Source organism: Equus caballus, chromosome 26 (genome assembly GCF_041296265.1).
Source record: "Equus caballus isolate H_3958 breed thoroughbred chromosome 26, TB-T2T, whole genome shotgun sequence".
In the NCBI taxonomy this organism is placed as follows: domain Eukaryota; kingdom Metazoa; phylum Chordata; class Mammalia; order Perissodactyla; family Equidae; genus Equus; species Equus caballus.
In genome coordinates, this window is record NC_091709.1 from 31704887 (window position 1) to 31776975 (window position 72089).

The window sequence follows — 72089 nt, forward strand, 5'->3', positions numbered from 1 at the left end:
GAATTCTTAAAGACTTTTGATGAAAGTGTCATCAACGAAATTTCTTTTCTTTTTTTTTAAATCACATGCACTCACCAAGGCATTCTGTTGTTAGTAGTACTCTCTTGGAACGTAAACGCTGGTATGAGGTACATTAAAAACAATGGCTTCACCAAGATGTTTCTAAGACTGCAATCCTAATTTGGTTTTGCCTCTTAGTATTTAACACACAATAGGTACTTAAAAGTTAGTTTACTCTTAAACTTCCCTTTCAGATTTGCCGCCAGCCTGATGACTGAGTACTGGGGACAAGGAGTCCTTTCAATTCAACTTGATAATGTTTACTGAGCACTGACTGTCTATCAGCACTGTTCTAGGCACTGGGCATATAGTGGTGAACAAACCAGACTGAAATGGCTGCCTTCTGGAGATTATTTTAATTTCTGGAGGTGTTGAGTTTTTAGTCTTTTCCTGTCTTTATCCTACTTCCTGCAGCTGTTACTAAAATTCAAGCTACTGTGTGCAGCTCACCTTTGCACACATCTTCAGAAAGGTAGCACAGGCCATGAGTGCTGGCTTGGCATGAGAAGAATAATAATACTTGTAATACTTGGGAATTATGAATGGCTTTCAAATTGACATGCCACAGCTTTTAACCATATGATTTCATGATTAAGATTATGCACATACGCACACTCTGAGGTAAAAAATGTAAACATCCATAATTACTCTTTTGAATCAATTCTCTTTTGTCTCTCTTTGAGTTTTGGGGGATTTATTATACTGAGATATATGTAGAAGAGATCAAACACATGTACTATGAAAATATGTTCAATAGCTTATAATTTGAACTAATAAAAGTTATTTTAAATTAAAATGCATACATTTAAAATATTTAAAAATATCAACAGCTATGTGAATAAAGTTGAATAAGCGAAATTGAATACATATGTAGCGGAATTTTTACAAAAAAATTAATATTAATCCTTTGACAATTACCTTGGCTGATTGGATCAAGATGATGAGGATGGTGTAGATTTCCCTGTTAGTGTTTCTTATTTCAGTTTACAAACTAGATAGCAGTTCACTCGGGCTACCAAAACAAAACACAGACCGGGTGGCTTAAACAGCAGAATTTTCTCTCTTACAGTTCTGGAGGATGAGAAGTCAAAGATCAAGCTGCCAGAAGAGTCAGTATCTGTTGAGAGCCCAAGTTCTGGTTCATAGATGGTGGAAAAGGCAAGGGAGCTCTCTGGGGTCTCTTTTCTAAGAACACTAATCCCATCATGAGGTCCTCACCCTCACGTCTCATCTAAACTGAATTACTTCCCAAAAGTCTCATCTCCAAATCCCATCACATGGGGGATTGGGGCTTCAAAATATGAATGTGCAGGGGACATATTCAGTCCATAACACACAATCTTCTGCCCACCACTGCACGAGTTCTCCCAACAGCCTATGAATATGAGAATAATATTTTAAGTGAGGAAATTGGGGCTTAAAGGATTATTTTGTTATTGATAATTGGTTATTGATGATCCCACCAAAATAATCTTCAGGATGCTCTAGAGCACTGACAGCTTCTCACTGCATTGTTGAACAGACCAATGTGTATGTCCCTTTCCCTGGGCCTCTGTCTGGGTAGGCTGATGATAGGCCTTTCTAGCAAACTTGCAGCCAAAGCTCCCTTGATAAATATTAAATGTCCACATACAGCTTTAAAGGGCCCACTAGAATGAGATTCAAGATGCATTCAGTCCATCAGTTCAGTTAGTACTGTTCCGATCTTGGGGGAAATGTGGCTTTGAATTGGGCTTGTAAGAGAGTCCGTTTACAAAGGAAAGATGCACAGTGTCCATCGAAGTCTGTGGAGACAGAGTCAGTGAATGAATAGATGGTATATGCTATACAGGCAGCTTCTGAGACGGCTCTCAATGATACTTGCCTCCTGCTGTTCATGCCTCTTGAGTGTGGAGTAGACTCAGAGACTCATTTATAATGAGTAGGTTATCGTAAAAGTGATGAGATATCCCTTCTGAGGTTATGTTAGGGCCAGTGATGCATTCATATCTTAGTTTATCAGAGTTCCTCCTAGCTCACATCTAGATAAATCAGTTCAACAGGAGGGTAAGCATTCTTCAATGTATGGGAAAGCTCTATTTCTCTACTTCAATGAACAAGAAATGGTTAGACCACACACCTTGCTATCTTCTCTACCAACATGCATTCAACCATGTGTTCATCACACTTATACACATACACACACAATTTGTGGTGATAAAAAATGAAAATTCTCAGAATATATGCTCAATCTTTGGCCTACCACTACATATTCTAGGAGGAAGCGCGTAGAAGTGAACAACTACCATCTCCATCACACAAGGCGACATCAGATGGGTGATTTGTGAGGCCTCCAGTGGAAAAGACTGATAGAAATTGATCTAAGCAAGAAAATAACAACTTATGGCTATTCTTTTTCTGTTAATAAGACTAGAAAAGCAAACATGGAAATTGTCCTTAGTGGCATAGAGGAGTATGTTTCAGGATGAAAAGAAGAAAGCAATACCATTATTACCCTCTGGCATCTGAAAAACTCACTCAATTCTCATATTGTTACATTGGAGAAAAGCAATCAAACTTTAAAAGAACCGTTTATCTTAGCTCTTCTGTGATTCGCAGCAGCCTGATTTGAAGTTATATAGAAGAAGCTAAATAAATCGACTTCTGGCCTCGGTTTATTATCTTATCTATAGTCATTCTGTATTCCACGACTTCCTAATTCTAGAGGCATAAAATATATCAGCATGATGTCTGGATTTGGAGTTTCTCAATGAATAATTCAAAGAAGAAAATTTCACAGGCAAAACTCTTAATCTGGACCTTCCTTCCTTCCTTTTTTATTTCCTTCTCTATTTCTAATTTTAATCATATTTTTTATTTTTCACATTAAAGCTTTTACATGCAGGCCATAAAATGTCATTAAAAGCAATTTAACTCATCCAGTGTAAAATACCATGCAAGATGGAGAGATGGACTCTCATTCTCGGGGTGGTTATGACCTAATTGGAGACTGAAAGCAAGGGCACATGCAATGATAAGTACTATGACTGAAGCGCCAAAACAGGCATCATGGGTATTTGCAGAAATTGCTATTAATTCCAATCGTGGAAATCAGAAAATGATGAATCTGTTTTGTGCTGAAATTTGAGATGGATATAAATGAAGAGCATTTAATATTTCAACAAGAATGAAGGAGGGGGCGTTTTTAGTCAAAGAGGAGTTTGAGTTGAATTTAAGCATACAGTATTCGGAAGGTCAGTTAGTAGTGAATAAAAGTCTGCTGGCAAAGTAGGTGACAGGCTGCAGAAGATCACCTGTGCCCCAGGCTGTGGTGTAGAATCTATCTGGGAATGAGGTAGATTTCAGCAAGATAACAATGGTAGCTGGAGCTGGCCCCGTGGCCAAATGGTTAAGTTTGTGTGCTCCGCTTCAGTGGCCTGGGGTTTCACCAGTTTGGATCCTGGGTGCAAACCTAGCACTGCTCATCAAGCTACGCTGAGGTGGTGTCCCACATCACAGAGCCAGAAGGACCTATAACTAGAATATATAACTACATCCTGAGGGGCTTTGGGGAGAAGAAGAAGAAGAAAAAAAAGGAAGATTGGCAACAGATGCTAGCTCAAGAGCCAATCTTTAAAAAAAAAAAACAGCGGTAGCAATGTGAAGAATGGATTAAAGGGTAGAAATTCGGAGATCTGTTAAGAGGTTATTGCGATATACCTCCCCAAATTGGTAAAAACTTAGACTAAAGAAGTAAAATGAGAAGTGGAGAGTGAATAGAATAATGTGTTTGAGAAATAGTGAGAAAATAGAATAACAGGATCGACTAAATGGTTTATATGAGAGGGGATGAGATATACCTAAGATATATGTAGTATTAGGGTACTAGATTGGTGGTGATATTCACAATCAAGATAGAAAGTATAGGAAGAAGGGCAGATTTAAGGAGAGAGTTTATTAGAACATTTTGGATATGTTGAAGTACCTATAGAATTTTCACATGGAATTATTGCAGTGGATTGATTCCTTTATGTCTCTGAAATTATAGACAGAGAAATATGGACTAAAAATATAAATGAGGCAGCCATCATCATATCAGCCAGGTAGTAGGTCACTAATGGACAATCATAGAAAGAAGTTGGGCTGAGAATGTAGCCTTACATAAGAAGTGGAAGAGATAGGAAAAAATCATCTGCCATGTGGTAGGTTTTTAATTAATTGGACACAGGAGCAGAGGGATAGAAGAGCCAGAATAAAACAAAATGATATCCAGAAAAACATAAAGCTTTAAGAAAGTTCAAGAAATCAGTAATATAAAGTGTCACAGAGAGTGCAAAGGGGAGCATGACTGAGAAAATGCTATTAATCTTGATCGGAGGTGACTTTCAATACATCAGGATCAGTGAGTGGATGGTGGTGAGGAAGAAGATGAAGGAGAGTCAAATTGCAAGGATTTACAAAGTGAGTATTTGGTTAAAATGGAGGCAGAGAGCACGGGCTTATTTTACCAAGTTTATATGTGAAAGTGAAAAAGACGTAAAACAAGAGAAATCTAGTTAGAGGAAGGATATGAAAATTTGAACATGTTTATGAGTAAAGGGTATAAATCCATTAGGGAGACTGAAATCATGGCAGAATGTATAATTGATAGAGCAACACAGTGTTCTAGGCACGGAGATGTTAAATAGAAATATGCAGGCATTCTAACCTTGGCGTTTATAAAAGGGAGAGTCTTCCTCTGAGGAGGTTAGAGTGAAGGAAGAAAGAGCATATGAAAACACAAAGACACTCTTAGGAGAGCAGGGAAGTTGAGACATCATTTGCCAGGTGGTCTTGATCATTTCAGTGAATTGTCAGTGAGATCATCTGTTCATCTGTTCAAATTTATAATTCCAGGGAGGGTTGGGGACTTCAAGATGTTGAAGAAAGTTTTGATTCGTTGCTATAGGGAGTGAAACATAGAGTCAAAAGTGAAGTTTGAATCACTTGTATTTCTAATGAAATCACTAAGTTGGAAGACTTTTTTTCCCTGTAGCCACGCAGTTTTGTACAGACAGGAGGGAAGAAAACAGATAATGAGGATTTCCCAGGGCTAGAATCGGGGAAAAGAAGTTTGGACCCTGCAGGAAGCATTATCGATACATTGCAAGATCCTTCGCAAGCTGTTTTAATAAGAAATTGCAAACCAGGTTGAAAGAAAAGTGAAATCAGATGGGCTTGATGGACTACTACAGCACGGAGAGACCAGAGACGTGAGGATTACAATAAAGACACAAATTAGCTCTGTGTGCATTGAGAGGTCACATGTGGTATTCAGGCTGGTTGAAGCAGTGGTCAGAATCTGAGAACTTGAGAGGCAGTTTCGAGGGATGAGACAACTAGGGTGTGGACATGCCAATAAATGGTTGAGCTGGAGTGGAGATGGAGGTCACCGGAGTTCAATAGTTTTAAAATGTGTGAGGCCACAGTGTGAGAGTGATGACAGGGAAAGGGAGAGAATGGGGCTGTGAAGCAGGTGACGAAGCCGATGGAACAATTTTCGTGAGAGTCCACCATGCCAAAAAAAAATAAAAAATGAGAGGGTTGGCTCTTTAATTATTAGGTTAGTATTTAATCATTTCCATTTAAGTGTGGGCTATTTTCTGGGGAATTATTAACCATCCAGTGTCAGTTTTGGGTTGAGTCCATGAGTTTTACACAAGCTTAGACATATTCGATGTGTCTTATGGAAACATAAGTTCATGAATAGAAGCATAATGACTGCCAGTCCAATTTGGACTGGAGTGTTATGTTCATGTCTTTGGGCCGCAATTTTAGATGATGGTATACCTTGAAATAAATCTATTATAGAGCAAACAAGATGGCAGAGAGGACTCAAAACCATTATTGTATTGGAGGTGTAATTTTCTAGGAAAGGAAAGACTCAAGGGGAATAAATTTCTTGAGTTTAATGTTTCAGGTAAAAGAAATTAATTTAGCAACTTTGATTCTGGATGCTGGAACTAGAACCAATAGATGGAAGTTATTGAAAGGCAAATTTTGACTTAATGAAAAGAAAAATAGTTTAACCACATCCAAATGGAAATTACCTCTTCTTGAATTCATGAGTCCATGCTGTGGAAAAGGTTTGCCATAGACTAGTTAGACGGGTCTTGCATATACTGAGGTCCACAGAAGAGCATAATTGGTATGGCCTGGGAGCTTGTTCGAAATGCAGAATCCCAGGCCCCACCCCAAACCTGCATTTTAACAATGCGCATTTTAACACCATCCTCAGGTGACTGCTGCTTGCATTAAAGTGCTTCTCTGGAGAACATGCCTGCATTGGGTGGACAGCTGGGCTACACAAGCTGTGGTTCCTCCCTGTTCTATGACTTTTGTCATATATTCTGATTCTGAAAGTAATTCTCACCCTCCTTGGTCTATCTCTATCTTTTAAAATTGCAAGCCCCAAATAAAAGCGCCTGTTGGACTTTGATTTTTCTTATTATGTTTAATTTTGTGAGATTATTTTCGTATGGCATCACATCAAAATTCGCTCACATAGTAAGAATTTTGAAGCACTACTTTTTGAAAATAACTTTTTTGTGCCTCATGAAAGCTGTAACTGAAATATTGTCTTCACAATGCTTTGAAAACAACAAAAACAAAACATTGGAAAACTCCTCCATCCCACTTGCAGCACAACCCTTTCTGATTATTCAGCAGTGAGTCTTAAGGTAGTCTGTGGGTTTTTTTCTTTACTAAGAATTCATTTTAACTGGCATCGAAATACTACTTGTGATGAGCGATATAGAAGAAGAATTTCTACCTTCCTTTTGCTTTCGTCCCTCCATTTGGAAAGCAAGTTCACTCTTATTTTTCATTACTCAGCTTTGTCTTTGGTCATGGAATTTTCCTTCTTAGATAACTCAAGCCTTGTTTCACTTTTAAATGCCTGCTAAATGTAACAGACAGTGAATCATTTATCAACAAGGAAAAGACATTGATAAACAGTGGTAGCAATTATTTTTATTTTTATTCTTTGTTCAGAAGGCGTATTCCCTGAGTCTTTTTCTCTCCAAATGGCAAGATTTTTAAATTAGCATAAATATGATACAACTCCCATATTTGAAATAAATAGGCTTTGAGCTTACAAATCGTTCTCGTGCCCTGATATTGTTTTGTGTGTGCACAATAACTGGGCTTTATAAAAAATCTCTACTGTCAGCAGTGGTACATCACAATTTACAATGTCTCCACGCCAAAGGGAGTTTTATCACTACTAAGAAAAGTAGCTGATTTATGGCAAGTGGTGACAAGTAAGAAATCATGGTTTTTATAGTGGAAAAAAAATGGCAGAATTTATTGTAAAGTTTCTCTTTTTTTTTAAATTGGGGGAAAATTTGCTCTTTGCGAGGAATAATAGGCTTGGCAACCTAATTGAAAACTTGCTATGTCAGGTTATTTTTCGTCCAATGACAATTGCATTCTGGATAAAAACAAATTTAAAAGAAGTTCGTTAAAGTGTGTTTCTCCTCCCGTTGTAAATACTTTAATAATACTTTTATATGTGAGGCCCAAATATGACAGTGACGCAAAACACTTTACTTTCGTCTGTTTAATAGCCTCAAACCCTGCTATTTGTTTTTTAAAATTTATCATTTTCCCTTCTTATCTGTCTTTTTCTCATTGTCCCCACTGACACATCTCTATATTTTATATTTATCCTTTTTAAAAATAAGCCCAGTCATCTATTTAAAACTATGAAAAAAATAAACATAAATCTCTCAGTAACAGAAAGATATTTTTTAAATTTTGAAAAAACTAGTAGTTTTAAAAACTTGCTGCTTCAACTGGCTCTCATTTGAGTTCTTGGAAATTTAAGTCATTTTCTCGTTTGTTTATAAATTACATTTTCTCTGGAGTGAAAGATGTTTTTGTGATCTTTTCTTATGCAACTCTTTGGATTTGCAATAAAACCCTCTTCGTTCACTAACCTGCTTTTCTAGCTGTATCTCCCTTTTCTCCGCTTTCTTGGGTCCTTTGCACTCCAGTTTCTTGGGGCTATTGACTTTCCACCCACTTGCTGGCTTACTTCACCTTGGTGTCCTTGACAGGATCCTTTCCCCTAGATGTTGCTTTCCCATAGCATACTCATTTTTCAAGACCTGTGTCCAACACACATTATCTCGCTAACTGTTTCAACAGTATTAGCTAAGACATCCTCTTCTCCTGTTCTCAGGGCTTATGATCTTTTCCTTTACTAGTTAACTGTCAAAACATGAAGATCTGGTTGATTCTCTCCAACCTTCCACTGCTGTGTGTCTGTTCATTCATTTATTAATTCATGGTTTTATTATGTATGTATTATTGTACCCATTATTGTATTGTATAAGTACTGAGAAGTTTGTGGAAGTCACTTTCTAGAGGGAAGAAAGACTTTTGCGCAATTAATCCCCCTAAAGTGCAATGAATATTATGGTAGGGGACAAATGCATCACCCTGCCTAGTGGCTCTGGCAGATGAAACTAATGACGTAGAAACATTTATCTGTCATAGATGGGACATGTCACATTATTATTTGAAGGCTAATAAAACCATGCAAAACAAAAGTGTGTGAAGCTGGCCTGATAGTTTTCTGTATTGTTTTTTCTCTATTAGTAGCAGTGCCTTCCCTTTGCTAGGGAAAGAAATGGGAGGACATAAACCACATCACAATGCAACATGGGAAAAGTAAACTCAAATAAAACCCAAGGATTATCCATTTGTACTATTCTCCTTCTATTTAATTCTGCCAGGGTCCTAGAAACACCAAGTATGTGATCATGATCAAAATAGAAGGGTTTTGGTTTGGTTTACTGGTCAAGGGCCTCCCAACCCAGAAAAGATGGAGATGCCTCAGTCCATCACAGAAGTGACATAAGCCAAGGTGTAATATTGACATTTCCCTCTGCCACGCTAAGACTTATCCTGTTATTGCCCTGAAATAGAAGTTAAAATTTGAAAATGCATGTTGTGCTGTTAATGTCATTTCACTTCATCAACAGCTGCCACAATATTTTAACACGACTGTGTTTTTCAGCTACAGAGGGTATAATCATAAAAATATTACCATTTTTTTAGTTCTACTATGTATCTCACACCTTTCATGCATCTTTCAAGTTCACATCAACTCTGAAAAGTAGGCATGATTGTCTCCATTTTGTAGCTAAGGAAGTCAAGACTTAGAAAGGTTATGTTATGTGACCAAGGCTACATGGTTAGAAAGTGACAGACAAGAATTGGGAACCCAGGAATGTCTAATTTCCAATCATAAACCTGGCACTTTCCTTTATACCACACAAGTCTCATAAGAAAATATATCCCTTACTGTCCATGAGAAGTATAAGCTCATCCCGTAGCAGCATCGGATCTCTTTGTGTCTGGTAGTACAGTTTAAACGCTGTATGTAAGTATAATGTGAGATTAGCATTTATAGAAGCTTCAGAAAAGTCTGAAAAAGAATTCTTTTGTAAGCTTTTTCAAAATATCTTACTCAATAAAGTCAATGGTATTTTTTTTCCTGATCAAGCTCCTGAGGCTTGTCTATAAAACAAGGCAGTCCTGTTGACCTGTTTTATAGGTCTGTATTGCAGGATGTGGCTAGGATCTAGCATGATCTTGTTTTCCTTTAGCTCCAGTATATCCATGTTCCTTATCACAAGCTCAAATGAATTTATTAAATTTTGCCTATTGAGTAATTTGTTTCCCGTAAGAGAGAGTGAAGTTCATGTTATGACCATAATATTGACTTGTAACAAATTGAGCAGATATTCTTTATATTAGCTTATGATATATATGTCCAATTCACTTAGTTTATTTCTAAGTGAAGGCTCCTTCTTGGTTACATGTCTGTCAAATATGAACTCTGTACTTAAAATAAAAAAGGAACTAAATTGTCATGCTTATTATCATAAACCATACAAAGGTGCAGTGGGAATCATCTTCGAGTAATTGAAACCAGGAAAGTCAGAGGATTGTAATAAGGAAAGAAGTGAAAATAGACAAGAGGTTGTGAAGCCAAGCAGACCAGGTAAAAGTTGTGGAACTTACAGTAACCAAAGAAATCTGGGAAGAACAATAGATAAGTCAGCCAGAGGGGCCCATGGGAGGACCTGATTCAGAGAGAAGGCTAAGGTCGACCTGGAGATCGCCTATACATTTCCTATTAAGAAAATTAGTTCCAAGGTGATATCAAAGATGAGAAAAGGTAGAAAGGACTGCCTACTCATGGAAGGTCACGGAAATACAGAAACCATGTTTCCACTTCACAAATCTCAAACGTAGACCTGTGTTCTCAGCTCAGAGAGAACGACCCAGATGTACACATACAGACATGCCAAATTTTTACAGGAATATTTGCATTGTACTCAGAACATATCTCCATAGCCAGAATTTTCTTTTTCTGCAGTAGAACTTAAATTAAAAGCTAAATTATAAACAGAGAGTCGATTGAGTATGAAGACAAATAAGACAGAAAAGGATCTGACCTCATTTCTTCTAGTAGGATGAAACTGACAGTAGACAAGTATACCATCATATTAACAAGACGATTTTAGATTGTGATGAGGGCTATAAATGAAATAAATTGGAGTGAAATGATAGTCAATAGGGAGAGAGGATTTGTCATTTTAATTTGTTTTTTTCTAGAGCAGGCTTCTCTAAAGTAGTATCGTTTACCTAAGACCTGAAAGATGAGAATGGGTAAGCCATTTCACAATGCAAGGGAAGAACGCCAAAGCTGAGTAAAGAGCAAACTCTCACCCTTAGGTGTTGATGCTATATTATAACTTTCAGAGTATTGAGAGAACATTTCTTGCATTTCTAATGGTAAGGAGAAAAAATTTGAATCTTTTCATCCTTGACATTCTCAAAACCATCACCACCATCATTACACCCCCACCAACACCAACCTCAATATTAATGAAGTGTCAATCTTTAGCCTGTACAAAAGAGAGCTGACTGCCTGCATTGTGCCTAGGATGGGTGTACTAGAAAGCAAAAACCTACCTATGGTACCTGCCGATTTCTCAGACACAGATATAAACGTTATCTCAAGACCCCAGAGCCAGTAGGCAAAGATTTCTAATAGAGATAATTATCTACTATCTCGTTTGTGACTTATGTTTGTGTCATCTCTAATAAATGAGCTGTGAAGGGCTTTCAGAATTTTAGTTTGGTTCTATACAAAAACTGTGGTCTAAATTTACTTGAAAATAAATTTTTGAATATTGTTTTTAAAATATTAAGTATAAGACATATAATACATAGTGAAAAATTCTTGAATTGATAGAACAAAGAAATGTTTAAGGAAATACTGGAATTGTTCATAAAGTGATCTGCAATTGGAGGAATATGAAAAGTGTCAAAATGAAGAAAAATAGATAGGAGCTTTTATTCATTACATGTCACTACTCATAGACTTTCAAACACTTTGGTATGGGACAACTTTTTCTGAGAAAAGAATAAGATATCTCAAACGCTATATGAGTGAATTATTAACATTGAAAGGGACAGATTAAAACCTCAGAATCTAATATTGATGGCATTATGATCATCTCAGGGAAAATTCATGCCAGTAATAAGATACTTCTTCATTAGGATTTCAGAACATATTTTTCCCTTTGGAGTTTTTCCCTTCCTAATTTCCTCCTCTGGAAAATAGACCACTAAACACCTCTCAACTTTGCATTGAATAAATCATTGAAGCGGCTTATCTTGTCTGCAAGTTTGTCAGTCCAAAATTCAACCCGATTTGTAACCTAACAGATCACCAAAACATTTGAAACATTAAACCTGTTGAATAATGTGTTATATGTTCTATATTAAATAAACTGTTTCCTATTTAGTAAATTATTTACCATATTTTATGGCATTTTTCTCATGTGATTAAATTACTGATGTGTTTTAGCAGAAACGACCCAGAACTCAGTCAATGGATTTGGTGTATAATCCCAGTTGGCTTGATTAATTGATCTAACTAATGCAGGCTTTGATATTCTTACGTAAAAATGAGGAGGTAGCGTTATATGATTGCTATAGTCCCTTTGAGTTTTAAAGCCTCTGAATCTGAAATCATATGATGATGATCACCAAAAATTCGGGGAATTCGGTTGGGTGTGGTTGGATAACATTACATTTGGCATCTCCCTGCAGTGTATCAGAGTTGTTCATTTTCATTAGCATCTTTAACAAGAAAAACATAATTCATTTGTGGACATAAATGTTACTAATAAATGATACTTTTAAAATAACGGCATAAGCCCTGAGAAATTAGCTAAAGGACTTTGAAATTGGGAGAAGAAATGAAAGAAGTCTATTCAAGAGAGATAAATAAAATCTTGCGCATCTAAAGAAAAAAAATAATCCAAACCAGATCATAGAAAACGTTCTGGAAAACATTATTGGATACAAGAACATAAAAGTAAAAAGAAAGAACAGGTCACAAGAATTGTAGTAAAATGTTCTACGACAAAATCACTGTAATTTTAGGCCACGGAGACAACGACCCATAAGCCTGCCAAATTTTACAACCAAAAACCTCTGTGATTCAGAATCCTAGGAAGGCAAGCGTAATATATGTAAACAGATAAGAGAGATAGGGTTATTAGTAGCAAAGTTCTCAGATACCCACATACATTTTTCCCCCAACACAGGGTTGTAACAGTTAACCGCTACCAAGAGGTTGAAGAGATACCATGTGCCGAGCATTGCTGTAAGCGCATTACATGCATCTGCTCATCCACTTATACAGAAATTCATGTGAGGATTTCTCCTGTTATTATTGACGTTTTACAGATGCAGAAATTGACGTCATTCAGGCAGGAAATGGCAGAGACAGGATTTGAACCCAGACAAGCTTACTCCAGAGTCCTTACTTTTAAGCCCTTTGTGTATGATTTCTTGTTTGTTGTGTTTGTTTCCCGTGATTATCACATATTAGTAAATAGAGCCAAAGTTGGTCAGCTTTGAATAAATTTGCAGAGCAGGGCTTTATGGCAGGGTAGCTCTGTTGGACTGTTCAGAGACATCCCATTTCCATCGGGTTTTATATTTATGCTCCAAAACCTATCGAAGGTCAACATTGTTTCTCGTGTGTGGGTCAAAAGCTTTGCTCTGTGCTGACATTTTCCATTTCGGATTGTGATGGAAAATCTAGTTAATTTTTCTGTTGTTAACACTTGGATACAGAATATTGTCTCACCCAATGTCTTAATCTTCCCAGAAGTTCTGGAATCACTAAATAAGCAGTTCTATTAAAATTTGTTGATCTTATATGTCAAATGTATTATCTTTAAATATCCTCTATCATATTCACTTAGAGGCACTTGGCCAGTTCGTTCCAAACTTGATTGCGTTTTCAGCATGATGTGATTTAAATTCATAACAATAACTATTGAAATAAATCCTTTTAGTCCGTCATAGTATTAAATGTGTTACTTCTATTTGTTTAAACTTTTATCATAACTCAAAACTATTATGATCATTACTTATTATTACGTTGTCCAAACCAATAAACATTATTCTTCCTTTTCTCAATATTTAATTCTAGTCATAAATCAATTTTAGAATGTTAAACCTGGAGGCTCCTTAAAACACATTTGGTTCAAACTCTCTTTTTCAAAGATATCAGACAGTGTAAATTACTTGCTCAAGTTATAATAATAATTACGTACTCATATTGCAATTATAATAGCAACAATATGATATAAGAAAATGAACGTTTATTTTATTTTTTAACTTAGAGAGTACTTTTACATGCGTAATTTCACTGATCGTCTTTAAAATCCTCTGAATAGGTAGAACAAGTATAATTCTTATAAAAATGTACCCGTGGGAAAAGACAGGTACACAAAAGTTAGGTGATTTTTCTCAAGCTCACATAAGCTATAAAAAGGAGACAGAGATTTAAATTCAAAGACTTTGTTCCTTTATTTACTTATTTATTTATTTTTGTGTGTGAGAAAGATTGGCCCTGAGCTAATATTTGTGCCAGTCTTCCTCTATTTTATGTGGGATGCCACCACAGCCTGGCTTGATGAGCGGTGCTATGTCCGTGCCTGGGATCTGAACCTGTGAACCCCGGGCCACTGAAGCAGAGCACACAAACTTAACCACTACGCCACCAGGCCAGCCCCTCTGTTCCTTTTTATTCTACACTAACAACTAGTTTTCCCTTTTAAAATGATTATAAATATTTCAATAGTCTAAAAGTGATAACATGTAATGAGCCCCCATGCATTCAGCACCCAGCCCAAGAAAGAAAACACGATCAAAACAATTGATGGGCTCAATGTTTTCCTCCACAATTTATTTATTTCTTCAGCTTTTAATGGATATTTTGTTCTCACAGCAATGCTGCAACCAGCCTTTTTGCCTCTATATTTTGATTTGAGTATATACAAAGAAAGTAGAATTATGTAGAGTATGCACATTTCCAATTTTGTCTGATGCACCAGGTTGCTCTCTCATCAGGCAAGCATGAGCTATTCTGTTGTTCTTTGTCAGCAACCCTTACAGTGTGTGTGTGTGTGTGTGTGTGTGTGTGTATGAGAGAAAGAGAGAGAGAGAATTTTTAATGTAGCCAATTTTATGGGATATAAAATGATTTTTTATTATGAAAATTTTTATTTACATATTTCTGATTACCGATTAAGTTGACCACATTTTCAAATAACACACACAACACCTTTTGGATTTCCCCCTCTACTAATTGCCTGTACATAACTGTTACCCTCTTTTTTGATAGCTTATTTCTTATCCTATTGATTTGTAGGAGTTCTTTACAAATTTTCAATAACAATTCGTCCATATTATGTTTTACATATGTATATTTTTCCAGTGTTTGGTTTTAATTTTCACTTACATTGTGCCTGTTTTCATGAGCAAACATTTTTAAAATGTTTAAATTTTTATCTTTGTCTTTCTTGTTTTAGCTATTTATATCTCTTTTTTTCCCTGAGGTAGATTTGCCCTGAGCTAACATCTGTGCCAATTTTCTCTTTTTTGCTTGAGGAAAATTAGCCTTGAGCTAACACCCATGACAATCTTCCTCTATTTTGTATGTGGGTCACTGCCACAGTAGGGCTGATGAGTAGTGTAGGTCCACACCCAGGATCTGAACCCATGAACCTTGGCCACCAAAGCAGAGATGCCAAACTCAACCACTACACCAGGGGGCCAGCTCCAACTGTTTATATCTTGTTTAATAAACATTTCTCCTCCCTGAGATAACAGAGTTATATTCTCTTACATTTATTTTAAAAGTTTTAAAGTTTTTTTCTTATTGTTTATTACTAGTATTTGAAAATACAAATGTATTCTGTTACCTTACTAATATCAGTTATTAATTCTAACAGCTTTTCTTGTAAAAAATTTTAAAGTTTTGATATGCAATTTTAGGTTTAATGTGCTTTGAATTGGATTTTTGTGTATGTATTCTGTAGGTATGCATCCAATTTAATTTATCTCATGAATAACTCACCTAGTACCATTTATTGAATAGTGTATCCTTCTCTACCTGATCTGGTCTCCTGTGTCATCTAACTGGTGAGCTTATTCTACTTAATTAATCTTCATCCATGATATAAATGTATTTATTTCTACTTGCATATTTTGTGATATCTATTTCTTTTGCTTTATTTTAATTTTCCTCTTTTCCTGTATTTTTTGTAAGACATGTTTTTTGTAAGACAGGTAAAATTGTCTTGGGCACATTTACCTTGATTTAATTATTTGAATACTAAAAATGAAAATAATGGTAAAGCAGTTTCCTCAGCATGGACTTCCACGGTTAGTAAAATAATCAGACTTCAGTAGACTTGTAATAGAATAAAATCTTCATGTTAAAGAGGATCTGAAAAATCACACCTCTTCACTACATATCAGTACTTCCACTGCTAGAATTACTTCTGGGGTCTTATTCTGTCAGACACTGTGCTAAGGGCTCTATGTGCATTATTTTATTTAATCCTCCCACCAATCCTGTGAGTTAAACACTGTTATTATCCCTGTTTTCTATGCAAGTAAGGCAAATCTTGGGAGGCTTAACAACCTGCCTGAAGCCGTATGGCTGGAAATGATAGAGCTGGGGCTTGAACTTGAAGCTGTCTTCCTCCAAAGTCTATGCTTTTAAATGTTGTGCTTGTCTAGGGCCTTCTTTAATTAGCAATTTGAACTGTCAAAGCCATGTTATTATTTGAGAACTTCTTAGGCACTCAGTGCCTTTCATCTCTCCTCCTACATACCATCTTAAGAATAGTGTTTCTTATAGTAGGAAATCAGATAGAAAGAGGACTAAAAAAATGAAGTCATATTGATTGCGTAAGATACAGCTTGGAAAGAAGAGGAGGTCAAAGAAAAGCAACAAAAATTAGATCTAAAAATTCAGAAAGCTCTGTAGAATGTAGTTATTTTGGAAAGGAGTATGCCATCCTGAGTAAGTGCCTCTAACATTGTAACCTGGGAAAAAATAATAATTGATGCCCATTGTAATATCCCAAATCTTGAAGAATAGCATGCAATGTGCAAAAAATCAACAGGCTGTTCCTTTAAGCAAATAATTGTAGTTCACAATATCTAAATCCGTATTCCTACCATTGCTTAATTTGAATCTTCTCCTCTTTTGTAGCTTGAACGCACAGTTCACTTCTGGCAGAGTCACATGTTTACAACTGCTGGAGTCTGTGCCTTCCTCTTACTGGCTGCCCATCTTCTCTAACAAAGTTTATCTTGGCTATGTTGGCTTTGAGAAGGTGGAGTTCTCTTTGCTTTTGATATTCTGCAAATGGTTTTGATTTTCCTGCAAATTTCTACTTGGTTCTTTGATTGTCCTAGCTGTGAAAAGGTATTTTTATTCCAAATTGTGGCCAGTACACCAGATGTATGCCAATAATGGGGCATTCTATCAAACTGCCAGGCTAGATGTAAAGTCCATCTTGGATACAGCCCTAGCCAAGATGCAAACCATAGGCAAGCGTTTGACCAAATGAGCCAGCCAGGAGTCTTACTCCAGCAAGCCAGAAGCAGGGCTAAGTTTATACCAACCAGCAGCTGTTTTGGCAAAGCAGAGAAAAATTTGAACTGAGTTTCCACAGTCCTTCAGTATATGTACTGAAATGGTTTAGAAGATGTCAAGAGCAGCTAGCAAAATGGTATCAGGTTCTCCAATCCACTTTCCTGTATCTGTCCCCCCTCCTCCCCCACCAGAATAGAGACATGTCTCTTGTGTCTCCATTTCCCCAGGCCAGACTTCCAGGTTTGGAGAGAGAATACATTCAGATTGGCTTGCTCAGAGTGCATAGGGACTAATGTATGTATATATCAACTGGAAAAAAAAGTCATAATTAGGCTGCACTTTTTTTTTAAGTTGGAAAAGGAGACCAGTATTCATTTAGAAAAAGTCCATTGGAAAGTCGCTATTGGGACATTCTATTTTAAAGTTTAAAAACCGTTAATAAATAAAGAAAAAAGCAAAGAGAAAGAGAAGGAAGGAAAAAAGGAAGGAAGGAAGGAAGGAAGGGAGAATGGCCCCTCGAGTTCACAGTATTATTCTGATTCTCCTTATACAATAGTTTAGTCAGTTGCCAAAGATGACAGCCATCTTGCGATAAAATATAACGCATCTGGAGTTACCACATTCACTCTCTATCAAGCCAAGTAAATTGAAAAATTGTTCACAGACTTTAAGAAGGGAGGTATACCCATCAGAAACTCACATGGTAGAAACATCACACCATTTTGAATCAGATGTACCTGAGTTGGCTTACTAATTACATGATCTTGGGCACATTAGTTAACCTTTCTGATTTTCATTTCCTTATCTGTAAAATGGAGATGAAAAAGAACCTATTTCATGAAGCCTCATGAAAAAATAAATTAGCATATGTATGGACATAGGCAATGGCATGTTATGCATCCTCAGAAAATGTCTATTTGCATCCCTATTCTTTTTCATCCCCTCTATGTGTGCACACTTGTTTTTCGGGGGTATGAATGGACTATTTGTATTTCTTTCACCTTCCATCTGAGCTCTCATTCCTTCCCTGATTTTCTGGTCTGCTTAAAAGTGGACCAGGGAGTTCCACTTGGTTTATATTTTATATCAAATATTTTAACTTTTCTTATACATTGTTGCTGTCTAATTTTCATAGATATTCAATACTGATTGCCACAATGTTTTCCAAATCCAAGAAAAATATGTAACTTTGATAGACCCAGTGTGTCTACAGATTTGTGGGTAAGTGGACTGATTGTTTTATGATTGACAGTCCATGATAATTTGTTTTTAATTTCTTTAATTTGTAGATGAATGTTTAAGTAAGTAATGTGGAAAGATCAACTTTAACTGCAGGACTTAACCGCGCCTCAAGTTTCATAAATGCGTTTAACAATTTTGTTAGAATTGTTATAATAACATAAACGTACATATGCCTAAAAAATGTGTAATATTGGAAGTCAAATTTTTATGAAAAACCACCGAAACATATGTACCGTGCCATGTAGGCCCTTTAGCACTCTCATAAAAAGTAGAGTGAATGTTCACTTTATTTCAAAAGGATATAGTCCATAATATCAAACCACATATAAAAAAATTAAATGTACCTAAAGTATAGCAATAATTTTATTATGTGGCTCAGTTTGGCTTTTGGAATTGTTTCTAGTAATGATGTAATTCTAAGACAGAAGAAAAATTCAAGGGGGAAAAAGGTCGGTTATATAAAAGATCAGAATCAACAGGTTGAAAATAATTTTAGAGAAATGCATTGCAATTTACTGTTTCCCTGCTGATGTAACTAATGGGAATATGCTGTAAAAGACCATTTCTGGCTAAGACTATGTGTTCCCCATGATTAGTTTTATATTTTTGCTACCTCTTATAAAATAAAGGGATTTATTCCTACCAGTTTAATACAATTGCACAACTCAACTTTACACACATATTCACCTTTGGAAATATGATTGTATTTCATAACATTTGTACGGGGATGGAAGAGTCTCGATTTTCATTCTCATTTTATTTTCCATTTATTTGTAATTAAAGATAATATCACATCACATAACTACAACTCTCTGGAGGAGATTTCAGATTCTGACACCTCCCTGGTCTGTCTAAAATCAACCTTTACAAGAAATAATACCAATCTTGCAGAATTCTGTAAAAGACAGTGAATCAGCACTCAACTTCATAAGGTACTACAGCATCCTAAGTGCAAGTTAAGCCAATTTTGAAACAAAATGAACAGTGCTTGTATCCTTATTTTATTTGTTTGGCCTGGGCCCAAACACTTTACATATAAGGTGTTATATATACCTCAAGTCACGTTACAGTAAAAATTATTTTAAAAATTTCCTTGTCTGCCACCAAGATGCTATAACGCATTATTGGAAAACGTATTCTTGCTATCTTAGCTACTAGCAGGAGTCAACTTAAAGAAAAATACTTTTCTTGTAAACTCTAATTATATGAGAAATTGCTTTATAGGCCTGTGTGAAATATAGTTTTTTTCTCTTCAGCACCAAAGTTATGATAAATTTAATGATGTCTCTGAAGAATTGAGGCTAAAAAAATATTGAAACTATGTATGGGGCAAATGTCAACTAGACTTATTTGTGGTGATCATTTCACAATCTATAAAAATATCTAATCATTATGTTGTACACCTGAAACGAATATATTGTTATATGTCAATTAATCCTCAATAAAAAAAAAGAATTGAGGCTAAGATGGTCTTGGTATCTAGATTTCTGAAGTGGGTGGTCTCTGGCCTATATAGCATTTCAATATTTTATCAACATATGTGGATACAGAGATAACCTCCAAAAATCTATTGTAAAGAAAATTGAAATATTCCATGAGCCTCTATATAGTCCTTTCAAAACAGAAACAAAACAAAACAAAAGAATACACATCTACTTTAATAGACTTACCACTGTATTCAAATTTTTGATTTTTACTTAAGTTACCCACCCATAGGTAACAAAATAGCAGTGGATGGTAGTATAGGTAATTGTGATTTTTGCTTTAGCATGCATCCCTTATATGTCAGTTTACTAGTTTGAATCAAAGCAGAAAACCTAGGTTATCCTTGGAACTATGAACTGAGACCTAGAGCTGTCAAATATCATCCCTGCTTATGTTTTCCTTTTATTTTCTGGGTTTTTTCATTTCCTTTCTTGCTTCCTTCCTTCCTTCCTTCCTTCCTTCTTTCCTTCTTTCTTCCTCCTCTGTCTTTCTACTTTCCCTCCTTTCCCTCTCTCTTTCATTTAGCCTTTTTAAAATATAAAATGTCAGCAAAATATGTTGTTAATAAACGTATACTTCTAAGTAAAGGCCATTTTTGATTTGCACTTGAAATGAATAAGTACACGTCTCTGACAACAACCAAAACTATTCATTTGTTACTCAAATATACCTGAAATCTTTTTCTGCCGAATGACAATATGAAAATATTTCCCTTTTTGAAAGGATCTAAAACTAAACTTGTTTTCTTTGATCAATAATGCCCTAGTCATCTTAGGTAAAACTGTTGAGCAACTGTTTTTTCTATTTTGTCTTTCTCTTCTCTTCTCAATGGTTGATCACCATTCCACACTATGAGAAAAACACTTTTCTTAAGCTCCTGTTCAAATAACACATTTTATTTCATGGAATGCCAACCCTTATGCTTGAGAGATTTTTGTATCCAAAGAAAATAGCTAAAATGAGGTGTTGTCATCACTTGAACCTAATGGAATTTGTAATTTTTTTACATGACTCTTGAAGAATTCAGTTAATGTGACAGACTACGTACTATCCATTATCTGCGCTATGTTCCAAGACAATGTTAAGTCATCTTGAATTTGATAAATTAATTTATTACTTTGGAAAAAAAAAACTTAAATTCTTCTAACACCTGGAAAGTATGTGTGTGTTAGTGTGAAGTTCTTTTCATGTCATCAATTAACCAATTAATGAGCTATAGAAGTATTTAGTTTTAAGCTAATTTTCCATGATTATTTTTGAATGAGTCACTGAAATATTTATTTAGGGAATTGAAATTCTTTAATCTTCTGATCTAACTATAGCTGTACTTTTTTTTTTTTGAGGAGGAGGATTAGCCCTGAGCAAACATCTGCTACCAATCCTTCTCTTCATGCTGAGGAAGACTGGCCCTGAGCTAACATCTGTGCCTATCTTCCTCTATTTTATATATGGGACACCTGCCATGGCATGGCTTGATGAGTAGTGCTAAATCCGCTCCTTGGGTCTGAACCAGCGAACCCTGTGCCTCCGAAGAGGAGTATGAGAACTTAACCATTTTGTCACCAGGCCGACCACTATAGCTGCATTCTTCATGGTAAATTTGCATATTCTTGGCAAATTTTTACTTATTTCACTTATTGTTTAAATTTATAATAATTAACAACTAGCCACGTTCTTCAATTTTTGTTAAGGTCTTCATATCATTCCATTTACTTCTCACAATTATGTGATGAACACATTATTATTATCATTTTACATTTGAAGAACTTAATCTAGATAAATTAAGTTTCCACAGTCACGTAAATATTCACTAGGAGGGAAAAGCCTCTTTATCTCACAATTTCTCATTTAGTATTTCCTCTATATTCTGCCATAACTTGATTACCTCAAAAGGTACAGCAAATATGTCTGTTCTTAATAGAAATAAATCTATTCTTTATACTCACACTTTAACAGTGCAAATGTGGTCATGTAACTCTGCTGTTTACAGCCTGTCTTTTGGTTCCCGCTATCGTTAATATCAAAGCCAAAGTCATTTATACTGTCCATAAATTCACGAGGTATTTTCCCCTGCTTACCAGACCAACTTCGTTTCACTTTGCCCAGTTTCCTCTGTACTTTTGTCACATTGACTTTTATTCAAATCGTGGACTTCCCACCGCAGGGATTTCCAACAATGTGGTCCCATCTTCCTGAATGCTCTCTCTCCCTATTCTCACATGCCCAACACTGTCTCTCTGACTTCTTTCAGAGCTCCAGTTAATGCCACTTCCCTGCGTCTTTGAAACGTCCTTCCTATCCCTTGAATTTTCCTGTACAGAGGAGGTGGCCTCCTGCACCCATGCACTTGGCTTGTTGTTTCCACAAAGTGAGTTTTGAAGAGATGACGTCATCTAATTGCATACTCATATTTGATCACTTGGCGTTTGGGTCCGCCCACTAACCTCCTATGCCTCCTGCCAGTCTATCTGGATGCAGTATAGTTGAACTCAGGCTATAGAGCATTCTACATCGTGCGCCCCTTGCAGGGTATGGTGAGATACTTTCGCTTTGCAGAACAGGCTACTCCATTTCTTTATTCTGCCCTTTCCTTTGATCAAGCTGATATATTCTCGCTCGTAACTTGCGTGTTAAATATTTTCTAAAGTACTGAAAAACCTGATAAATACTCTGTTATTAACAAACACTGTAAGTTATGATATCTATTAAAAATTTTTCCACTTCTATAAACAGTGCTTTGATTGGCTACCTGTTTCAAATGGCGATTGATTTCTGGAATGACTTTCTGCATGATTTTGTGTTCCACAGCACAATCCCCTATTTTGTTGAATCTCAGCACTGTTTTCTAGACTCAGCAGACGTTGTGTTAGAGTTTCCAAATGACTTTCCAAACTCTATTGACTTTAACAATAAATCTTGCTAGTAGCTATTTTCTGGAAAGAATCGTTTCTTTACCGTAAAAAAAAAATAGTATGTATCTGCTGTTTTCAGCTTGGCAGACACCATATACGTTATTCTCCATTTTGTAGTGACTATAAACTCAAGTGTGGCCAAGGGTAAAAGGAGCTCTAGCCACTTGGTCAGTCAAAATACAACTGTATTTATCAAATTGTATCTTTCCATGGATTTTTATCAACTTTTTGAACTGGTTTTCGAGTTTACATTTAGTACAAAGTATGAATACTCAATAAAGATCATTAGTAGAGGAGATGCAGGGCACAGATGATGATGAGAAGCTAAAGCAGTGCCAGGAACAAAGTAAGTGATGAATTAAAATTTGTTGACTAAAATACACAAGATGATTTGGAGGAATCCCCCAAGCATAATGATGAGCTAAATGAAGAGTGCAGAAGAGTGATATTATATGATTTACATAAATTATAAAACAGGCAAAGCTAATCTATGTTGTTAGAATCTGGGATAGCAGTGAACTACCGGGGACAGGCAAAGTCTGATGGAAATCACAAGGGGGTGCAGGTAGCTGCTGTGGGGCTGGCTGGGGATGCTCTGTTTCTTGATCTGCATGCTGGTTGCAAGCAAGTGCTTAGTCTGTGAAAATTCAAATAGCCAAACACTTGCGATATGGGTGTATATTATAATTTAATAAATACTGAGAAAATATTTGAATAAATGAAGATGTATTTTCTATAATAGTAACATCAGCGAAGAAACGTATGTTAAACTATTACACAAGGAACCAAATGAGTTTCTATCTCACACATTTGCAAAATGCACTGAAATCTTGCCTGTTGTCAAATCTCTAAAATGATATATAAAAATGTATCATTAATTAACCCTCCTGATATTTGACAAATATTGTTGATTTAGTGACAACAGTTTTTGTATACGATAGCAAGGAAATCCATTAACTACAGTTCTAGTTTCCACACCTTCTCCAAATATCTATAAGAACACACTTATTAATAGTCCTGCACCTTTGGTTTCTTGATATTAATGAATTGTAGATAGGATAATCTGACATCACTTCCTTGGGAAATGTTCCATACATTTTTTTGGCAATAATTATACAAATACCAGAAACGCTTTTTTTTTAATAGGACATCATCTCCCAGCATAAAATTCTTGTATTTTCATTCATTTCTTAACGAGAATGCAACTACCTGCATGAAATGAAAAAGACCTAGAGGGTAGCAATTATTAGAAAGTCACTTCTTTAGCTCAAGTCATGGGAATTGATCATAAGGACACATACAGAAATAAGGATATAGCCAACACTGTTAAAATAGCTATACAATCAGGGATCTAGGAGGTTGAGACATAGTTTGGGAACAGAAAAATAGTTCATAATCACAGGTAGATTGTGTCGGATTCTGTGGTAACTTCCCAGATTCCTCATTCAGGATGGACGTACTCACTCCCCCACTTACCGGGAGTCTGGCCATTAACTGAGTTGCTCTTGGTAATCGATCTCGACTGAAGAGAACTGCTTTGCAGAAGATCGCACCTCCTCCCTGGGGAGCGTACCTTGCCCAATAACTCATTGAAGCAGTGGATAAAGGCCTGGCCCTTTGGCTTAGTGAGTGACAAGTCTGAAGGGCCAGCCCATCAGCAGAACTCCTCTCCAGATCACTGCAGATGCATCACTGTTCACCTTCATCCGCTGCTCAATCCTGTGTCCTTCACTCCTCACAGGTGTTGTTTCTGCAACCACTCCACAACAGAATCCCTTCGTGTGACTCTTTGTTTCAGAGTCTGTTTCCTGGGTCTACAATCTAAGAGAATTCATTACAGGAGTGGTGTGAGAAAAAAGTGCCTATAATTGGATTTTGAAGCTGGGTCACTTTCCGGCCAGCTGGCTCTGAAAACCTCATCATGTGTGGTATGTAGAGCATGGATAGATCCTCCAAGCTGTAATGGCACAATTGTTCAAATGTCAAGATGGGATATTCGTGGAAGAGAATGCACTGACAGGGGCAACATGTCAGGTATTTTAGAAATGCCAGTAAAGAGATAAATATAAGGACTATAGAACATGAGGGTTGTTGCCGGAGGAAATTAACACCTAAGAAGAAGACAACCAAAAGCTGAGAATGATTAACTTGCAATTAAAGACTAAGTGGGAAAGCCAGAAGCCTTGTGGGTAGGGTATAAAGTGGAGAATGGATCGGCTAGTTGGTCAATGGCCTGGAAAGAGAAAGATGGGGAAATTAGGGACAAGGAGATCTAAGAAAGAGTCATATAAATGAACCTATAGGAGAGGGGAAGAATTATGAAATCATCTTTGCATCTTAATGCCTACCAGAGAGCATCTCTTTTGCTCTAAGTTCTAAGGCTTCTTTTCCTATCGCTTCTTGTTTGTTTAGAGAACTTTGCCATTCTTCAGTGGTAGTTTTTCTAGCAAACTATCTTAAATTTTCTTTCATTTGAGAATATCTTTATTTTCCCCTTCACTCCTAAAAGATCATTTTGCTGGGTATAGAGTTTACGGTTGACTTTTCTTTTCCTTCAGAACTTGAAAAATGCTGTGTCACTTGCTTCTGACCTCCGTGGTTAGAGAAAATCACTATCATTCAAATTGTTGTTCCCTTAGAAGTCATGCTTGTTTCTCTCTGGCTGCTTTCAAGATCTTTTTTTTTTTTTCTCTGTAGTTTACAGAAGTTTGTTATGTGTCTTGGCATGGATTTTTGGGGGTTTACCATTTTATGTTTGCTCAGTTTCTTGAATATTTGGTTTATGTCTTTCCCCAATTTGGGGAGTTTTCAGCCACTTTTTTCTATACCTTTGAGTTCTGCTCTCTTCTTCTGGAACTTTGAAGAAACAAAGATGAGCCGTTTGGCTTTCTATCTGTTGTTCAGATTGAAGAAATTTTGCTAACGTATCCTCAAGTTCACTACTTCCATCTTCTGCCATCTCTCCTTTAATATTAAGCCCATCCAGTGAGATTTTATTTTTTTTCTGCTTATTGCATTTTCTAGTTCTATAATTTCCATTCGGCTCATTTTTATAACTTCTATTTCTTTGCTTGAGGGTTTCTATTTTTTCATTTGTTTCAATAAAACTTGTAATTGCTTGTTGAAGCATTTTAATGATGGCTGCATCAAAGCCTATGTTAAATGATTTCAACAATTGATTCATCTTAGTATTGGTGTCTGTTTATTGTTTTTTTCTCATTCCAGTTGTGATTTTTCCTAGCTTATGGTTTGATGAGGACTTTCTATTGCACCCTGGACATTTTGAATGAGACTCTAGACTTCTTAATCTGTTAAGGTGTGGTGCAGGGGCTGGATGTGCTTCTATGTTCATCTTCCTTCTCGGCCTTCTGGCTCAACACAAGCAAAAGTAGAGGGCAGACTCACATCACCTTGCTGCAGACAGGTGGGGTATAAGCTCAGCTCCTCTCTTAGCACCACTGGACAGCAGGGAGTTGGGAAAGAGAGGGCTGAATCACACTGCTTTTTCTTCCAGTTGGGGGTTGAAGCTCAGCTCCTTACTGAGCCCCACTGGCACCAGCAGAGGAGAAAGGAGAAAGTAGAGTGCAAACTAGCCCTGCCTCTGCCTGCCTTGTTCTGTCTCATTGATGCTGGGTAGAAGTGGAGGCTCATTCCCCCTTGGGGCCTGCTGAAACCAGAGATGGGGGAAGAGTACTGTGTGGTCCTGGTCCACACACCTCATTTAGGCTCTTTGCTGCCATGTGGAGGTGGAGATTCAGCTCCTCACTGGGTTCTGTTAACACAGTGGGTAGAGCTGGAGGGTGTAGGAAGATGAGAGCTGGTGGTGAATAGCCAGCCTCTGTGCTAGCTCATTAAATTTTCCACTTCTAGGTGGAAGTGGAGGCTGTTTGTTGTGGGACCCCATTGACACTTTGCTGATGGGACAAGTGGAGCACCACCTGCTTTTGCAAACAGGGAATTAAGATCAACGTCCTGTTTGGTCCCTCCTATACTACCGCAGGAGATGAATCAGATTGCTGCCACCTGCTTCCACCAGGAGAGGGTTGGAAGATCAGTTCCCTGCTCTGCCCCATTGACAACACCCAGCTGGGGAATGGAAGCCTCACCTGTTTCTGCAAGGCTGGGAATGGAAGATTAGCTGTCTGCTCAGCCCTGCTGACATCACTGGATGGGGAAATTGGAGCCCTGCTGCTTGCTTCTGCAAGACAGGAGGGTGGGATTCAGGTCAGCTCGCCATTCAGCCCTACTGAAATGTGGGTGGGGAGAGAGTGGGTTGCAGTTTTTCTGTCGATGTTTGGCTGAAGTAGGGCAGCAAGCACCAAAATAGTGTTCTACTATTTAGCCACCCTTTGCCTTTGTCCGGGGGAAATAAGCTTTCTTTGAACTTTTTAATTTTTTTTGGTCTGATCTGTTCATGATTCCAGGTTAGAGGCTCCTGCAGCACCTTCTCTGGGATGTATGGGAGGTGATGATAAGACTCAGGGAATTCTTCATCAAGGTGTTCCTCAAGTCCCAAGGTCTCTAGGCAGTCCACTTCTTTAATCTTTCAGACTCTTCTTATGCTTGCTTCTTGTGTTATTTCCAAGATTTTTATGTTGTAAGAGGGAGAACCTTGAATGTATGTGCATATTCCGTCTTGACTGGAGCCAGAAGATTGACCTCTTGCCTCGAGGAGGGATAAATCTGAAGGATCCACATAGCTCCAGGAATCTTGTTGAGACTGTCGTGAGTACATCAAATTTCAACTCTTCCCTCTGTATAATCCCATGTCCGTAATTCTTCCAAAAGTGTTGTTCCTAAGACCACTCCAGTAAACTACCTGTGGTTAAACCTATATGTATCAGCATCTATTTTCCATAGAACCTGACCTAGGACATAGACTTGTTACATCTCAGCAGGAGGAGCTGGTGATGTGACCATCTCCATTCCCCAAATATGTTGTCCATATAATTTCAATCTCAACATCCAATACTTCTGAAGGGACCACTTGTCACATCCTATTTTCTATCTTTATTTGTTTCCTGATTTCTACTTAGCCATTGTTTCTGCTTACTTATGTTTTCTATTACTTTTTTGTTGTTACTTGTTGACTTCTCCCACAAAGTCCTAGGAATCTCAGTATCTGACATTTAAAATATATGTGAAAAATTTAATTGGTAAAATTGAGTCATACACATCTAACAAAAGCTTGTTAGCACAAGCTTTCATACTAATCTATCCTATAGAATTCTGGCCAGTCCAGAGTTTGTCAATTCTAGACTAGAAGCTCAGTTCATCCCTGGTCCAATGGTGGGGCTAAAAAATGTGATACCATCTTTTGACTAGTGGGGCTAAGAAATGTGATATCATCTTTTGCCAATTCCTTCAGCAGGATTCTGGGTTTGAAAACTTTTGGAAGGCATTGTGGGCATGACATATTCCCCCTTCCTTCGATTTTCTGTATTTGAATTCTGTATTGACCACGCTATATTTGCATTTGCTTTTCGTTTTTTCCTGTATTTATTATACATCTTATATACTCTATTCCTTCTTCCAAAGTCTGGCACTGGGTTTGTTTTCCTTTTCTGGGTGGCATCATTTACTTTACCCACACTGTTTCCATATACTGCTGTACCCAGTGGCTAGAAGGACTACAAGGAAATTTCCAGTAGATTAGTTTAAGATATGCTAATTGAACCACCACTGTATTTGCAAAGGATAATCAGAGACTGATAAGTCATCATGAAACTAAAGATTTATTTTCAACTATAACTGAAACAGCAATGTCAAATCCTGTGGTTTCTACTACCTATTAAGCTCATTGAAGTTGGATCTTACATGTGGTTCCAATCTGCATGAGGAATATACAAAAAGCAAAAGACTAAAAGGCAGTGAGAAAAGAAAATAGCCAGCCAGTGTCTTTGGCTGTCGGATACTTACACTGACCCTATTCTTGTCAGAAAGGATTTATATTTCCCAGCTAAGAAATGGACAAGAAGCCTTTTCTAAACTTCTAGATGTTTGACCGTCTCACTTCACCATGATGTACTCTGACTCTGTCTTTCATTTTCCCCCCATACTCTTTGGTGTGTCTCCTGCCTCCTGTGTCTATCACCCATAGGTCTTTCTAAGGTGTGTATGGTTTCATTGGCTTAGGTTTGATATTTTCCTGAATTTCACAGAATTTCAGTCTCCATTGCCTTTCCTAGACAAGGTAAGACTATTACTATGATAGTATTAGGAGAACAATTAAACCAAAATTTATTTACACCAATAAATATTTCTAGGGCTGTAAAAAAAAAAAGACTGCAACTTTGATAAATACATAATTTACAGCTAGGTAAGTAAGGCCTTTGGCACATGTTACTCTAAAACTAGATAGCCTCAAAGGTCCCTTTCAACTTTGGGAATCAATAACGCTCTTTAAGTACCATAATCCACTCCCCTCTCTCCAAACTCCTGCCTTTTTCTCTTTAAAAATATAACTACCTAAACTCTAGGAAAAGAAATGTATCCAGAGAGAGGAATATATCAAAATCAAGCTCTGGTAAACGCAGAATTGAACAGTCTATGATAGTGATGGAAGATACTACCTCGCAGTCTATTAAAAATGCCAAGCTTTGTCTTAGAAACAATTTGGCTTCAAGCACTAGCTCCCATGCCTCAAGCAGCGTAGAGAACAAAAAGCTGACTATGCCAAGAGCATTTCAGCAGTGTGAGAAACTCAATACATTCTTCATCCAGAAGTTGTAGGAAGCTATCAGTTTTTTTCTCTGTAGATTTTGAAATGAGAAAACCAAGACTTCTCAAATGAGTCATATCCAATAGCTAAGTATTTTCCCATGTAACTTTTTAAACTTGAGAGAGTTTGAACTTCAGGCTCATATAAGTGAATTCAACATATAATTGTATTAGTGGGTTGAGGATGATGGGGTCAAGGTAAAAAGGAGAGGTTCCAGAATAACATATCTTACAAGTTGGATTTTGAAAATGTTCCTTTTGTTTTGAATAAAGTAAGTCTTATCACATCAAACTCATTTCACTGAATAATATTCATTCAGATTAGCATTATAGCAAGTATAGCATAAACCTGAATGACTCTTGATGTCTACTGGGAACATTCATCAAAATTTAGTATTTTAAAAGACAACGTTTCACATTTTAAATCTAAATGTACTATTAAAGCACTTTTAGTATGGATTAGTTAATATCCGCAAGGGGAGAAGATTTGAACTTTACATTTAGACAGCTCTGATTTTACATTTTAGAACTGCCACTTCTTAGATGTGAGATCATAGTTAGGTTATTTAATTTTCAGTAATGTTCTCTTTTCGCCCTAAAAATGGGATTATTTTTGCAACAGGCCTAGCTCATCAGTTTTAGCTCACTTTCTAACTCCATTTGTTTGGTAAAGGTAACTGGAATCCAATATCAAGAAAGCTTATCTAAGGGACAAGGAGTCCAGTAGTTGGTTAACCATGTCTGCTGTGAGTACCCAGGAACTTGACAGTACTAATACCCAGATTTACTGCTAATGTTCTGTATCAAAGACTTTTTGAATACTAAACAAGAAAAAAAATTATAAAGCACGATGAGCAGATATGGACACAGGAAGGAAAGAAACATTTGTCGACTAGAGTGGTAAAAACTAATAGTGCTCAGCAATGTCTGATTATCCTTTCTTTAATGGGAATACGAGAAACTACATCTCCTAGCAGGCTCAAGTGGTTAAGACCAAGGAAAAGAGAAAAAAGCAATGTGTGTCATTCCTGGGCTGCAGCAATGGTAATGCCATGTGCAAGTTTCCTGTCTATCACATGCTCCAAGATCTGAATGTGGAGGACATTGTTAAGGTGACAATGTCAAAAGGATGAAACAGCCCGGGATACTGGGTCGCTGCATGGTGGATCAAGTCAACTGAACCCATGGCAGACTTTACAGACATGAGAAGTAAAAATGTGTTGTGTTCAACCACTGAGATTTGGGGTTATAACATAGCCTGATCTATCCTGGTTAATATGGGAAATGATTAAATGATAATTCACTTCTACATCTATCAACCTACATAACATTTCTGAAGTACCAATTTGCTGATAAAATAGAAAAACTAAGCTCAAACTCTGAAATCTTTCATTGAATTTAATGGAAAATCAAATAAACTATGCCCCTATCATGCCATTTATATCAGACATTTTTACATGAATAGTGGCGGTGGTCTGATTTTGTCCACAGCCCTCCCATGTGACTTAGTGGTAAACCCTGTCAAATTGAATACAAAAAGGGGACCATAGTCATCCCTTTAATGCATTATTTAGTAGTAGCCAGTGGTTCCCTTCAGGCCAACATGAAGAACGGTTCCTGGAGATGACTAGAAATGATGCCCATGCTCTCATGATGAGTACCAGGGGAAGAAATGTCTCTCTTGTTCTATATACTTTGCAATGTTTGCAGAAGATTTCCAAAACGGTGATCATGAGTAGGGATAGATTAAGGAATAAGCCAGCTCAATAAGAATGGCAGAGGAGGTCTCGCATGCTCAGTAATAAATTATCTCTTGATATGTCAATTGACACTTGATGGAACCCAAAGTATCCTGATCAATACACCAAGTACCATGTGGACATAGCTTTCAGAAAAATCATTTAAAACTAGAACAACTTCATTTGTGCCTCCCAAACATTGAGATTTTTTTGTTCGATTCAGCAGTTGTAAAACATACATTTTATTCCTCTATTTTTTTCCCCATCTTTCCCTGGACACAATTATTTAATTTGTAAAAAATTTTCCCTCTCTACTGGTCTTCCATAGTAATCACGAAATAATTCCAAACTTCTGGGAAGGAGATTGGTTTGAAAATACATTGCTTATGGATATTTTTTCTAATGATTAAACCACATTTTCTCAGCCTAAGAAGTTCTAACTGGGTGCATAAAGCACGATATATATTGCTTTTATTCCCAATAAAAAGAATTACACTCTGTGAAGATATGAAAGTCAAGCTGAAGCAATTAAATTTTTTAAGAGGCTCTCAAACTCCATATTAAAGTGTCATTTAACTAATGAATTGATTAACTAATTAAATTGTATCACATTCTCTATTTTGGTATGGAAAATTTTGTGCATTATCTTTTGGTGGTAATAGTTTGCTTCTAAGGCTGAAGGTTAATATTAGGAGTGGCACATGGTAGATGTTTCTCCTTAATTAAAAAAAAAATCCAATCTATGTAACTTAGATGATTATTTCCACTTCAACACTCCATAAAATACATCTTTGCCTTAGAACAATTACACTTACAACTAGAAAAGATCAATTTAAAACAAAGAAAGCCAAGAATACCCATCACAAACCAAGCACAGCCTCTTTACTCTGAACTTTCCTAGTTAACACTTTCTTTTAAGAATTTGGAATTTGATCAGGGAGAAGGTATATGTGGATCAAGGCAACTTTCTTCCCATTTTTCTCCCACTCTTAGAATCTGCTGTGAACTATAAAAACTTTCTCTTTCCTCTCTTGTCTGACAGGAAACTCTTCTGGCATGTCTTTCTCCTTCTGCATGTCTCAATCAGTCTCTCTTCCCTGTGTCCACACTAAAAAGCTGGCCATAGGCTGACACATTTCAGGAGGAGAAATGAAAGAGAAGTTTAACATTTTCAAAATATTATCCTATTTATGTAAATAATAGAAATTTTAAATATTTTTTTCCACTGTAGAGAAAGTTGAGAGAACATGAAAAATATAAACTTAAATAAACATTACTCAAATTCCCGTCACTCTAACCACTGCTAATATTTCTCTAGAACTTTTCCTAATCATGTATTTTTTTCAAAAAGGGATCATATTATAAATACCACATTTATCTTCTTTTACTCATCTAACATATTATGAACAATTTTCTATGTCGACGGAAAATAAATATACTTCAGCATTTCAATGGTTGTATAATGTTCCATTTTAAAAAATCTCATCATTTGTTTAACTAGACTCCTATTTTTCTTTCCGTGTAATGAATGTCTTTGTATGTTTCTCTTTGTTAAAATATTTATGGGGCCAGCCTGGTGGCGCAGCATTTAAGTTTGCACGTTCCACTTCTCGGCAGCCTGGGGTTCGCCCAGTTTGGATCTTGGGTGTGGACATGGCACCATTTGGCAAAAGCCATGCTGTGGTAGGCATCCCATGTATAACATAGAGGAAGATGGGCATGGATGTTAGGTCAGGGCCAGTCTTCCTCAGCAAAAGAGGAGGATTGGCAGTAGTTAGCTCAGGGCTAATCTTCCTCAAAAAAAAAAAATTTGGTTATTTCCCTTGGATGACTTCTTTGAATTGGAATTATGAGAGCTACTGGAAATGCATACTTTTACAAGATTATTTTTCCTTTTAAATTGGGAAGTAAGCAACTGAAACTCTAGGAAATGAACTTTGCCAAGTAAGGATAGACAAACCACACTTTATCCCCAGGATGACCTCTTGCCTTTATAGTTATCCTTCCTTTCACTTTGAAGAAATTAATCTTAAGTGAATATTCTATGGTCTGTATGAAATAGGTTCCTCCCAACCAACCTCATTGCTGACTGACTATAGAGTTCTTCAACAGTGACTGACAACCCATCAGGGATGTTCATTAGCCATTGCTGGAAAACTTCACCCTCATTCCCAAAAGTAGTTTAGCCCCGGCTTATATATGGCGCTGATAAATTGGATTCCTGAAAAAAGAGACTTGTAGCATTTGCCAGTTTCTGTGGTGTAATTACTCTTACTATGGCCTGTTTCAAGCTACCAACTGACTTGAAAAAGTCTTCAGTATTTAACAGTCAACTCCCACAAGCCAGATGAGATGGCTCAAGCACATCGCTGGACTGGGCAGGGATCCTAAGAGTGGTCCCAGGATTCTGTCCATAATGTAAGCTGTCTCTCATTCCAAGTCAAGAAGTCTTCAGTGAGTAAGGCCCATCAAAACCCATCATGGCCTTTCTGTGTGCCTGTTTCTCTTTGTTTTGTTCTGATTATATTTGGGAACAAAGAATCTAAATAAACTTGCTTTTGGACATAAAGACATAGACATCCCAGTTAATAGCCTCACTTTTCTCCCAGAGTCGGAACATAATATAGTAAAAATCATACTGGTTTCACTTGTGGGCCCCTTTCTCCATTCTGCCATAGGAATTATTAATAGAACCAGTCACCAAGACTTGGCAAAGTACAGAATCTGGGAATGAATTTACTGTTTCTCTCTTGAGACGTTTAACAACTATCCTATTTAGTATATTGCTACTCCCAAACTGAGACTTTGCTTGTAAACATACTTTGTAAACGGCAAAAGGGAAGAGCACCAACAGTTTTTATTCTTTTTCTATAGTCTTGCCCCTCTCTTTGATTCTTCCTGTGAGATTCTGGATCCCTGATTTGTTCTCTCGTTTGCTAGCTATCAATTACCCATCAGAGATTGCTAAAATGCCAATCCCTAATTCAGTTTCACTTGGTTCCATAGACTGGACGTTTGGAGAAAGTAACTTGAATCAATCATGTCCTTGAGTTTACTGCCATTAAATGGTAATTGTAATAGCTATTGCTAACATGGGCTGAGAATTATGAAATAGTTGGATTTATTCAAATTCCATGTCTAAAATATCTCCCAGTCATTGCCTTTGTGCTTATTAAATTCAGTTGTTTTTCAATTTTTTAGCCAACTACACTAAAGTTGAGATTGAAACCTGTTTTTATTTTTGTTTGATGCCAAGGGAGCAAGCTATCAGTGTATGTCAAATTTAAAGGGAAATATATCTATCAATACACCCATTTGATTTTGCAAGATGTCCCAAACTGTGCACATTCCTCAAGAGGAGAGAAAAAAGAACCTACTAAAATGACTTTTGCTCCGAAAGAAATATAAGCAAGTTGAAATCCTTTCAGGATAACAAAAGCCTCACAAGGAAGGACTGGACTTGGTCCATGTTTTAGGAATTTGCAAATATAAAGAGTTAGTTATCTTCTACTCTGGCTCTGCAATGTGCAGTGCAAAAATATTTGCTGTCAGGGAAAAAAAAAAAGTTGGAATGCATAGATTTCACTGACAGAGAGAGCCCAAGAAACCTTTCTCCTCTTTGTCTTTATATTTCTGACTTTTATTAAGGGTTTGCAATGTGACAAAAATCACTGATTTTTATCCACCATTCCCCTCACCAAATTTGTTTGAATCCCACATTATTTTGTTCCTTTGGCGTGTAATTCACTGTTAAGACAGGCTATGAGAGTTCTGCTTGCGTAGATTCATAACACTAAGCAGTTGGATATTACATAGCTGACAGGCTACTCTTTTCTATTCTTTTTTTCACCCCAAAATGTCATGAAATTTTAGGCAAAAAAGCATATGAGGTAATATAACACATATGCCAATAGGATATTAATTTCTCAAAAATGCATCGCAAACATTTCAGAGTGTTGCGGGAACACTTTCTCAGTTAACTCCCCAAAGGGTGTAACAAAAACTAAACGTGTCTGTAAAAAGTCGTTTACAAAGCATGTATGACATCATGTTCGGGTGAATGTGGTTTTAGGAGTGTTTTTTGAGCCCGTTATGCAAATGCGAGTGTCTCAATCTCAGTATTTGTCATGAAGGTTCCCTCCTCAAAAGAAAACATTTTAGAACACTCAAGATTGTATCATTTAAGTGATTAGATAGTTGGAACTTTTAAAAACTTTGCAACAAATACTCTGCCCCATTCCTTAGCTTTCGTTAATGCTGCTTTCTCAAGGTTCTTCTTAATTCATACTATGCAGACACAAGAGCTTAAGCAAAACTTGTGCAGAAAAGGTTGAAAAACTTTGGCTCCATTAGAAAAAGCAATTTGATAGAGCACTTATGTTGCCTAGTTGCTTCTTAAATCTGTTGTATAGCACATAGTTATGTAACTTGGAGACTTGGAATGGTTGTTGAAAATTTCCTCTGTTGTCCAGTGAGAAAAATACAGGGTGGTGATGTAGAGAGGAGAGGAAGAGGGCTGGGATTGTCCATTGCTCTCTGCACAGATGAGCTGGCAGGAGAAAGTCAAAGCCCTGAATTGCCCACTCTCAGAGTCCATGGGCAAATTACTTTCACAGTGAGACCTTTCTTAAAGTTCCATCTAATTTGAGGTTCCTTATTTTACTTTCTCATAAAACCTGCAATTTTCTCTCCTCTCTCTGAACACTGCTTGTAGTAATATTTATAGTTCGTAGGTATTTGTTTAATGATTATGCCTTCCATGTTGAAACTGTAGGCTCCACATGGCCAGGCTGACTGTTCACTGCCATGAGCTGTCCTTGGCTTTTTCCTAACCCCAAATCTACCCCCATGCTAACCCATTCTCTTCTGTTTTGTTGCGATTTCCAATGGAGTTTACCAGAGACGGCCTGACTGCTATCTATCTCTTTCTTCTATCCACATTCAAAGTTGCCAATAGGCCTACGTACTGGCTACTCTTGAGGTAGATACTGACTCTTGGTTCAAGAACCCGTGGACTGAACTCTCATTACTGTTCTTGTTGATGATGAAGATTTTAAAATCACAGCCACATTCATATAAATTCCACAAAACACTCAACTTTTCCTAGAATTTTTCTGCCTCATGGGTTCTTGTGTGTATGAAGGATTTTCTCTTTTTGAAACACTGAATTATAAACATTAATGTTCTTTATAGATTATATAGAATAACTGATCTTTCTAACATTGTATTATGAAAATTTTCAAACATGGAAAAAAGTTGAAAGGAATTTATAGTGAACACATGTAACGATACGCATCCAGATTCTACAATTACCATTTTTACTGTACTTGCTTTATAGCATAATTATTCATGTATCCATCCCTCTTTATATGCATCAAACTATCTTATTATTTTTATGCATTTCAAAGTAAGTGAAGACATCAGTATACTTGAACCCTAAATGCTTCAGTATGCATAGTATTAATATTTTTAAAATATGAATAATTTCTATTTAACTTTGATGTGAAATTTTATAGAATGATCATAAGTTCCTTAAATTTTTTGAAAATTAATAATACAAGGTCTATAATTACAGATTCACTTTATCATTTTAGGGACTTCATTCACACATATTTTTCATAGTATCAGAGCCACCACACAGTCTCATGGAGACCATTCATAGTGGTGCGAAAATCTACCAGACACTCTGATTTGCCATATTGAGAGCAGAGAAGGTACTTTTCTGGTTGCTAATAAGTTTAATTTGTTAATCTTTGACCATTAATTTATTAGCAGAGCTATTATGAGCTCCATAAAGATAGTTATCTTCAATGTATGAAATTACAATGAAGGGGCCAGCCCAGCGGCGCAGCAGTTAAGTTCGCACGTTCTGCTTCAGCAGCCCGGGGTTCGCTGGTTCGGATCCCGGGTGCAGACATGGCACTGCTTGGCAAGCCATGCTGTGGTGGGCATCCTAGATATAAAGTAGAGGAAGATGGGCACGGATGTTAGCTCAGGGCCAGGCTTCCTCAGCAAAAAGAGGAGGATTGGCAGTAGTTAGCTGAGGGCTCATCTTCCTCAAAAAAAAAAAAAAGAAAGAAATTACAATGAAAACTACAAATAGCCATATAAATTTTACATTGCCATTTTTATCTTTTGAATTCTTCATCCATTGCTCTTTTGTTCTAAAATATTTTAAGTTTACATCCAGAAATGCATTTTTGATCACTGTATTCTGAAAGTATGTATGTATATTTGTATTTAGAGGAACTTACATCAATATATTAATTTAATTATACAAATACTTATTTTAGTGCATCTGCATGTATACTAGATCCTAGGAGGGTTAGAAGGATGAGTATGGCTAGGCCTTGGAAATTCAGATTAAGGAGTTTGTAGTCATATCAGTAGCCAATGTGAAAAATTTTGAACAGAAAAATTATATAATTAGAGAAGTGTTTTAAGAATATAAGATACAAAAGTGTATTGGATTTAAAATTGGCAATGCACAAAAGGCAAACGTTAGGGAAATCTGTTAAGATGCCACTATAATAACAGCTCTTTTTGTTGAGTATTATTCTACTTCACATGTTGGTTTAAATGACTTATATATATGCAAACATATTTAATCCTCCCGATAAACATGTAATGTTGGTATTATTACCACTGACATTTTGCAAGCATAGACACAGGTTCAGAGAAGCTAAGAGATTAGACCAAGATCACAAACATAGGTAAGAGATGACCAAGAATTCAAACCCAAGGAGTCAAACTCCAGAACAAGGATTTAGCTATGATTCTAAAATCATTCAAGGTCAAAGAAATAGGACCTGGTAGCAGTGGAAATGGAAAGAAGTGATCAACTGAGTAAAACAAACTCTACCATTTTACCAATAGTATCAGCTGATGAGAAGCAGGGTTTGGAAGAGTAAAAGCTAATATAATTTTTGAGCCTCAAGACTGAGAGATTCTTCTTCTGTGTAAGTCAGGAGAAGAAGCTTGTTGGGGAAAAAGATTATAATTTTTGATTTAGCAACTTGTGAAGTGTTCACAGAACTAAAAGTTAAGAAATACACAGGAGGTAGTTGGGAGACTTTGCACCCTGAAAGGCAGAGGCTAGAGATCTAGAATAGAAATCAATTAGATGCACACAGAACAGATCCAAACACAACTTTTGCGCTTAACCTACAGGTTAGCTCATAACCAGAGTAACCAGAATGTTTGCAGTGGGGGAGAAAGTCAGGGAATTAGAAGGGAAGAACTGTTTCTACTATTAGCATGTTCATTGTAAGGAGGTAGGTTCATCAAGAGTTTAACATACTGAGTAAGTCTTGGAAATTGGGGTAAGTTGAGGCATACTTCTATTATGGAGCATGCTATGTTACCACCTGCTCTGCATAAGTGTTTTAATAAGTTTCTACATATTTTTCCCATAAAAACATTTATATCCAACTTGTGTTTCTCTATGAATTTTGTCAATCACATCATAATTCCTTTATGGAAAATCAGCAAATAAGTAAAGAGATTGCTAAATAAAGTAAAAATGTTTCCTAGAGGTCAAAAGACAACTTTGACAAAGGAAAAGAGATGAATTACATAGAAAGTATGAACTTCTGCAGAAGAGATTGTATCTGGAAAGAGGAATGGTTGGCAAGGGATAAGCTCCTCCTCCTGCAGGATCTCTCTCTAACATCTCGGAGAGAATTGAGACCAGACCCTAGCATAATAGGAAACAAATAAATGAGACAGGTCCTAGTAAATGAGAAAAAATAGATAAAGTATTTAATGGATTCTTACAGCTGTTGTAAAGCATGTCCATAATAACTTGAGGATCCTGGTTGACCAGATGTTTTGTAAGATGTACCCTGTACAAATTTAGGGCTTACTATTTACAGTTGTAGTCATCAAAGATTTGTATATTGATTAAAATAGTGGTCAATCAAGTTTTCTAGAAGAGTAGAGAAGAGGTTAGGAAGAAGTACTAGGATAAGAAGTCTTATCTCAAGTAGCTGATGTACAATAGTACACAGCATGGTACACATGAAACACTCAATAAATATTAGTTGCCCGAACAACTAAACAGCTGAATAAATGAAAGAATCAAGAAATAACGAATAGATAGTTGGGTTGCTTGGATAGCGGATTAGAGGAATATGTTAATAGAAAAAGGAATTTGACCAAGGAAGCATATATAATAAGTACAATGCAAACTGCAAACTTTAAATTCAAGAAAAAGACAAAATTGGAAAAATACACGATCAATTTGTATTCAAGTTTAGTAACAGAAACTTTCAATAAGATACTTTTTAAGTTTAATCATTTCAACATGTTAAATTCATATAAGTGCATTAGGAAATAATTAGTCACAGCTCTAAGATCCTATTTATTTATCCTTCCTTAATTATTTCTCAGAGGACCTGAAATGATTGTACTTCTACTGCAACTAGTTCCTCTCTTAGTAATGCTTAACTTTAATCAGACATATAGCCTCATTTTAATTTTTTTAAATAAAAATAATACATGTTTGCTGTAGAAAATGTATTTACTCTATAAAATCACATATTCCAGAAAGAGGAAACTAAAGCAAGATAAACCCAAAGTTGAAATATTTGTTTTATTAAAATCTTCTGTTAGTCTAACTTCAGTGAACAAGCCAAACACAATTAACTTTGGTTTAACGGTTTGCTTTCTATTTGCAATAAGATTCTAGTGTTCATACAAAAGGAAGATGCCAATATTGTGTTTTAGTCCATTCCAGCTGCTGTAACAACCTACCGTTAACTAGGTGGCTTATAAACAACAGAAACTTATTTCTCACAGTGCTGGCGCCTGGGAGTCAAAGATCATGGCACTGGAAGATTCCGTGTCTGGTGAGGTTCCTCTTCCTGACTCATAAACAGCCATCTCTTCAGGTTTGCCATGTGCTCACATGGCAGACGGGAGTGAGGAAGCTCTCTGGAGTCCCTTTTATAAGGGCACTAATCCCATCCATGAGGGCTCTGCCCTCATGATCACCTCCCAAAGGCCCTACCTCCAAATACCGTCACATTAGGGATTAGCTTTCAACATACGAATTTTGGGGAGGACACAGTCAGTCCATAACATTGTGTCAGACAGTAGCAGGCTGTCATCTTTGAAATCTGTGTGTGTGCGTTCCTGATTGAAACAAACAATCCTGAAGTCCCTTTGTAGAAGAAGAAGAAAAAGAAGTAGATTGTAAAGTTATAGTGGAAATAAGACTAATTTCACCAAGGAAAGAAAGACCGCTTTCAAGATTTCACGTGACAGTTTCAATTACTATTAATTCAATTTAGGAAATGTGATTGAGTATTGGCTGTGAGCTAGGCACTCAGTGAGTTAACTAAAATGAATCCTGAAAGATAGGATTCATTTTAGTTTCTCTATTGACACATCTTAAGTCCAATCTTCGTAAAATATATGCTAGTTGTGATTTGCTGTAATTGCTGTTTACCTTCAATATAATCGTAACGTGTATCCTAAGAGAATTCCTTAAAAGTGAAAACAGAGAATATCGTGTTCCATGTATATTTTAAAATAAAGTATATTCTATTATCTATTATTTATTTACCATCCATCATCTATGTATCATCTATCATCTATCTATCTATCTATCTATCAATCTATCTAGTATCTATCTATCCTGATTCTGCCCCTCAATTTACAATATAGTGGCATTTTTTTGTTTCTGGAGAGAAAGAATTCTGTAAATAAGAAGACATCCTGGGTGTGACTTTCTATTTCTTTCTTAGTAGTTGATTTGAAATGAGAAAAATGTTAACAACCACAATAGGTTCTGGAACCCTCACTTAATGCAAAGTCTAGACAAAATTAAAAAAAAAAAAAAAAAAAAGCCCTGCCCAATGACCCAAATACTAAAAGTCCTTGGGGAAATTGAAACTCGGGGAAAATGTAAACCAAAGTGTTTTCTATAAGAGAACCCATCTTTGATTAAATATATCTAATAGTGCTTATGCAATGGTTTGTAAACGCATGTCCAAAGCCCATAAAATGAAGATAGAGGAGAACATCTCATGCCACTGAGTTGTCTTCATTGAAAGCAGCATCAAAAAGTGATGTCAAATTCCCAAGTGCCAATAATATCTTTTAAGCAGCTGACCTACTTTCCTTAGGAGAAGGCTCAAGTTTTCCCAAATGCTTCTTCTTTGTATTTCAGGAGCAAAAAATCATCTCTTCTGCTTTCTGTTTGTAGTTAGAAACAGAATTTACAGCATAGTGGCTTTTCTTCTTTTTGCTCATCTACATTTATAAAACAATAGTTTGAAAGCAAATAATGGTGTGGTGGAGAGCATTTATAAAATAGTGGGGTGGTAGTAAGTCAAAAATCAGATTTGTGAGGAAAAGTTTAGAAATGTTTTGTTACCTTTTAGCTATTTAAAGATAACAAAAAACACCAGAATAATGCAATATCTGGTTGGAAAATGAAAAGAAGTAAATGATATCTTTCATACAGAGTGTTAGAGAGTTTGACCGCGAACTGATATATTCACATCATGGAGAAAGATCCAAGCAAGGCATACCCAACTACACTTCTGGAAGATGCATGTAATATCTTGAGGACAATACACACAGGGTTTTTTTAAGGAGTTGCTTTTCATAGTGAAGTTGATGGAGATGTATTTAAAGTTGAACTTCCCTATGAATGTTTACGTAATAATGCTTCACTATTGCTATGTTTTTCAATTTTGAAAATTTATCTATTCATGGAAGTCACTCCAAATATTCAGAACCTTATCCACCCCCAAATCTGTACATCTCACACTTGGTAGAAAAGTGGTTGAAAGGGGAATTAGTGGCTTTGTGTGTATGTGTGTGTGTGTGTGTGTGTGTGTGTGTGTGTGTGTAAATACATAACCACATTTTTTACTATGTGGTTGCTGGCAATGCTTTTAGGCCTCATCTTTTCAGCTGTTACATTTTAGACTATTGCAGCAATATTTGCTTAAGCCAAGCTATATGAAATTATATGGTGAGTTCTAGGAATAAAACATTCTAGGAATAAAAGTGTGTGGATGTGGTGGAGACCAATAAGAAAAGTTAGTGTGGAGGAAAATATGAGGTAGCCTTGACTTATGGAATAAGTTAAATCTTTTGCAAATTCAAATGCAGAAGAAGAGTAATGGGAATGAGAAATAACCAGGGCACATGACAATTAATAAAATAGAAATTTTTGGGGAAATAGTAAGAATAAAGAGAAAAAAAAGAGAGAAATCTTATTTAAAGGGGCAACCACTGCTAACACCAGGTATAAACCACCTTTATGTCAAGCATCTGATGTGTCTCAACTTTTGCTAATGTTGCATGGTGATTAGATGTCCTAAATTGTCATCACAAGAGGATTTTTTTCCTTGATTTGAATTTAACCAAGTATTCATTATTAAAGGGGGACATATTGACAACTATTCTAGCTATCTGCTAGAATAAATATAGCCTTGGCATATGTTCACAATGTATTAAGATATTTATCTAATAGTTCATGTTGAGTTAGAAAGAACTCATGAATTAGCCAAGAGTGTAATTCTGTCCCAGGCAGTAATTGCATGACTGAGTAAAGTCTTAGGACTATGCTTAGCTTTGCAGATCACGATTCCCTAAAAGAAAACACTTGCTCTATTGCTGAATCTCTAAAAGAATTCAGTTTGGCAGCAACTCTTTATTACTCTTGCTTAACTTGGGAGACAGAAAACTTAGAACTGAGGTTATGGTTCTTTTAAAATGATAGTTGGAAGTTAAATATTAAATGCACTTAAGAAATTTCTGCTTATATTCTGGAAGTGGTTGACACAGTGAGGTCATTTGCAATCCCCTTTAATAGAACTCTGACAGAATATTGGGAAATTAGTACAGTCCTGCCTTCACATTGCCCTTACATTAGTAACAGTTTGAAGCTTGACCTTAAACATAGTGCTTGAAATGACAACTATTAAAACAGGAAAATGGGTACTTTCTTCCATAGCGGCAATATTTTAATTCCTAATAATTATGTCCTAATAAGTTATATTTATTATACTCACCTGAAATTAAGACATATGCTAGAGACGACGTATTTCATATTTTAAAAACACTGTTATCAGGTAACATAGCCATGAATATCATTCAGAGAAACAAATCGAGAGGATTAACAAATGAGTGATGCAAATGCTGAATGCAGCAGAAAGAAAAAGAGCCTTGCAAAGGTGTTTCTATCTAATTCTTTAATAACAGACTGCTTAAAGTCAGTGAGGAAATTAAAAAGCCAGTCTTCAACAAAAAAGGGTAACAAATTTTAACACTCTGGTAAGAAACTTAGATTATCAGAGGAAAGACATCCTTTGACTTACATATAATGGAAGTCACTAATATTTCTTAACAACCTGAGTAAGGTGTTGAGATAGGAAGCCAACAAGAATCACGGATTCAAGTCATGACTATTTCTTCATGTAAAGTGTCAATAATTCTTCCAGAATAGGATTATTCAATAAAAATGTAATATGTAATTTTATTCCTAAATGCCACATTAAAAAAGTAAAAAGAAACAAATGCAATTAATTTCAGTAATATATTTAATTTACCCAGTATGTCCAAGAAATTTACCCAATGTGTCCATGTTCATTTGATCATGCAATCAATATAAAAATAATTAGTGAGATATTATGCATTTATTTTTTTTGTTCTAGGTCTTCACGATCCCATGTACATTTTACTCCTACAACACACTCAATTTGCATTAGCTGCATTTCAGTTGCTCAATAATCACATATGCCTAGCGGTTACTTTATCAGCCAGCACAGCTGTAGACATTGAATACAACTGTAAATTGCCCAAAGATAACTTAATTTTAGTTAAATAAAAGATAAAATTAAAAACTTTCACAAAATACTTAAAATAGTTTAGCAATAGGAAAGCCACATTAATACAAACAAGATTAATGGAATCAAATTAAAAGGAAAGAAAGGGAGAGAGACTTTTAATCTAACTTCAGAATAGGATTTTGAAAAATAAGGTTAATGACAATGAATGACTCTCATAAGTTATGACAGTAAGTAGTTATGTGGTTATGATAATTTAGAATCATATGTAAGGAACTATTTTTCACTTTAATTCCTCAAATAATTGAACACTGATCATAAGCTTGGTCATGACAATAGAATGGTAAACAAGCAGTACTTCTGCCCTCTGGAACAAAAAGTCAAGTAAGGAATGAAGGCATTAGGTTGGTAATGAAAACATACTGTATTTTTGAGAGAGATTAAATTTATTCTGTAAACTACTGGAAGATAAAACAAGATAAATCTACTGATAGTTATGGAATAGCAGATTTAATTACGCAAATCTATATTACAAACAGAGTTGTTCAAACACGGATTTTGTAGTCTACAATCACACTGATATCCTCCTTGGCTGGAGTATTCAAAGGGCCCTGCAGGTTTCCATATTGGAGAAAACAAAAGAGATTCCCCAGCTGAGTGGAAAGGTGCTTCACGTGATATCTAAGATTCTCTCCAACCGTATGACAGTAGGATTATATAATTATTGTGAGAATTTCTTGTTTGAATTATTTTTATACTGTAAATATATGATGATTTCAAATTATTTGAACATAATTAAACATAACATCGATTAATCATTTGATTTAGAATGGATTTATATTAAGGTCTTATTTCAGCATCAAGAATTTGAACACGCATTAATAATAACTAATAGAAAGTTAATAAAACCTTTTGCTTTCCTTTAAGTACTTTCGCCTTGATTCCATCCATTGGACTGACTGTTTCTCCTGCCTCAAATAAATATCTTAGCATTTTCATATCAATCACAAATTTAGCAAAGTGAATGAGAGGAGTGAAAAAAATGCTGTCTCCTTTTAAACCAAAGAGAAATATGATAGGAAGAGGAATTTTCTAGTTCTTCCTGAAGCAAAACATCTAAATGTTGTCTTACTGCTTTGTTTAAAATGTTGTTTAAACTCAGAAAATTAGACAACTGATACATTTATGTAAATTCAACCATGAGTCCTTAAACATTTACCCTAGTTTATGTCAATTTTTATTTCATCTATCAGACCATGACTCCCATGGAAATGGCTCAACCATAAATGTAAGCTTTCATTGCAACACTTCCTCAGGTTTTCCTTCTAGAAAAATGATTTGTGCTTTCTCTTTCTTACACAAAACTAGGTTATATGTTGTTGGCCTGGCTTAGAATTCCCTAATCGAATATCCTTTCTTTCAAATTTTGATGTCTTCAAGATTATGTAAGTTTAGTAAGTAGAGCTAACTGAATATAATGAGCATTTAAAAGTCAAAATGTTTACGTAATTGTAATAATCTCTTTATATAGATAGGAAAAGAATGTGGCTAGTTGCCTACACACTGCTGGAAATGCAAACTAGACTCAGTTAGACAGTAAGTGGTCTGTCTTAGAGCTGATGGCACAGATTTTGGGGTGTATAACAAACTGGTTTAACCCAAAGCGTTAACAGCAGTAGTTACCATACAGGCATCACAAACGTTATAAATAACATCAAAACGTTAAGCACTCTATGGAAGTGCAAATATTTTACCCCAATATCATTGGACAGTGACATTGTCTTGTCTCTCATAGTTACGTGAACCAAGCCAAATATAGATATGTAGAAAAATAAATAAGACCTTTCAAGAGTAGGGCATTGACAAATTTAAACAGGAGTGAGAGCATTCAGAGGGACATAAGCTAATGTAATGTGACATAAATTGAGGTCTTTACAAACCACTGGGAGACATATTTCCAGAGTCAGTTATGTAAAAACAAAATATTTTTTTTCCGTATCTAAATGAAGACATTAAGCTATCTATTACTGTTTTGATGTGTTCTGTTCAGATTTTTCATCAATGAAAATAAAATACAAATACCTAAAAATAATGGTCTCTTTTATAACGCATTTTTATAATTTAGTAAATGCAAAAATATAAATCAATTATTATAGTTGAAAATAAGATTCATCACTTTTCAGGTTAGCATGCTTACATATGGTAAACATAACCTAAAACACACCTTAAAAACTACTAACTTAGGTCCTTTTAAATCTTTCAACAATTTCTGAAATAAATCCTGAATTTTTAAATCATTAACAAATCATTGGTATATTTTCTCGCTTTGGAAACACGGTTTAGAGGAATTGTCATTCTGAAGTAGGCAGATTGCGTACGGTGCTGTCTAGTGCCCTCAGTGACATTTACTCTAACTTTCTGTCCACTCCCCACATCATGTGTGGTTGGATTTCATTCTCATACTGGTTGCCTCATGATTGCAAGATGGTTACTTTACTTGGACATCGTGTTTGAGTTCTGTCAGGGGTTGAACTGTGTCTGCTCAAAAAAGATATGTTGGAGTCTTAACCCGTAGTACCTCTGAATGTGAACTTTTGGAGACAAAGTCTTTACAGATTATGTTCTAATCCAGTATGACTGGTGTCTTTATGAAAAGGGGACAATTTGGACACAGAGAAAGACATGCATGGAAGGAAGATAATGTGAAAAGACACAGGCAGAAGATAGTCATCTACCAGCCGAGGAGAGAGACCTGGAACCAATCCTTCCCTCATGAGCCTCAGAAGAAAGCAAAGCTGTGGACACCTAGATTTCGGACTTCCAAGCCATCAGAACTGTGTGACAATAAGTTTCCATTGCTCAAGCCACATAGTTTGTGGTACTTTTTAACAGCAGCCCTAGTAAACTAATACACCTTCAAAGCTAAAAGGTGAGAAAAAGTGGAGTACTCTTGGCTTTTTCCTGCTGTACCGGTGTCTTTTTATCAAGAAATTACCTGTTCTAGAAAACCACCAGCAGGTTTCTACTCAGGTCTCATTGTCCAGGAGAAAGTTATGTGAACACCCCAAGCTGCAAATAAAGGGATGGCTGGAGAGAGGACAGGAAAAGAGAGTCCACTCATCATGATTTTTTACCTTTTTAATTTACAGGCCAGGGACATTTCTTCCTTGGAAAAAAAAGAGTGTGCTGTCAGCATATATGAAATGGGATGACAGCAGTGTCTACCAAAATAGAGATTTCACTCATTTTACTATTTGTACACACATTCATTCCACATAGACTTCTAATTCTTCTATGAGCATTTGGCTAGCTGTATTTATAAAGACAAATGTTTCAAACAGATATGTAAGATTAAAAGAGAAGATGGAATGTCAAAGAGGTGAATTTACTGTAAGTTTCAGAGAACTTGGAGGAAGGCAACTATGACATGATTCTAGATGTATTATTTACTCTCTGTAACTTGATCTTCCTGATCATTCTCCACATTTTATCTCAGTTTTGTTTTCCTTTTTAAACATCTGTTTAAAATATGGTATGACATTAATAAACTAGGGACATCTAATACCAAGTACTTTGGATTATAAACATATTCTTATCTTCAACAAAATAGTGAATTCTGAAATGAGGATAGGGATTGGGTCTAATATTGCAAATTTTCTCAATTGCTTGATTTCTGTTCATGTTAATACAATAATTCAACATCATTTCAAAATTCGTTTCTTGAATTCTTGAATAGTCATTCTAGCACCGTAATTACTCTTGTTTGAAGAAGACAACTATCACCCAAATTTCCAAACCAAAGAAAATACTCTATGATAAGCCTAAACCTAGCCAGAAAAGAAATGTGCTGTGTGAAACACTTAAAAGTATTTTGTATATCATACGTTTTTAAGCTTTTTAAACTAACGCTTTTGTCATTAATACTTTATGATTAATCAAAGGTCCAGATGTGATAAGTTTGTTTATAAGTGATCTTTTCTGTTTCACTCTTACTGTAGAGAAGTCTAACTGTTTACCAAAATCTGGTCGCCTCATTCATACTATGAAGTTGTAGCAAGCAGGTAGTTGCCAAACTGATTATTACATTTGCTGCCTCTACACTGCCTCATGTGTAGTAATTGTACTAGTCATTGTACTAGTTGTACTAGTTATCACCTGATTGAATGAAAGTGGAAGTGATGTATGCCACTTTGGGAACAAGGCTTTCAAGAATTGTGTGCCAATGGAATACCACTCAGCCATAAGAAAATATGACATCCAGCCATTTGTGACAACATGGATAGACCTTGAGGGTATTATGATGATACCGTATGATCTCACTCATAAGTGGAAGATAAAAACAATGACAAATAAACATATAGCAGCAGAGACTGGATTGGTGGTTACCAGAGGGGAAGGGGGGAGGGAGGAAAGTGAAAGGGGTGATTAGGCACATGTGTGTGATGATGGATTCTAATTAGTCTTTGGGTGGTGAACATGATGTAATCTACACAGTAATCAAAATATAATGATGTGCACCTGGAATTTATATAATGTTATAAACCAATGTTGCCACAATAAAAAAAAAATTAGATAACACACGCAAAAAAAAAAAATTGAATGTGCATTCTTCATGGTCTGTCCCCTTCTGCTTGCTGATTGTTGATTACAGTGAGGCCCTGTGGGATGGCGGAGCAACAGAATAAGGAGTGTAGGTACATGAAAGGCAGGATGGATGAAAGCAAATCCCTCAACTTGAACACCTTGCCCAAGACTGAAATACGAACAGGATATAAGCTTCCATTAAGTTGAGCTCCTATGTCTTTGGATTTATTTTTACAGCAGTTAGCCTACCCCAACCAATGAGTCCTTTTTCTGCCATTTCTTTGGAAAACTTAAATGACCAATTCAGTATTTTCTAGATTTCGACTTTTATAACAGCAGGATTAGTGTGTTACTTGCCAACTGCTGAGAACCTGTAATATCTGTCACTTTGCAAGTGCTTAATAGATGTGTGATGAATGAAAGAAGCAAACATTTTAGGACACATTTTAAAAAATGATGTTTAGTTTTATTTGACCCATGAGCAAACATGGCTCTTATGTTCTTAGCTAATATCTAGCTTTTGTATTTCAACCCAACTAAAATGTTTCTCCCAATGGCTTCTTGACAGCACATTCCCAGCTGTTTCAATGCTGCATAGCAAAGCTCTGACAGCTTTTAGAGCAAGAGTCAATATTAGTTAATAATCCATCTGCAATTGCAACTATTTTGTTTCATCACAGTGACAACTTATACTCCTTCTGCTACCATTTCCTTTGGGACCGATGTTGCTGAACTTTAATATTCACAGCTAGTCTCAGAGCTGTGACTATAAATCCCTTTGAGTTATTTATTATTCATTCCTACTCAACATGTTCTAATTAACTCATAATAAGTCTTTGAAAAACACTGCACATCTTAGATTTTTTCATTAGGATCCAATAGAAAAGAAGTTGTACCACTTTCCCTTCTCTTAACAAACCATCTTTCTATATCAGATGCATTTGATGATGTATTTTAGTTTGAAATGTGCATTATTCAACTCCATCAATGATCCAAATTATATACCTCATTCTATAACAGAATATATTCATAAGTGATGAAATTTCAAGACAGGAAAGACAGTACGCACTGACCACAGTCTGATGCCTGAGACCTTTTCGTGTGAGAATATGCGGACGTGTGTGGGTGCGATACCACGCAGCCTATTATCATGTATTGTGTTCTGAAGAACTATCCTGATTTATTAATAGACCCTCTTGTTTTTGGATTTGCATTCTGAAAAATGACGCTTTTTTCATTTGCGGTCTAGATTTGTTTAAAGAAATTCTAACATTTTTTTTGTTTGTTAGTTTTCTGGAAAGAACCCTACTTCTACTGTAGTTGAAGTAGTGTGTAGATGAAGAATATGTATGCTTCTTAATTTTATGTAGGGTATGTGTGTGTGGTCCTTTTGTGTTGCTTTAGTTTTACAAGAATTTTGGTCTGATTGGAGAACGAAAGAATCTTAGAGTTAAAACAAACTAACTGTCCAAGTAATTAAAACTCTCATTGTCTATTGAAGGTTCTTGCACAGATGTTGTAAAAACAAAAACAAAAACAAAAACATATTTGGCAGATGAAAAGTACCATTGCTAATCTTCCTTTCTGATGTTGTTAAATACAATGTCACTCTTGCCTTGTTCCTCTATGATTATTGTCCTCCTAACTGATGCTTTTGCTTAGTAATAAAAATAATAATTGTAATAATAAACTTGCTCCAGTTGTTACGAATGACTTGGAAAATGCAATAGTTTTCCAATTTGAAATGAAGAGAATGAGGAAGTTTTGAAGTTGTGTTCATAGAATCCTATACATCTAGGTACCCAAGGTTGAGGTTATTGCTCGAGGACATATGTACACAGCGGTTAGTGTTCCTGATCATTCATACACTAGATGTCAGAGTTCTGGGTTCTAAGTTTTAGAAGGATGGTAGAGAATATCTTTTACATAGCTGTTAAAGTTTTATGAAATCATTTTTAAAAACATTTTAAGTTTTATCAAAAATTTATAAATCTGGAGGTTTTGTGTTTAACCTTTTTCTTTGTTCTTTAGATTAAGATGATTAAATTAAATATTCAATTAATTAGAGATTCTTTTCACTAACAGCTTTCATAAACCCTTGATTTAGGATACATAATGGAGGCAGAACAAAAGCAAAGTGATTCTTACACGGTAGTAGCGGCCACACATTTATCTTGGCCAGCCAAAGCTCTGAGTTTGTTGGGTTATGCCAACAAATGTTGTGGTTGATTAAGCTGATTTGAAGTCCCTTAGCTAGGGACTATTTCATACATTTCAATTTGTGTGCTAAAAACAAAAATTCTAAATAGTAGAATTCTATGTCAAATTGTACAGCAGAGGATCTAAAAATATGAAAACAAAGTTGAACATCAAAGCCTAAATGTATTTTCACATAGTCAATCAGAATGATGTTAAAATTTAAATGAGGATCATAAAACAGGTAAAATGATTTTAGGTCTTCCAAAATAAGTGAAATGATAGTATTTCACTCCTACTTCTCTTAATCACTAAAGTTATGATAAGGGAAATAAGTTTGGGTTAAAAGATGATTAGATTTGAATCATCAGAGAGGTAAGATGAGATTTCAGGTGACGAAAAACATCTGGGACAAAGGCTAAAATGAGAGTAAATCGTGGCATTGCGGTTGTGCTGTAAGGAAATAATCTAGCAGAATGAAGAGAATCTAGACTAGAGTGTCAACAGAGGGAATGCAAAGGAAATAAAGCCTTGAATCTGGAACACTTATGGGGCTTGACATCTGGTTGGAAGTGGAGAAATGAAAAAAAGTGATGAATCAAAGATGACAAGAAATTAACTTGGAAGTTCAAGAATGAGAGTATCCCAAAGGTTACAGAGAATGTAAGAAGATATTTGTTTAAGCTTTAAGAAAGCAAACCGCAGCACATTGGCTATTCTGTGTGTGGCTAACAGTTGTCTCTAATAAAATGTTGTGGAGATAAAGGCGAATTGCTCATCTCTCAACTTCAAAGTAAAATAAATACATTTTATTCAAAATTATAAAGAATAACACTATTTTCAACATATTGTTAAAGGAGTCTGGAAACAATTTTTGCAACTTGGGTGGATTTGTCACTCTTTCTTAACTATAGAGAATATTATATGGTAAGTGTGATTAGAATCCTGACGATCGCCCTTGTAAATCAAGTAAAAGTTAACAAGTTTGTGAATATTATAGTTTCAAGTAACATGAATCTAAAATTTAAATTCTGCATAATTGTACTTCATGAACACACTTCCAGCTCAGGTGACTAAATCCAGGAACAAAGATTAGAGAGTAAAAAATAAGTAATGATTCTTATCTAATCCATCCCTCCTTTTAATAGATATTTAAAAATTAAAAAAACACAAGCAAGCAAACCCCTCACTGCCTGAGTCCACCAAGTTTTGGATGTCAGCTTCCTCCATTCCTCACATGCTTTTAGAATATTATTCTTTACTTTAACACACTATTCAATTACGTAAAAGAAAATCTGGGGGGAAAAAGAAAATTACTGGGTGTTATTATGCCTAATAGATGATGTTTAACACAGTGACAAAAAGAAAATACGTGCTTGTACAGAAATTCTATGATTTAGGTAAATTATACACTTGGGAGGGGCAAATCCTCTTGAATTTGGAGTTTGTTGAAATACTCAAGCTATTTTTCACATTTTGGGTCTTTTTTTTCCAAGAGGTTTTTCCCATTAAACTCAGCAGGATTGTAATAGAACTGGGAAATTTAATCCATATGTTTTGGAAACTTTTACAATTAAATCATCAAATTACTGTTCAAAATATTTTGACCGTTTAAAATAAGAGATCTTTTAATAAACATATATATATATATATATATATACACACTCACATATATACCCACACAAGACAATAATGCAAAATTCATAAAATTACTTTTTGGTTAAATATTTTATTTCCAAATATTTATTTTCAGTTTAGTGTTAAATGGCATATTACTCAAATACATGATACTATGATATCATCAGTAATGTATCATTTAACAATTATCAAGAACAATTTTCTATTAAGTGGGCAAAAACTTTTTTTCAGTGTTCATGTATCTATCATCAATTCATTGTCCAAATGTATAAATATTACTGCAAACAAATCCAACAAAGGGCAAAATCTTTCAAATGCACTCAAATTCACTACTATTCTGCTGATGTCCTTGGAAAAAAATAACCTTTTCATATAAATAATATGAGCATTTGATGTTTGCTGTCTTTATTAACATATCTACTTGATAAATTCTTCATTCCATCACACTTGACTCAGAAGGATAATATTTCATACTTTGCAGAAAATATTCTAGAGAAAAGTGTTTTTTTTCTTCTTCATTGGGTAAGACCATCTATTCCCATATGCATGACTTGTCTCTGGCATTAGAAAGGCTATCCAGAAAAAAAAAATCTCATGTTGTTGGAAGAATCCCCTACTTAGTAATTTGCATTCATCACAGACACTGCTGGGTATGAGTTATCATTTCTCTTGCAGGTGAGGTCAGTTAAGCGTCATTCACTGAGTGAGTCAGATCACGGGTTGGGTCTTTCCAGGGAGTTCTCTTCCTTTGCTTAACTACACTTGGGGGTATTGAAACTTTCCTTTCCTTCTTCTTGGAGGAGCTTTTCCTTTGCTTAGCTAAGATTGAAAGAATTTTAACAAATATTTCTAACATTAGAGATTATTTATCCAAGCAACTCTAAATTTGAATGCTGCAGTAAATTATAAATTGAAAGAGCCTAGCAGCATTTATTTTTCCTAAAGAAGCTTATTTAGCTAGTGCAACAGGAGAGAAACTTTGGCTGAGCATTTAAGAAAATATAGATTACAAGGTCCAGCCCTGTGGCATAGTGGTTAAGTTCATGTGCTCTGCTTTGGTGGCCCAGGGTTCACAGATTCAGATCCCAGGCATGGACCTTCACACTGCTTGTCAAGCCATGCTGTGGCGGCATCCCACGTACAAAGTGGAGGAAGATTGGCACAGATGCTAGCTAGGGCCAATCTTCCTCAGCAAGGAAAAGAAATTACAAATTACAGGTTGTTGCTAAGGAAACATTCTTAGAGTGTGTTTATTTATTTGTACAAAAACATTGGTATAATGTTTACTATGAGTATACTTTGCACTTGAAACAGTTTTTAATTCCCAAGAAACCTACATTGTTAGAATCTCATTTCTTTTATATTATAAATAAAAAATGTAGAAGGGTGCCACATATGACTTCTAAATAACCACACGCGGGCTGGCCCTGTGGCTGAGTGGTTAAGTTCGCGCACTCCACTGCAGGCGGCCCAGTTTTTCGTTGGTTTGAATCCTGGGTGCGGACATGGCACTGCTCATCAAACCACACTGAGGCAGCGTCCCACATGCCACAACTAGAAGGACCCACAAAGAAGAATATACAGCTATGTACTGGGGGGATTTGGGAAGAAAAAGGAAAAAAATAAAATCTTTAAAAAAAAATAACCACACGGTCATGGTTTTCTTTGCAGGGGGCAAGGGCACTTGCTGAAACAGCTACTGTGTGAGGATGTAAACAGAATGTACTGCCCCTGTTGCATGGAGATAGCATGATCTGTTTGTGCAAACAGAGAATACAGCCATCTGGTTTAGATTCTGGAATTGTGTATTATGAAATCATTTGCAGCCCTCCACTGAACTTCCGCAGAGAAAAATCTCACAGATAGGATAGACTCATGGCCACTGTAACTTAAATGCTCTTTGTGGAAAATAAGCTGAGATAAACTAATAAAGCAGAAATCTCCTTCTCTCACAATCGTGAATATTGTGTCCTGGAAAGAGCATAGGCATGGAATCAGATGTAATTGCAGGGTTTACATTTGGAGAAATTACTTGACCTTTCTGACTCTGTTTCTCCATTTCTAAAGAGAAATCAGACTACTTAACTTTTATATACGTTTATATGAGAATGCTTGGAAAACAGTCATGCAATAACTGGTTGTGCATGTTTATATTTCCCTTCCAATCATACTACCGTATATAAAATGTCACTTTAATTCCTTATGCTTTTTTACAAAAGATTAATTAAAATCAAAGTAAAATAAAGGTTACATGCAACATCCTTTAACATGCTACATTCCCTAGTTGATAATTTTATAAGAAGTCACTATCTATTAGAAGACTCAAGTAATTACCAAATGAGTGCTTTCACCAAACTAAAGTTCTATATGTAAGAAAATTAAAAGAATTCTAAGCCTTTAGTGAATTGATAATAAGACACAGAAGGTGACCCAACAATTGTGCTTCTTTTTATTTATTCAAATGAGTTGAAAACTTATGTCCACACAGAAACCTGCACATGGATGTTTATAGCAGCTTTATTTATAATTGCCAAAACTTGGACGCAACCAAGATGTCCTTCAGTAGGTAAATAGATACACCATGGTACATCCAGACAATGGAATATTATTCAGTGGTAAAAAGAAAGGAGCTATCAAGCCATGAAAAGACATGGAGGAAACATACATATTACTAGGTGAAAAAAGCACTCTGAAAAGGCTACATACTTTACGATAAAACTATGATGTTCTGGAAAAGGCAAAACTATGGAGACAGTAAAAAGATCAGTAGTTGCCTAAGGGGAGGGAGGGATGAATAGGCAGAGGATGGGGGATTTTCAGGGCATTGGCACTATTTTATATGATACGACAATGGTGGATATGTGTCACTATATATTTGTCAAAATCCATAAAACATACACCACCAAGTCTGAATCCTAATGTAAACTATGGCCTCTGGTTGATAACGACATGTCAGTGTAGGTTCATTGATTGTAACAAATATACCACCGTGTTGTGGGATATTGATGGTTGTGGGACAGGCTGTGCACATGCAGGGGCAGGGAGCTAGGGGAATTCTCTGTACTTTCCACTCAATTTTTCTGAACCTAAAACTAATCTTAAAAAAAAAAAGGAAGCCTTCCAAAATCTAGACAGCAAACATAATTTTAAAGTTTAGGAGTTTTACAAGAATAATAATTTATCTCTTGTTTAAGTAAAATTAGCTTAAAATTTTCAAAAAAAGAATATGCCCCGTGTATTATCTAATTAGCTGAAAATGCATAGAAGCAATAGTCATCACACTAATAGAAGAAATTATGTATTATGTTGTGCAAAGAGGCAGGAAGACACACATGCAGCTTTGTGCACACATAGATGATGCTAGAACTGTGTAGTTCAATATCAAAATGAGTTTATGTAGTAAAACAGATGAGCAGAGATGTACCCGGGAACTCCCAATCTACTGATTTGAGCTTCGCCCATATTCTTAGGCAGGGCGTAACTGGACCAAACACATCAGGGGAAAGATTGTTGAGGAAGCTTGAGCCCAAAAGGCTCTACATTCATAAGGACTGGGGGACAGGGAATCTTAGTGGATTGGGTATCAAGGGGGTTCTTCCTAGAAAAGGAAGCTGTTTTATTAGAAAAAGGAACTACAGGAGATGAGCTGAGTCTTCTTTTCTGCTGGAAGCCTCGGCCCCACTGAGCCAGCTCTTCAATACGACCAAAGGAATGAAGGAAACGGGCCTCCCAGGGCCATTTACGGGGTCTCTCCTCACCTGATTTCAGAGGAAAAAGAAAGTAAAATTAATTGGGAGCCTACAGCAAGCCGAAGGCTTGTAAATAATATATCCTTTTACCTCAAAAGAACCCTGTGACAGGTAATGAAATATACAAAGAGAATTAGAAAGCATCCAAGATCACCCAGCCACAAAAGGCTGCAATCTTGTGATTCAAACTCAATGCTTTTGATTCCAAAACTTTGACTTTAATACATACTAGTTCCTCAAGAATTTCAAAGTTTTAATTTAAAGAGAAACAAAAATATGACTTCTTCTATGGAAGCTGAACTGATAACTTAATTGGAAAGGAAAACTTGAGTATAACCATTTGATCTTGAAGGTAGTAATAATAACAGGTATTTATTGAGAACTAACTACGTATAAGGCATTGTACTAATCACCCTAAATGCCTTGGGAACCAGGAATTAGTGCTAACAGCCGAAGCTGAAAGTCTTGTTGGAGAGAAGCTAGAGAGGCCCCAAGAAGCTTGTCGTCATGAGAAACTAGAAAATATAAGGACCATCCTTGTCTCAGCCTCCAAGTGTCCAATAGCAAGAGGGACCCAGAATTCTCTGGGATCCTGAAGAGATCCCTACTTTTCCCTGCCTTCTAATGCACCTGGTCTCACCACCATGTAGGCCTTGAGACCATCAAGATGCGCATTTCCTACTTTAGCTTATCCCTCATCCTTTACTATCTTCTAACACTTTCTACTCTGCCACCATAATCTCTTATCTTGAATTTTGTCATATTATCCTGAGTGGTGTCTCTGCTTCTCTTTCTTCTCCCTATGATGTCTTCATCGTATAGTAACTTGGCTAGACTAAACTAATTCCCTAGAAATCCCTTTCTAGTACACTTCTGAATAGAGTGATACAAGAGACAGTCTCATATGGGAGGTAGATGATGGGAGGCAATCAGCAGCTATTTTGTAGCATAAACACAGCTCCTCTCAGTTATTCAAACACTAATTTTGATGCTGCTGTGAAGGAATTTTGCAGATTATTAAAGTCTGTAATCAAGTGATTTAAAGCAAGGAGATTATCCTCAGATGGGAGGGTCCTAACTCAATCATTTGGAAAGCAGTTAAAAGAGGGCTTAAGCTTTCCAAGGAGAAGGAAAGGACTCCAGCCTGTAGATGACAAGTTCTGGCTCATGCTTGTGGGGTTCTCACCCTTCAGTGGTCTTCCCTTCCTAACTACCTATGAACAACAAGCTTTGGCCCATGCCCATGGGCAGTAAGCTGCTCATGGTCTTCTCTTCCTGGCTGCCTGCCCTATAACGTCACACTTGCTTAGTCAGCCCCCACACTGTGTAAACCAATTTCTTCTAAGAAATTCCTTAATATAGGAGGTTAACTCTTGATGGAAATACTCCTTTTAGGTGATTCTCAATCCAGTAACCAGAATGACCTGTGAGAACCCATTTTAGAACATGTCACCCCCTGCTCAAACCTTCCAAAGTCTTCCCATCTCATTCAGAGTAAAAGCCAAAATCCTAATAATCTCTTACATAACTCTCCATGATTTTGTCTCTCATTGCCTCTGTGATGTATTTTTCTATCACTCTCCCTCTTGCTCACTCTTCTCCAGGCCTCCTTTCTCTTTCTTAGACACACTAGGCTCACTTGCAACTCAGGGCTTTACAACTTGCTTTTCCTTAGCCTGGAGTTCTCTTATCGTTATTTGCGATCCTTAGTCCATTTTTTTCCTTTACATCTTTACTCAAATGTATCCACTCTTCGTCCTCTAAATGAAATTGAAATCCCAATTTCTGGCACAACCTATCCCTATTCCTGCTTTATTTCAGTCCACAGAATTTATCATTATGTAAGATGTTTCCTTATTTATTTCCTTTGTATCTATGATCCCTGTATTAGTGAGGTCTCCAGAGAAACAGAACCAACAGGATATATATATCTCTCTCTTTTATTTATTATCTTATTTATTCTAAGGAACTGGTTCATGTGAATATGGAAGCTAGCAAGTCCAAAATCCACAGTATAGGGTGATAGGTTGGAGATCCAGGCAAGAGTAGATGTTGTAGTTCAAGTCCAAAGGCTGTCTGTGGGCAGAATTCCTTCTTGCTTCTGGGAGATCAGTCGTTGTTCTATTCATGCCTTCAACTGATTAGAAGAAACCCATCCACATTATGGAGGACAGTCTGCTTCACTCAAAGTTCAGTGAGTTTAATGTTAATCTCATCCAAAAAATACTCTTACAGAACCACACAAAATAACGTCTGACTAAATATCTGGTCAACTTGGCCCACCCAAGTTCACACACAAAATTAACCATCACATTCCCACTTCCAAAACAAAACCTCTATGTTGCAAGGAATTTTGTCTGTTTTGTTTCCTGCTCTATAGACTTGCCATATACAAGGCTGTCAATAAATATTTATTGGGTGAAAAACTCCCATAGTTAACCCTCTTGGTAACAATATAAGGTTTACTTTCCCTCTTATTTTCAAGTAAGAAAATTGAGAATGCCACAACCCCTGCAATACAGGTGGGAATTGGTGACCCAAGGAGTCAGTGCTAGCATGCCTAAGTTTGAAATGTTTTTACTCTACAATGATATCTAGTTTTACCCTAATCTCAGGGCAGAATAATGTATTTGTTAGGGTCAATTTCAATTAATAATGGCAAGGTTCAGTTGCCTTGCTCCAAAATGGGATGACTCCATAAAAAGCTTCCATCAGCAGACAAGTATCCAACGATGTTATTCATAGAAGGTGCCAGACATATAGCAGAGAGCTTGGACAACACTCCTTCATTAAACATATAATAAAAATAGAAAGAAGTCTGGATAAGTCTGAAACATTGCAGATAACCAGAAAAGACAAAAGACTGAAGTAAGACATCATTGATTTATTAAGCATCTGCTATTGGTGTGTGCTAACTGTTAGATATGTGCAATTTCATCTTCATAGTGACATCAGTTTTTATGGGGTAAATATTATTGTCATTTTACTAATAAGGAAATGGAGGTTCCAAGAAATTTAAATAATTTTCTTGAGATCATATCATCAATGTTGTATAAGTTAATATGTTTTAGAAATTGGATTACAAAGACAGAGTAAAACTCAGTTTCAAAATGTTTTTCTTTCTTGTCATATGTACTTCAACAATTAAGCTATAGTAGGAGAAATACACATTTATCCCATGAGAAAATAGCCTACAAAATATTTTTGCCATTCTTATACTTTAAAGTATCCAATATTTGAAATGGACCATTATATAAACCAGCTCCTCCCCATTGGTTTTTTTTTTTTTTTTTTTGAGGAAGGTTAGCCCTGAGCTAACTACTCCAGTCCTCCTCTTTTTTGCTGAGGAAGCCTGGCCCTGAGCTAACATCCATGCCCATCTTCCTCTACTTTATATGTGGGACACCTACCACAGCTTGGCGTGCCAAATGGTGCCATGTCCGCATCTGGGATCGGAACCAGCGAACCCCAGGCCACCGAGAAGCAGAACGTGCAAACTTAACCACTGCGCCACCAGGCTGGCCCCTCTGAAAGAAACTTTGACCTTTCCTCTAACTGCCTAAAAAAAATTTAAAATAAGACTGTCCCCAGGACAGGCCATCACCATAGATAACACTGGGTATCTGATAGACTGGGAGGATCCTTGCTAAGCCCACTCTTATCAAAGTTCTATTTACCAAACATTTGCTTTTCCATTTCCATGTGAATTGCTTTCTTCTCTTTTGAAGCCCTAAACCACCACCCCCAACATCGCCCTTCGTCTTTAGCTGAAGATGGTATTTAAGGTGGGAGTCTCTGCCATTTTGGAGAGTTACTCAGTTTTCTTGGGTCTCTCTCATGTATACATGTTATAAAGCTTTGTTTGATTTTCTCCTGTCATTCTGTATCATGTCAATTTAATTTGTAGCCTGGCCAGAAGGACCTAGAGTGGGCATAGGAAGTATCTTCTACCCCTACGCCTTGTAGAATTGCTGTCAGAATTATAAAGTGCTGGTGCAGAGGAAGGGCCTAATAATTCTGTCTCATTCCTCTTCCTTTTAGTGTGATATGTAAACTTGAGAAACAAAGTTTCCAGTTATCACCCTCTTCAGTGATATCCTTGAATTTTCTCTAGATCAAAAATTAGGAAGCAACCGAGAATTAATGCTCATCAGAAAAAACCCCACCAAACAAACAATACACCTGATATATTTAATGCAAAAAAAAAAAAAAAAAAAAACCACTGAAGATTCAAGTAATTTGCGATTTCATGGGTTTCTTTAAGAGAAAAGAACACCACCACTTCGTAAGGCTGACTATCCCAGTGTTACGATATTTACCATGCTCTCACTCTTTATTTGAACACATTTTTTTATACTTAACAAATCTGAATGAACTCCAACTTAAACATATTTTTACCTTGTTTTCTGCTACTGCGAATTCCAATTTCTGCTGAGACTCATGAGTGCTTGCTTTGAGTGCTAGAATCTTCACGGTATTTCTCTCCAGAAGTCACATTTTAACTTTTGTCTCTTCCCACTTATATTTTTTAAAGTCTCCTTTACTTATTCCTCTCTTCCACTTTAAGCAGTTTTCTCAAATAGTGAGATTTGAGAAACATTGATATTTGTGCCTTTGTTTGTGAGCTACAGTGGTGGCTACTTCCTGTGTGGCAGCAGGCGTTGTTGGAAATCTATCATCTACATTAACTATGGCAATCCTCATAATGACTCCAAGGTAGGTACTATTACACCCACCTTGTGCAGATGACAAACTTGAGTCTGAGTAGGTAATGCCCATCCCAAGGTCAAGATCACAGAGTTAGCAAATGCTGTGTGTGACTGTAATCCCAGAGAGCTAGCTTCAAATGTTGTGTGTTTAATCTCTTACTATACTTACTTATACTATCTTACTTGTCTATACCATCTCTTTTTTCGAGAAATTTTGTAAGTGAAGTTGACGATACATTGTTAACAATAAGAAGAAAAATTCATCAGAATGTACCAAATACATTACTCTTGAAGGTGAAATTACTAAGATAAAATTAAAAGTTAGATTGGCTTAATTTTATAGATATGTAGTCCAGCTGAAACGTGATTATAATTTCTCTAAAAAAACTTTTTAAACTTTTCACAGACTATATTGTTGGATAGCCATGAAAGATTTTCAAGAAAAACAGTCCCATTATTGTCTGGTTAACAATTTTACTTATTTAGTCGTGTATAGAATTAAATTCTAAATCTTAATTTAGCATTATAATTAAAACTTTTTAAGAGACTTAGTGCATGCTTTCTTAAGAGTTTGACAGGTTTATTGTCAAACCATAAAAGTTAAATGAAAATCTTCACTTATTTGAGTTTGTCTTTTTCCTAATATATTGTATTTCTTTTTACATATGGTTTGTTTCTGTTCCTGTGTGCACTCATGAACAAATATCCATGTACAGGGAATTGCATAAATAGTATGAACTTTAAGTTGTAGAAAAGTTAATTATGTGACAGTCTCTTAGCAAATCTAGGGAATATATTGTGCACATTCATATAAATTCAAGAGAATCGTGAGAGAAGCAGGCAAGCTATAGCTTAATGTAGAAGTAATATTTGTAACAAACAAAAATAGCGTAAAGGCACAATACAGAATGAACAATTTTAGAATTGTTTAGCTTTTGTAGAAATTATGTCACCATCAGAACAGATAATTGATGTCAAACTACATTAAATTATATTTTACTCTTTATTTCTTTTAGTGTCAAGGTCAGACATTGCAGGCCTAATATTGAATGTCAAATATAGTTATTGTTGTTTTTCATTGACTTTTTTTAAAGTTACTAAAAAAAAGCAACTGACCAGCTGGTTGCAGCAGTACAGAATGAGCACTCTTGCACATCCTGAAATTTTCTACAAAATATCTGATATTAAATATTTATAATATTTAATATATTTTATTATTTATAAACAATATAATATATTAAATGTGTTAATTATATAGTCAAATAGAACATTTTTGAATATCAAATTACTTATTCAATTTTTCAGCATTAACTATGTTTACAGTAAATCTTTATTTATAGACAAGGAGCCACAGTTAATGACATCAGAGACACATTTCCCTAAGAGGCTCGATTATTTTCCTTGTCTTTCACATGGTATCACAGGCTATAATGATTTTGGCAGAGTCACTGCTAGCCGTTTGGAATCACAACGATTTGTTCCAAAGGGCTTAAAATATTCTTTGGTTTCTGCAGATTTTACAGACTTTTATAATAACTATACCTGGGACTAGAATTTGGACATTATTCCATTGTGCTATGTATTGTACTAAGATAAAAATTAAATAGAATGAAAATTTCCATTGATTTAATTTTGTCTCATGTTAATGTTACCGAAGTTTGAACATGAATGCCTGGACACGTCTATATTAGCAATGAGGCCATAAATATAGGAATGCTATTTAAATTGGTCACACATGTTGTATAGCTGGAATAAAAAGTTATTTCATTCCAATTGGTTAAATTGATTTTGTGTGTAGACATCTATTTCCTACGTTACAGGCTTTTGGGAAAAAAATACAACAAATCCAAAAATTTACAAAAGAAAGTTCAGAATCAATAATAAGAATCTGGAAAGATATGTTACTTTTTATAAAATATTTATATGTTGTCATTACATAAATGTCTCTCTTTCTAAGATAAATGAGGAGTGACTGGGAATTAGAAATGGAAAACGACTCAACCCCTTACAGAGCATGTGGCTGAATTTTCACTGAAGTAAGTGAAAACAGTTCTCTCATTCATTCCTTGATGGCTAGTCATTGGCCAAACAGTCCAGTTCATAAATGGATCTCACAGAAGGTGAACTGAAGCGTCTAAAGGAAATTCACTTTAATGAATTAAAAACCACATCCCTATTTTACTGTTTAATGTAACAATTAAAGTCCAGAATGTTTTGATCATCATAAAGCCTCAGTTCTTCAATCTTGCATAGAGAAAGACACAAAATGCTATGTAATTTCATCTATTTGACTTATTTTGAATTGCACAGAAAATAATTAAGGCAAGTAACTACTTAGTGGAAGTATATTTTTCATAAAATATAACGTTTGCCTGTTATTAATAGAGCATTATCATCACAGATTCACATGTATACTTATAATAGGGAAGTATTTCCATTTCAATTTTAATGAGTTCTTGACATCATTTTAAAAATCAGAGTTGGATATGATAGATTTCCTATTGCACACAAAAGTCACTGGTAGTTAAAAACCAAACTAATCAAATGGATCACCATATTTGCAGATGCAATGGTGTTAGTTAAAGATGACCTGGTCTCCAGAGGAGAAATCTAAATCAGATACTTCGAGAAGATGACAAAAATTCTCAAACTGCATATTTTGGGTGGAAGTTCAATGAGTGGGGCTTTCATTAGTTGACTTTCTCATTTATTTTGGAAAACAGGTTAACAAAGAATAAGAATGGAACCCAGTTCTCACTGGTAACACTTTTCTCCTTTTCTTTAACAATCCTGGGCAGTTAATGGCTAAAGATGGAGAGATTTATAACAGGGTGCTGGCCCAACTCTGTGTTTATATAATAGGTTCTTTGCCAGCCCTGTGTGGGAGGGACCTGCTTACATGGTGTGACTAGAGGAATGACAAGCATGCCAAATGACCTTTCCCAGTTAACTACAATGTTTCTGAACTTTTCTGAATTAGATGTGCAGTAAGGGCTCCACTTGAGCTGGCTTAAGAGACCGGTATCTGGAAGGTAAAAACCAAAGTTTAGTTCATAGAGTAGAGTTTATTCAACTAAATAAACACCTTCCCATCTAGGTTTAAGCAAGGCTTGGAGGTATTGATAAACAGAACGAAGCAAGCTTTGATGGAAAAGGAGTAAAGAAAATATAGTAGGAGGCTATTCAATCACAACTTGAAGTCATTGAAGAGTACTTAAAATCAAGCTATATTTTTATTTCATACATCGTAATATCCTAAAGATCATCTCTAAAAAGGCCTACTGGATTAAAAAAAAAAAGAAGAAGAAGAAGAAAGTAGGAGACACATGACCAAAATGTCCTATCTGAGATGTTTTTAAGACCTCATCGGTTTTGTACAGAGGGCAAACTAGAATTGGTACCATCTTATGAATGAAATAAATAGATGTTGGCTTCTATCTGTATACTATACGGATACTCATCTGGAAATTCAAACTGTAAATTTAATTTTTCAATTGCGAAATACACTAATACTGCAGAGAATATATATGAAAAGTATATTTTAAAGAATATTAGTAAATGTCTGTATTACCACAACCCAGGTTTAAAAAATTGAACATTGCCTGTGACTTCAAAACCCTGTAAGTCCCTTCCAGACTGCCTCTCTCTTCTGTTTGCAAATCAGGAGAGTCCCAAGATTATTAGTCTGGGTTCTTCAGAGAAATATATATCTTAAATATATAAGAATGAATTTTTAAATTAATAATATATGAATCATTAATAATATAGTTATAATTAATTATATCATTAGTTAGTAATATATATTGCTATTCACAAACAATATTTATTTTTAAATATTATTTTAAGGAATCAGCTCATGTGATTGTGGGGATTGCAAGGCTGAAATCTGCAAGGAAGGCCAACAGGCTGGAGACCCAGGGAAGCACTGATGCTACAATCCCTCAGGGAATCTCAGTATTTTTCTCTTCAGGCCTTCAAGCCAATGGATGAGGCCCACCCACATTAAAGAAGGTAATTCACTTGACTCAAAGTTTACTAATTTAAATGTTATTCACCTACAAAAACATACATTCACAGCAACATCAGGACTGGTATTTGACTATAACAACTGGGTACCACAGCCTAGTCAAGCTGACACATAAAATTAACCAGCACACCCAGGAAAATTCTCAAGTATGTCAGTTTAGATGTTTAGTCTTGGGTGAAGAGATATATATGGAATATATTCTGTTACTCTTTACCTCATATTTTAATTATTTTTTTTAAATTTAGGGAGACATTAGTTACATGTCTAACTGGCTTATAGAATGACAGTATATTAAATCCATATATAATAATTGACTGTCTATAATATTTACTCTTACAAATTGGCAAGACTTTGTTTTCAGTATCAAATTGAGGAAGAAAATATCCAAAGTTCATGCTAATATTATCATATTTATTCTTCTAACATGAGATTTACCTCTTACAATATACTGTAGCTTTTGTTTTCTGCTGCCGATCACATAAATGCAAAAGGTACATGCATCTAAAAATACTCGTTTTCTCCTGAAGTTGCCAACCTGTCTCATTATCCCATCACAAATTTCACCAAGGTTGCCCATGTCCACTCTCTCAATTTCTTCGTCACTAGTTAATTCCTCGTCTTACTCCTATCGGGATTTTACCTCTGTCATTTCACCAAAACGACACTTGCTAAGGCTGGGTAGCTCAAGTCAATGGGTATGTTTTAATTCTCATCTTATGAGAAGTCTCAGAAGCATTCCATATCTTCAACTTTGCCCCCTGTCTTGGAGAAACACAACTGCAGATGTTAAAGATGGAGTCGGCCATACAGAGATAAAGCTCAACCTAGAGGTGAATATTAGAGATGCAATTGTGTCAGTTATTCCCAAATACGTAGTAACTGAAGCTGTGATTGTGGATGAAATCATCCAGGAAGTAAGCATGGAGTGTGAAGAAAGAGGGCTCAGGATGAAGCTGTGAGTAACATCAACGCTTAACACCTGAAAAGGACAGGGGAGTCAGTAAAAAATCACCAGAATGTGGCATTTGAGAAAGGAGAAGGTGTTTTGAAAAATGTGGTTGGTCAACAATTTTGAAAACTGGAAAAGTCAAGAAAGATAAAACCTTAAATATTTGCATTAGGAGGACATTTAGGGACTAGTAAAGGGAGAAGACAAATTGGAGTGAGTTGAGGAATAATTAAAAGCCTACAATTGTTAATTAATTCTTTTGCACTGCATAAAAAATGGTTTGCTATTCCTGGCCTTCTCAATGTGACCTCCTTCTATATCTAACCTTATTTTCCACTTCTTCTTATTTTGATTTTCAAGGTGTGCCCTGTAACGAAGATGCCTATCCTCTTATTTCATTCACTCAATTCACCATTCTATTAATTCATACAAAATGTTAATTGAGTTCTAATTATAATTACTACTGTTCTAAGCACTGAAAATTCAGCAATGAGCAAAGAATGGTGGTTTCTTCCATACATAATAAATTCATTTTGCCAAATCACAATAGAGATTATTTTAACAGATTTGCTGAGAAAATAAACAACCATAAAATCTCAATGACTTGTGACAATGACGTGGCATTTTTTTCATGCTCAAGCTACATGTAGACTGAAGTCAACTGCAACCTTCCTCCATATATTTCCATTCCAGGACCCAGATAGAAAACGGAAACAAATCGGCTGGCAAAATTTATTAGTACCTCTTAAAGATTCTTCTCCAATGCAGTATACATCACGCCCATTCATTTTCCATTGGCCAAAGCACATACCATGCCCAGGTCCAATGTCAATAGAGCAGGAAATATATCATCTTTCTGTAATAAGCCCCTTGAACTCTATGGCAATGAGCAGCAATGTATAATTCCCTTACAGGAAAAGAAGAATGAATAGCTGTCTGCAATAAAACTATCTAGCACAACTATTTACTCCTATATTTTATCTGCAAAGTCATCCCATAAATATCTAAGAAAAGCTGGCTCAGCTTTTATGTACCAACAGTAATGTTATCACACTGCTAGTGATTCTTAGGATGGCTATCACCATCAGAAGTTTTATAATTTTATTTAATATGGTTACTTTTATTCTTTATCAGGAACACTGTGAATTATTGATATATTTTATATTCTTATTTCTACTAGGAAATTCTGTATTATCAAACCTATACTTTTTGTACAGCATACAAAATAAATCCACTCATTAATTCATTAAAAGATAGTTATTGAATTCCTACAAATTGCTACAGTCACAACTGGAAGCAGAAAACAAATTGTCAAAAATAAAAATGCCTCCTCTTTGACCTCTTTCTTACTCCTATTCTCTACACCCAGATCATTGGGTCCCAGATTCCTTCCAGCAGAGTTGTTTCTGATCTGGCCTATGTGCTCCAAATCTGATTGTATCATGCCCCACAACCGAAATCTATCTTATTATTATTTTTTTTTTGAAGGGAAAGATTCCCCCTGAGTTAACATCTGTTGCCAATCTTCGTCTTTTTTTTCCCTCCCCAAAGCCCCCAGTACATAGTTGTGTATCCTAGTTGTGAGTCATTCTAGTTCTATGTGAGCTGCCACCACAGCTTGGCAACTAATGGATGGATGGTGTGGTTCTGCCACTAGGAAGCAAACCCAAGCCACCTAACCGTGAGCACTGAACTCTAACCACTAGGCCATCAAGGCTGCCTATCTTATTATTTTTAATGGCATGTCATAGCCTTCAGGAAAAATTCAGACTCCTTATCACAATAGAGAATGCTTTGCAGGCTCTGGGCTTTCCTCCCTCTCCTTGCTCATTTCTTAGGACTTTCCGCTGTCTCACAACCTATAGCCACTCTGGCCTCTTTTCAGTTCCTGGATTCTATACAATTTGAAGTCTCCTCATTTTCTACCTAGATTGCTCCCCTCATCCACTCATCCTTCCTTGGAAAGGATATTCGTGGCCCTTTGAAATAATAGGATTTCTATTTTATTTGCTAATCACCCTGTATTTTTTCTTTATACTCATATCATAATGTGTAACTATATTCATTTGCAGCATTTTTTTTTAATACTTCTTTTGCCTTCTAGACTTGGGTGCTCAAATTGTGTTCCTGTGGATTGGAGCCAGTTGAAAACTCTTTGTTACTAGTTTGGGGCAAGATAAATATAAGCAGAGAGAGTGGGCATTTCAAAATGTTTGCAGCAATTGAACATTGCCAGGCCATCCAAGTTTGTGATCAGTGGGATTGTTTCTGACCAGGGTATAAAACAGTTCAGGTGTTGTGAGTCACATATGATGCAAGCTGCATGCTTGTCCCACGTAGTAGGACCATATTGCAACATGTGACATTTTAAGGTTGGTTTGCGTACTGTAACCCAAGTGTGTGCAAAATTTGAGAAAATATTTTGCTGTTGTATATTTTTATAATATGTTATTTTTAGAAGCATTTACATTTTGATGACACCTGCTTTTCAAATTATAGTTTGACATTATTAGTTGTAGCAGATGAAGACATATCCTCTACCCTCTTGGTCCTTCTGGCTGGGCTACGAATTAAATTGATGTGAAACTGGGTAACAGGAGAAAATCAAACAAAGCTTTATAAGATGTATAGATGGCAGACACTCAGGAAAACTGAGTAACTCACCAAAATGGCCAAGGCTCTCATCTTAAATACCATCTTCAGCTAAAGACAAAGGAGGATGTAGGGGGTAGTGGTTTGGGATTTCAGAGGGGAGGAAGACAATTTACATGGAAATGGAAATAGAAATGGTCCAACTACAGACAATGTGACCTGAGAGACACGTTTTGCATCATGTTACAGTTATCTTATGGTATTAGCTCCTTCCCGGAACAGGCCCTTCTATTTTAAATTGTTTTAATCAGCTGAGGAAAGTTCAAAGTTTCTTTCAGAATCTTTTGTTCTCAAAAGTAATCAAGCCACAAAAGTAATCGAGACACAGAAATGTGTCTTGGGGTGGCCAATCTGATCCCCCACATAGTTATGGTAAGGAAACACAATTCGTATTATTTATTTTTAATCCTAATTTACATAGGGAGGAACAAGCTGCACTGGGCTTGTGAAAAGGAGATACATCTTCCATGAATGCAACAGTCGTTGTAGGCTAAATGATGGTGATGGACATCATTACACAGAGCTGAAAACCAAGAGTTCATACTCATTTTACTTTGAAGTATAATTCCTAGTATATTAAGATCAGTTTTTTAACCATAATTGATGGTAATGTGCTAAAACCACAGTGTATTATTTGTAGAGATATATTGAATAATGAAGAGATGAAACTATCAAAATTTAAGTGATATTTACACAAAACATATAAACAAATATGTTCAAAACCAAAAGAGTTCTTTGTAAAAAAAAAAAAGAAAAAGATGATGGAATAAAAAGCTGATAGAAACAGATGGTCAACCTTTCACATATAAATGTTGGTGCTATGTGGGCTTCTTGTAAAATAGCACTTTGGGTTGTTGAGACTAAATAAAACATATACAATTGCTGACACATTAGTGAAATATGGTATTAAAGCTATTTGCTTGGAAAAAAAGATACTTAACTTAGAAGAATCTGTGGTATGAAGTCAATCAAATACTATTTTACAGTGATACTGTGTATTCAGGAACTGAGTGATGATACAGAAGAACAAGTCACAGAATAATTAAAGTTAGCAGAGGGTTTTTAATTACAACTAGACTAATGAGCAGATACTGCTAACATGGCAATTCTCTTAGCATCACGCATTTTCAACAGGATGTTGATAGATGGCATTTTTTTTCTTCATTGTTGACTTAAAATGAATAGATCTGAACTGTATAAAACTATGAATGGTTAACCAATGTAGTTGCGAGATTAAGCTTTGTGTATGAGTATGCTCTGATAGCACAATATTTATGACAGAAAACATTCTAGAATAGTTACCCAGACATAGAACTTGACCAAAATGCAGATCAACACACTGCTTTGTTTATCAAAAGAAAATCTTGCTCTGCATAATCTGTCAGCTTAAATAAACAGAGTGCTTAACGGCACAGTAACATTTGTGAATTAAGTGAATGTTAATACATTGAATTTGAGATTATTTTCTTTATCAAGTGATAATATGGAAGCTAATCATAAGCTCACATTATTGTATGAAGAGGCAGGATGGTTATAGAGAGGAAAACCTGTTGAAAACATTTGAATTACTGAAAAGGACTCAATATTTCAGTAAGATAAGAAATCAGTTTGGTTCCAACTTTAAAGATGTTTATTGATAGCCAGGGTTGATTGTTTATATAATACTTTGTATACATTATGATGTTAATACTTCTAGGTATGGTAGAAATGAAATAAACTTTTTAATGACAGATAAGATTAGAAAGCAAAAATCAAACTTAGAGGCTTTGTAAACACTAGTTTTTACAGATATGAGGAAGTTAATAACTTAGTTATTAATGAAGTAAATATTAATGTTACTATTGCACACTTGCAAAAGGTTATCACCAAAAATTTAATCGAAGGTGTGATAGTTAATTTTATGTGTCAATGTGGCTGGGCTAAGGGATGTCCAGATAGCTGGTAAAATGCTATTTATAGGTGTGTCTGTGAGGACGTTTCTGAAAGAGATCAGCATTTGAGTTAATAGACTGAGTAAGGAAGGTCTTCCTCACCAATGAGTGGGCATCATCCAATCCACTGAGGGCCTGAATAGAACAAAAAAGCAGAGGAAGGGTTAATTCTCTTTCTGTGATTGAACCAGAACATGGATCTTCTGCCCTCACACATCAGCACTCCTAGTTCTTGGGCCTTTGGACTTGGACTGGTAACCACAGGACCAGGAACAGAATTTGCCACCCTAAACTATCTTCTTTGGTGTAAGGGCTATTTTGAGCTGATGATTGCTAAAAAACACAGCAGACATAGGAAAAGTTCTGAAAACCTGGAAGAAGTACCCATTTGTAAGGGAAATTTACATTTATAAGAGAAATCTCCATTTGTAAGGGTACTTCCCTGTCCCGTGCCAGGAAGGGGAGGATGACTCTAAGTCTCTAGAAACTCTTATCAAAAGAGAAAGCAAAGACTTAAATCTGCATAACAACTTTACTCTTGTTTAATGTACTGATCTCATCTTAACAACAGGATGTTAGAGTTATTTTCCCAGAGTGCCAAGCCAGCCAGGAGGATGTGCAGAAGACAAAATTTTGATCTGCCAACCGAAATTCATTCTGCCAGCACTTCTCTCTGATCCCTTAAACCTTACCCCATACTCTAGACCGGGGAGACAGAGTTGAGAGCCTGTGCTTCTGTCTCCTTACCAATCAAGTGCACAATAAACTGCTTCTTCTCTCAAAGACCAGTGTACCATGGTCTCAGCTTCTGTGTGCATCACATGGTAAGACCTATAACACTAGGACTTACACCATTGACTCCGCTGGTTCTCAGGCTTTGGGGCTTGGGTTATCAGACAACCTCTCATAATAAATCTCCTTCTATATAGCTATATGTATCTTATTTGTTCTGTTTCTCTGGAGAGCCCTGACTAATACAGATTTTTGTGCTGAGAATGGTTTTAGAGGAAAAGAATTTTAAGGACGAGTTTTCTGAATTGGTTCTGAGGTTTCTGGAATTGGCTATCTAATCTGATTAGATTTAAAGATGCTAATGACTCTCTCAGTAAGGAGGGCACTGATAGTACAAGGTATGAACTATTGATAGAGATACGCAAAATTTCTTCACTGAATACTCCTAATCAACCACTTATAAGAAGCAAGGAGCTAAGTTACTCTGTGTATGAAACTTTTAAACGTTTTTGGAAAATTAAGGAACATATTGACGTTGGTTGGTTGCTCCTAACATTGCTGGACAAAATGGTGAAAGAAAAACATGAGCTCAGGGATTTGGATTCCCAGCTGAAGTGCTGCAGAAATGACCTAAGAGCTTCTATCTATGACCTGAAGGAGACGGTGAGCTCCTGCAACCCCAGGGCCTAAATTGATGGAAATCAAATGCAGAACTTCATCCTGCAATTGGCTGAATTACAATACAAGTTGAACTCCCAGGGTGTCTACTATTAAAATGAGAGAATTGATTGGGAAAGAATGAGATTCTGTAAATTGGGAAGGGGACTTGTAGGAAGACCTTGGTGAAGATGGAGACATTGAGCCCCTAAATTCTGATGAGTCTTCTTTGCCAGTGGAAGAGAAATTGGCCTTCCCACCCCCAGTGGTAGCAGCATCTCTAA